The sequence below is a fragment of the Papaver somniferum genome, unplaced genomic scaffold, assembly GCF_003573695.1.
Source record: "Papaver somniferum cultivar HN1 unplaced genomic scaffold, ASM357369v1 unplaced-scaffold_125, whole genome shotgun sequence".
NCBI classification, from domain to species: domain Eukaryota; kingdom Viridiplantae; phylum Streptophyta; class Magnoliopsida; order Ranunculales; family Papaveraceae; genus Papaver; species Papaver somniferum.
In genome coordinates, this window is record NW_020621603.1 from 16,134,689 (window position 1) to 16,206,777 (window position 72,089).

Consider the following 72,089-nt stretch of genomic DNA (forward strand, 5'->3'; position numbering starts at 1 on the left):
AAAACGTTTTGGGTTTTGATCATTGGTTTATTAGTTTTTCACAATTTATTGGGATCTTTGGATATTGTTTTGAAATTCTTGTTTGAGTGAAAAAATAGTGGGGGTTCCATACCCTATGTTTCACCAACTTTGATTTAAATTAGAGGAACTAGAAAAATGAAAGTGACAAGTAATTCACTAAGAATGAACCTAGAAAAGCATATATAGTGAGACTAAATTTTAGTCATGAATATTTTGTTAATGGAAAATAACTTCTTATAGAGAGTAATTTTGTTCTTCAAACTATTAAATCTTTGGCAAAAAGTTTTTATGAGCCTATTATTTTTAGACAAGCAAACAGAAAATTGTTGACTCTTGCATTCATGTCGCTAATTAACTTACATGTTTGTTTTGTTGATGTTGTTTCTACGATATATGATTTGTTATATTCATAAGTAGAAATATCTACTTTTGTGTAAGTCAAAGATGAGAATATATGTAAACCAAGCATGGAAAACTATGTAGCTTCTACCATAAAAGAAAGCGTATAAGTTATATAATTTATCATTTATATTCTGAAAACAACTTTAAAACAATTTAAAAGAAATAAATTGTTTACTTGATTCATTTGGATGATTTCAGGATTGATGAAAGTGAAATGCACAATACTCTTTGTTTTATATGCAGATATGATTTGTTGAATTTTTATTCTAACTTATAGGATGAAAATGAAATTGAGAACATGCTTAGTTTACTATTTGGCATGAAAGACTTGAATGAAGATGGTGTATGTTGTTAAATTTTTTTTTTCGTTGGATGTATTTCATTTCAATGAAAATAGAATTTTAAAAGAGATAGAAATATATATAGTCTGACTGTAAACTAGTTTTCACTCATTTGGTTTAATGCTAGTGCTTTTGAGATTGTGTGATTGCACTAGACATGAGTATGGTAGCTTAGTATGTTTCTTTGATACGTGATTGACTATATATAAGTAATTTTTGTAGTGGGGGTTTATTATATTACCTCCATAGTGGGGGTTTTATATTCAGATTTACCAATCCTAGTATGGAAAATTGGTAAAATTTTGAAAAGGTTATGAGGTGTTTCAAACACACCCCTTACACCTAGAAATACACTATCTAAATGGTTACCGCAATCCTTTAAGGATGTTGCGAAGCTGATTGGACATTCTTTCAGTTGAATCCTTTAAGGGATGGAGTGATTCGATCCTCTATAGTGGATAGAGGAACAGACATATAAATCCAATGTGATAGTACCGCGGCTATTGCAAGAATTGAGAACGTTATGACAATTACAAGAGTTGATGTTATGAGAATGAATTATATAGTGCCTGGAAAGAGATTTCATTAGTCCTTTGACGAAAGGATTGATAAGAAGATGTGAATACATCTTAGGGATGAGGTTGATGCCCATTGAGATTGAGTCATCTATGATGGATACCCAACCTAAAAATAGGTTCAAAGGGACTAGACGAAGCCATCAATGATATGGAGATGCGAGAATCATGCTTTTGAAGAATTCATCCCACGACATGACATCCTGAAGCGAGTAAAATGTCGAGTTTAATTTTAATTTTAAAATTTTAAACTCTTAATGATGTTTATATCTCTATTTAGAGTGGGGTACTTTCAGGAGTACTCTTGATAAACTCACCTATATGAATGTGAAAGTGTGACCGCTTTCTATGAGAATATGGGCAGTTCTCTAGATCATTCATTAAACTGGGATACAAGTACATGGCCATAATGTGTTGGCTTTAGACTTTACACTAGTATAGTCGTGTGTTAAGTAATCTTTTATCTCCTAGAGTTCAAGACTTATGTTCACTCTATGGTCAGATTTAAGAGAGCCTATTAACACTACGTAAAGGTTCAAGTCGCGAGACACCTTTGCTTATGCACAATTCTATAAGTTCTTGCTAAATGTTTTGAAAAATATAAGTGGGAGATTGTTGAGATATATGTTTTAAAAACATTAATTAATTTCCAAATGTTATTCTCACAATTAAATGGTTTTAATGTGACCATTATTCCTTTCCTTAAAGAATGAATTTATTTTGTTTTAATGTCAAAAATCGTTTTCAAATTGAGTGGGTTAATGAAGCTATTATGTCCTTCATTTACTCATATTTATTTCCTTGGCTATTAAAATAAAATCAGAATTTTTTTATGAAAAGGGTTAGAGGAGTTGTATAACATTTTCTTATGAGAGAGTTTTTTCATTTATGTTTCGGAAGAGTTGTTGAAACATTTTTTTAGTGAGAGAGTTTTCTTTTATGTTTCTTGGGTTTTCAAAGAAAAATGAATGGTTTGTAAGAAAGAAAAAACAAGTGTGTGATCATCCTTGGTTTTTTCTAAAGAGTTCTGAGTAAGAATGAGGTGTAGAAGTTTCACATCCTCTCACCGTGCAAGAGTGATTGTGTAAGAGATTGATCTCGGCTGTTTTATCCTGGGTACGACGCGCCAGTGAAGAACTGCTTGCACAATCTTGGACAGAGCCGCGAAACGTCTTAAAGAAAACGACCTAGTCCGCGACTCAGCGTGCAGTCATGATTCTGCAATTGTTCCAAACACACTCTTCCTCTAAAGAAGAAGATATCGATAATCCAATCAATCCTGCTGCCGTGAAAAAAAAAGAGTGATCTACTCCCATCTATTCAAGATCAATCTTGCTCTGGCGCAAAAGATAACCTAATTTCTTCAAAAATTGTAGTGTTAATCCAATCAATACTGCTGCTACAGTTTCTGGATTTATTCCTCTTCTCAATATTCAGTTGGAGAGATTCTTTCCTTCAATTGATAGTTGTTTTCCTGGGGAAATCATTGAAATTGAAAATAGAATGGTTGAAACCATGTGTTTTTGGGTTGAAAAACTCAGATCCTGGTTTTGGCAACTCCAATGATGCTGAGAAACAGAAACTCATCATCCAGCGGCTTTTGTTATTTATATGAAAATGTCTTGCCGTGGTGCTGTGCTTCCTGAAAATGTTGATGCTTGCCTGATGCTATTCTTCCCGGTACATTTGTGCTACAGGTATTACAAAGTGCTTGCTCTTACAAGTAATGCAGTAGTTATTTGTTTAATCAGTATGTCGTATCATTTGATTTTTTTTTTCCTGGCAGGTTAATGAGATAGTTGATCTAAGTTCTCATCGACAAGATAGGTTTCTGGGTGTACCTTCAGGATTAAGTGGTGTCTATGACTGATGGTGTTCAATGTGTAATTGGTATGGAGGACGGACCTATCAAAGATCTTCAAGCTTTTAGCTCCTGTTGGTTTCAAGGTTTGTTCTACTGAAGTTTCAGCAACTCTTTACTCTGATGCAGAAAGCCAACATGGTATGATCAGAAAAATGCTACAGCTACTCTTGCTGTTTGGAAACCCAATGATGTTGGCAGTAGAGCCAGTGGTGTTGGTGGGTTTGCCATTGCTGACATCTCAACTTTGCAAGACGCAATTCCCTTTAGAAGGTATTCTGACTTTTTGTGGTGTGAATTGGGTTTCCTGCGAAGAACATTGTTTCTCAACTTTTATAGCAAAATTTCTCTTTTGAAGTTCATGCTGTGACCATATATGCCACTATTTAAAATTTGCTGCTCCTGTATAACAAGTATATGAGTGGTTTGGGACGAGCATTTTTTACCGCATTTATACTGATTATGTCTATGACGTTTATCATTCCGCTATTATGGTCTTTCCTTTGTTGGTTTACTTATTTTCTTTTCCATTTGTATCCCATTTGTTTTGATGTATCCCATTTGTTCTGAACTCCTTTCCCATTTGGTTTTTCCTTTGTCAGATCGAGCTGTGTAGAAGATGGATGAGGTACCATTCATCCGGAGCAAAATCAAGGTATCTCAGTCATCCATTTGTTTCCAGCAAATTGCAGTGAAAATAATAATTTTTTTCTTTACCTGTTTTTTGTGTTGTGCTTCCTCGCAAACAATTTTGAGGGGGCACTGACCTTGCTCATTTCTAGGCCAAATATGGTCAAATTAGCACAGCAGACTGAGTCACGAAATGGCTAAATTATACAGATCGTGATAAGAAGGATTTTGTTCCCTCCGTGCTTTGGCAAATTTGGGAATATATAGGTGCAGAGTGGTCTTTGATTCTAAGAAGCCTAACCCAGTGGAACTAACTGAACTGATCAAACGGGAATGGGTTAGGATTTCAGTAAAACAAGTTTACAATACTAAGAAGAAAATAAAACAAAGAAATGCTCATTCTTATGGTATCTTCAAATTTCTTGTACAGGAAGAAGCATTCCAGGATTCAAAGGAGGTAGAGGAAGGTGCTGCAGTCCCCAAGAAGTGGCTATTACAAGTAATTATTTTAGGCTTTTAACACTCGTAATTTATTTTTATGCTTATAATTGGTATTTACTTGTCTCCTGGGAAGTTGAGTAGAAATCATGATTTGTTTGCAGGAAATATGGATGTTGGCGCGCAAAGAGATGTTGCTTCAATACAAAAGGACTGCATCTGTAGTTGGAACATCTTCAGTATCAAGTTCAGATCCAGGAACTTCTCCATTTTTCATTTCGGAAGTTAATGGTGATCTGAAGAAAAAAGAGTCACCAGTATCGCAAGAACACAGACATGGTGATGAGTAGCTCGGAAAGTGATAGTGTTTAAGCCTTCCATTGACCAGCTTTGGATTCCAACGATGGATAACAGAAATGCATAGTTCAGGTTGTTAAACATCGAATCAACTGGAAGAAAATTCAGACTATGCGTTGAAACTCAAACTTCCACATCCGAAGCATTGTTGGAGAAATTATCTAAGCTTGATATTGAAGCAGGAATAGAAGCAATCAGCATGTCAGATATCCACTACAATGGAAACTTAAGAGAAGCAGTTTCTCTTTTGCAAGGAGTGCACCTCTAGGTCTACCACATCTTTGTTCAATATGTCAACACAAGGGACCCGAATTTGGAAAACCACCAAGGTAGTTTAGCTATGCTTAGTTGGAACTTGCAACAGGTGGATTTTCCCAAGCAAATTTCTTACCGGAAGGTGGGTTTGGGTCTGTCACAGGGAAGTCCTACCAGATGGCTAGTCGGTCGCTGTCAAGCAACAAAAATTAGCTAGTTTCCAAGGGGATCAAGAATTTTGGTCAGAAGTTGAGGTTATATGAATATATTTGCAATGGATCATTGCCATTGGATTCTCATCTTTACAGTACTCCTCTACTATACCAACAAATTCATAAGATTTCATTAGACATTTATGGTTATATGTTAAGATTCAATGTTCTCAGAGTAGAAATATAAATGCTCACATGGAATTGTCACAGCGAATAATGTAAAGTGTCTCTGAAATTCAATTAAACATAACTTCTTTGTTATACTTCAGATTCGGCCTTGGTTCTGAAACTTGTGATACACTGTGCTACAGAGAACAAAAACATTGACTACTCTTGAGGATGTTTTTACCCATATTATAACGAACAATATCGGGGCTTAACTAGGAGGCTTGTGATACACTGGTCGCAGTCTACATATTTACAAGTAGTAGGAACTCAATGATTTAGCAACTTATAAACTAGGAGACTTTATTTTATCAAGATCATTCATGACTCGTGACTATTTTGGTTTCTGATTTCACTATTTAGTTCTTTTTTTGGTAAGTGCCTAATGCTAGAAATTGAATCTGTAGGGCGTAACTGAAATCCATTAGAATGGTCTTCAGGGCAAAAGATTGCAGTTGGAGCTGCTTGTGGATTGCGGTACCTCAGAGTGTAGAGTGGGTTGCCTTGTACGGAATTCAGTTACCTTGAACCAAGTTTGCTTGACAGGACTATTAAATAAATTGGTGTCAGGTGCTAAGTTAGTATTTTCCGCACCTAATGTTCAATGGAGTCTGGTGTTTGCATGATTGAACACTGCCACTGATGATGATTTGCTTGAAGTAATAGTAAGTTGGTTCCACTATTTCGTAGAGATGCAATTGATTCAGACAAAATCAAAAAAGTTTTCTCTATAATGCGCAGCCAAACAACACCTGTCAACATTTTCCCGACCATTAAGATTGTTTTGGGAATAAAAGTTGTTACTTGGTGGCATAAAGCACCTGTCTGGGACAGCCGTTCCCTTTTCATGCTATCTCACACGTTGAGTACTCTTTTATTCTTTTTTTTTTAAGAAAATCCTTTTCGTGAGTCCAGCTTTCTTTTTCTTTCGAGTCTTTAGAAATCTTTTTGTTTTTCCTCTTAAAACTCTTAGATCTAGAAAATTTTGTGTTTTCTTTTTCTTGTTTTTTTTTCTAGATCTTTTAAAATGGGTTTTAAAAAAGAAGGTCGTCTTCGAGGAGAACCAAAAGAAATTCAGTTTCCATAACCCAGACTGTCAAAAAGTAAGAATTTTCCTTTTAACGCAGCCAAATATCAATTTCTGTTCCAAATGTTTTTACGAATACGCTTTTCCAAGAAAACGACCATTTTAAAATAAAGAGGTTACTCATTGTTATAGTTAGATGATGGAGTTACGACCATTTATAGTTCCAAAAAAAGACATGTATTGTTCAAAATGCGTCATGTTTTTCTTTAGCTATATATTTATCCCTAGATCATAGACATTTTCTTAATCAAAATCAAACGGTAACGTATTTGAAGCTAATATTTTGGGGATATGCTCGTCTTACAAAGCTCTACATACCGACAAAAAAAATGAGCTTATTCTGAAATACCAAACTTCGCCATCTACCAATCTTAATTTAACGGTTGAAAATTAATAGATTTTCGACGGTCAATTTTCAAAATAGTCGATGATGGAGTTACGACGTTTCGGAATAAACTCATTTTCTGTGGATATGTAGATCTTTATAAGACGAACATATCCCGAAAATATTAGCTTCGAATACATTACCGTTTAATTTTGATTAAGAAAAGTATCTCCAAACGTGTAAAATAGTGTGGCAATAACTGTGTGAGGGGATCCTTCCTCATATTTAATAAGCATTTGTATTTTTTTTTAATGTGATGTACCACCCAATGATAAGTTAAAACACGGTACAATGGAGTTTAAAAATTCATTCCGACTTGTCTACGGGTGTACCCATTGGTGGACCTGTTCCTCCACAAAATTGGTACGGGTGAAGTTTTTAATTTGCTAATGTGACCTTAATCTAACGGGGGAGAATTTTGGTCCACCAATTTGGTACACCAAATTGGTCCATTTTTAGCTTTTTTCGATTCATTCTCATTCTTGTCTTGAAGCATGCCATTCATTCCCAGTACATTGGGATATGGTAGGACATTTTGAAGGCTACAAAATTTAAATCCAAGCAAGCTAGTGTACCACGGGGTGTCTAACGTATGTATAGTCGTACAACCATCCTTTCTACTAAAATTAGCTCTTTTCGGTTTTAAAATTTTAATCTTTAACAAGGACTAGAACTAGAAGGATTGGTCAAGGGAGAGGTATGCAAATTTGGTGTCACGTGATCGATCCTCACCTTGCACATTTAGGCGGTTGGAGTCTTCAAAAGAGTCCAGAAAGTCATGCACAGTAATGTCATGACTCCCGATTCTTTTCAAAATGATATGCTTTGCAATTCAAAAAGGACTTGCGGCGCAGCTTGTTGCTCGCTTGCTTGCTATGTAAGGACTCATTTAGTTCATAGCTTAAATTCTGGTTAATTAAAAATCTTTATTTTTAGTTTTAGCCAAACATGGATAAAATCGTATAGTTTCAAAAAAAAAAAAAAAGGATAAAATCATATTAAAAAAAAGTGTTAAAATCTAAACCATTCTATTTTCATTTATGCAAAATTATTTACTTAAAAAATATGGACAAAAAAAACCTCATGAAGAAAGAAGCGGAAAACAAAAACAGACTAAAAACCATCCGGTGGAGGAGAAAGAGTATGAAAATGAGAGGGTACCTAGTACACCACCAACCTTTTTCGTTCATGAACCTATATAGAAAATCCTTGTACAATCTATACACGCGGTTACAGAACTGTATACAAGATTGTTTAACAAGCTAAGCCTAGTATGTACCAGAATTGTCCTAGAACCAAATTCCATCAAGAAAAAGTCTTGTAATCTATATTTCAAGATATGAATTCAGCAAGAACGAGTCTAGTAGATTCTTTACAGTTGAGCTAATACTATTTAGGTTTTACAACGTACTACCTATGATATTTCAATTATAAAGGTAAAACAATTTAATGGGAAAAAATTAACACGAATACTAGAAATTTTGTTAACGAGGAAACTTCAATGTGCAAAAAAATCCCGAGACCTAGTCCAGATTGAACATACACTGATTTAAGTTATTAAACTCTTGCCTACTATCAGACTAGATTTAATAGAGACAAAGTATACCCACAAAATTGTCCTGCTTCAATAGATTCAAGCACTTGTAAAACTCCTAGCAGAATTCAAACTCTCTTTATTTATTTTTTAAATATTCTAGTAGAACACTAGTTTTCTTTAGAAGATGCTCCTCAATTATTCGCGAAGACTATTGCTACCTTGCCTCTAACAAGACGCTTATTTGATTCCCTTTAGATATATTTCAATCAAGGTCTAGAAATTTGTTTTCTATAGAAGAATTCTAGCAAACCTCATGGATCCGGAATACTTACACTCTTATGAAAAAGAAGTCTAGATCACTATCACCTCACAAGAACAATCCAAACGAATCATAGAAGAGTTTAAATATCTATCTTGTGGAATCATAAAGTCTGAGACGAAGAGTACTTTGTGATCTCTATCTATCTTTTTCCTGGTCTATAGTTCGAAAGCTACAACAATTATCATGTAAAATATAGTCTAACCGGGCTTCACAAATCCATTAGCGAGATTTTAAAAGTCGACACCTAATAATGTTTTTCTATAGGAAACCTAGATTTTTAGAGGCGACTTTAGTTGCAACTAGGACAAAAGAGTACCAGGATCGAGATTCTAATGTGCAAGGAGTCCACTATTTACATTGATGAACAAAGCTTGGTAGCTTACAAACAAAGCCAGGTTCATGAACCTGTTTCTATTTTTACGAATTACTTTTTTACCAAGCAAGCTTAACTTATCCATATAGATTGATCATGTAAGCATGTAAGAAGTTTTCCTTGAATCACAAAAGAGATATGTAACCGTATTTTATTCGAAAAGCACGTCATGCACCAAGTGGTTTTCCAAAAAAAAGTGCTAAGTTGTTCCGGAACCGACATGCATAATTTAGAGTATAATATCACAAGATTAAAATCAGTTCGTGAACAATTTAAAACAGTTCATGAGTATCTAGTTATCTCGTAACTCGGGATATTTTAGAATTGATAAGTTCATGAACTGTCAGAAAAAGTTTGTTTACTCAAATGCAAAAAGTCTACAGACAACTCTTATACAACCAGTTCACGAACTGACAGAATCAGTTCTTATACTAATGATACAAAAAGTATCCAGTAGCATCTCAAAATATACTAGTTGAGGAAATGCTAAAATTAGTTCGTGTACACGATTAAGGTGTGGCTCACCAACAATATAATTCAGTTCAGGTATCAGAGTTCAACAACGCTAAACATTATGGATGAAGTTACAACCGGTAAAATAATTTTTCGGATGTTTACCCACTTTTCATTTCGAGAAAAACTCACACATGAAATCAAACATCAGTATGGATAAGGGGAAGTTCTGCAAATTTACGTATCATTAAAAGATGGAGGTAGTGCATTTAATTCCACAAAGACTTATCAAAAGTTTGCAATGTGATTTCGGTATCATCCTGCTAACCTAAGAAGGACTGAACTATTAAAGAAGGGATCTTCACCACTTTTATTTCTACAGTGAATCAGTTATTCGAGTAGTGTCTAGTGAACAACTAACCAAACATAAAGTGATTATTTGAGTAGTAAGCTTTAAAAAAATATTGATTTTTCCTAACATAAAGTTTATGACTTGTCATTATCTTTTGGAAGATAGAAATAACATTTCTCGTGATTCTTGTTACTATTGGCCATTATTCAAGTATTAAATTCTTGTTTTTATTTTTGTTATGATGATGACTTACTTTACACTATAAAACAAAAATTAAAAACAAAAAGAATGAAAGACAAATCTTTATGACTTGCCATTATCTTTTTCCTAACATAAAGTTTATGACTTGCCATTATCTTTTGGAAGATAGAAATAACATTTCTCGTTATTCTTGTTACTATTGGCCCTAATTCAAGTATTAAATTCTTGTTTTTATTCTTGTTATGACGACGACTTACTTTACACTATAAAACAAAAATTAAAAACAAATAAAATAAAAGACAAATCTACCGATGATTATAAAATGAACTCTACTATACACTGCACAAGCAGAAATTGATTAAAAAAAAATCAACCAAACTCTAACATAAAAGAGAGACCGGGATTGTATACTTTTGCTTAACTTGTTTGTTCTTGTCGGTCATCCTCTTACTTTTTGATTTTTGCCTTTTGTTTATTCTTATTCTTGTTTACTCTTTTCTTTTTTCATTTTTTCATAGATAGAGAAAAGGTAGTAGTAGTGAGAAAAAAACAACCTAATAATGTTTTAATAGATGAGGTTATATTACATGATTACAAATTAGAAGTTGTTTTTGTTATAACTATTATATAATCAGTATTACTTAATTGCAACCTGCGTAATCAAAGTTTGAATAACTATCATCCCATTGTCAAAATGTAATATCATTAAACTTTAAGCATTTAGCTATTGTTAATTCTATACCGGAATAACAAAGATGTTGTTTATTAAAAATGCTTAAGTGATGGTAATTGTACCTAAATGAAGGTTCCATCTTGTTCCACATCCTTCTAATAAATAATAATTTTGTGTGCCTTTTCAACTATTTTAAGCGTTATTGAGATCCAATAACCTTTCAGTGTTTTCCAGTTGTTCTTAAGGCTTAAACTTCAAGTTCACCACCAACTCATGATCTTTACCTAAGTTCTTCATCGTTGCTAGATATTCTCTGGAGGAAACAGTTGTTTACCTATGTTACAAACTTAAAATTCTTCTTTACACATTAAACTTCTTTTAATTAATATTAAACAAAATATTCAGACAGTTAAATCGATTTCCAATTTAGGATTTACAAAAAGAACCCGAATTTGTTTACATGTTCACGGATTTTTCCACTATCAGATTTGTGAAAAAATTACTAAATTTAGTTCATATGCACGAAAATTAGGGTATATATTTGTATGATTTTTTTTTTGCGTCTTTTTTTTAATGATTCATTTAAAGTTTGTTTTTTGCGTACAAAAATATACTAGTAGTATATATTTATTGATATAAGTGTAAAAATCATGAAAAAACTCGATAATATCTCCATATCTCCATATTATTATTATATATTTATTATGTCCATTAACAATAACTTAATTGCGAAACGTGCCCGATGGCTTAAACACACATGATTTCTCAAGATATGATTTTGTTTATGGTGGCTCATAACATTGCTTCAATTGAGATTTTTCATGTTAATGAATATCTATTTTTCATGTATATACTATTTTTGCATATGATTTTTCTTTTTTGTGTGAGTTCGCACATTTTGGGATGCATTCTAATAAAATAGAGTTTTAATTTTAAATCATGCATACATAAATAATGCAAGTTTTAAATGCTAATTCTTTTCTCTAATTTTTTTTAAAGCTAGAAATTCGCAAAGCAGGTGAAATTTCTAATCTTAACCTCAAGGCTTACACTCGTAATGCCAAAGTAGGTGAGAAATTTTCACAATGTCTCGATAGAGCTTAGGTCCGCAAGGTACGTGATCTATTTAGGGGTTCTTCCATATGTTGCAGTTGAAATTTCCCAAGCAACTTCCTTTTGAGCTCAAATCCAGCAGCACTAATAGAAGCATGATTACTTTAATCATGATATCAACATCTATAACAACATGCAATAGATTGAAATCAATATTTGATGGAAAGTATTCTTTAAATAAACCAACAGCTCTGAACGTTTTCAAACATATCACCTCATAAATACTACGGAAACCAAGGTAAGGTCTCCAACACAAATGTTTGAAAATAAAGTTTTTTTTTCCTGATATTGTCTTTTTGATTTCAAGCCAATAACCATTTGAGGTTCCAAAGCGTTTCGAATTCGATGATAAACTAGATATATGAGAAAGAAAAACATAAATGTTGATAATATAAGAATAAACAAGCATATATACACCAACAAATACCACATTTCTCCACACTCTGAAAGATCGGAAGCGAAAATTTTATAGAATCAACTTTTAGTCTTACATTTACTTATCAATACATACCCTGGTTTGAAGTTCATCTCCCACAATAATATTCCCTATTGTGCGAAGAACATGAAGTAAAAAAAAATAAAAAAAAAATTGACACCAGGAGTGCCTTTTAAAAAAAAAACTATAAGTCAAATAATAAGGGATACACAAATAATCAATAAGAGTGAAGTTTACTTCAATAACTCAATGAGTGTCAGTTTTGAATGAAACTGATGAAAATAAATGTAAATGCACAATTTGATAACATGATGTAATGTTTGGCATACGAAGGTGATCATGTTATAGAAAATAAGATATCCCATATGATAACATTATGAAATCTTGCATCACGAGCATCAAAAGTACAAATTTTAAATGAAGCTCATGAAAATGATGTAGTCCACAATATTAGCTCGAAATTGATAAATTCCATTCACAATACATTTTTCGGAACATGATTACGATTATGTGATACACAATGAAATATCCGTATTTTTAGTCAAAATGACAAGATTGACCAGATTAGTCTCATATTTTCTGACTTTGATATCTAACGATAATTCCCAACTATTTCAAGAGAAAATATCGGTGATTCCAGTTGATGCAGAAAAGCATTTCAGCTATATAAGTTTAGTGTTATAACTACAATGACTTAAAGTGAGCATTATTTGAGTAATCAAGCTGGATAATTAATTATTTGATTGGGGACTAACTATCCCAATCAATAATAAAAACTCAACAGCTTGGGTTACATAGACAACTGTGAGTTACAATTTGTATACATGACTTGAATTTGGAATTTATCCTAATAGCTGTCCTACTATAACTAATGAAGCAATTCGTTTTTTCCTTACCCTGTAATATTCTACAAATGTGCGGGTTTCCTATAGTAGCAAAAAGTTGCGCCCATATGTTATTACTCATGTTGAGCTTCCGGAAGATGTACAAGGCAAGTGAAGATCGAATTTCTAAGATATCTGAAGAGAAATTATTGAGTATAATTTACTATACCGAAAACTTAAAATAGAAGTATTGACATACCGACTAAAGATATAACACCCATAAAGAAATTATTATCTTATGGAACAATACTGGTAAGTTATATAAGTTCCAAAAATAACCTAGAGAATATATATTAAAATGACCATTCAAAGGTTAGTACTTGCACAACTCAGGGGAACAAGATTATTGCCTATAATAATGAGTATGTTTACGGCATAAACGCAACCTAACGATTGGAGGTTGTCGAGGATCAAAAGAGATAAGCAAGTTATAAATTATACTTTCCAAAAACACTATGAAAAATTACTTTCTTTCCCATTTCTATAATGAAATAGTATTTCCTATTAAGGTAGAGGTTGAGAATTTTTCTTATTAATTCCTACGGCTTAGTTTGACAAGGAAAATATGAAAGGATACTTTTAAATAGGAGATCACCTATATAATTAAGAAACAGTGCCGCTTTTATGATAAATTGAAGGAAAAGTTACTCTAAAGCACTTACGAAATACCAGCATCATTGAGGGCCGAAATGAACAAAACCGAGAACCAAATTTTCAAGAAATAAGTTATGTTATATTTAATGCATCAGTTTACAGTATAAAGTTGAGCGGTACAAGACATCGCGTGCGATAAGAAACTAGTTAACCCGGTAGGTTTTCACTAAGGAATATTCAAACGCAAAAACTATCTTTCCTGATGTAGTGGCGTTTTGCGCACAAACGAGGTATTGTTGAATATTGAAGACATGTGTCATTTACTACAACAATAAATTTAATATTGGGCATTAAATATCTTAACTAAAGAAATCACTCTCCCCAATATGCTAAAGTGCTTGTTTGTTTATTTGTTTGCTTATTTTTATAGGTTATTTTGTTTTTGGTACTTAGGTTTTGTCCAACTTTTGAGTTTGGTCTAACATTTCTCCAGCTTTGCGTTTGGTACTTGGAAAAACGTTGACTTCCATTGACTGAGTTTGACTAAGTTAAGTATAATTCTTATTAAATTTATATTCCAAATATTTATACGTTTACTATTGTACCCTTCACTTGGACAGAATTATCCTCATAACCGCACACACACGTTTTGTACACACTTACAATTTCTTCTCTTTTCCATCTTCTGACAGATTTACTCCACCACCACCAGGTTCCGACCAAAACCTAAATTGCTTAATTCACTCCTCGAAAAGAATCAAAGCTTCCTGTAAAGTGATTATATCCCATTCAACCTGTTCCCTGTTCTTTATGATTCAAAACTTGCTCAAAACCCACAAAAACTCGACCCACGTTACCTGATTATCCAGCGACAAACTCATTGGATCCATGGCTAACAATTTGATGCAGCACTAAAGTAATCTGGGGAAAAAATGGTTGTTCAGTCCTTTTATCAAACACTGTGTGTGCATGAAACTGATATAACATAGACTTAACCCATTCTGCTTGTATGATCTCTCCAATCCCTGCAATTTCAAATTAGAGACAAACCCACTGTCCAAAGCATTCACAAAAACTCAAAATACATCCTCAATTAGTTGATCATTCATGCATCGAAAAACCCTAAAACCATAAGAGCATCTCCACTTCCTTGATGTAAAATCACAATCAATTAACAAAAACCCCAGACTCATCTTTCACTGATGTAAAGCCTAATTTTAATCCACCGCTAGCAGTCTGCTAGAAAGCCCCAAAATGGCTTGATTCAAAGACCTGACTTTAGTGTATTGAAAGCGATTGGGAGAGGATCAGAAATCTTGATTATCACATATATAAAGAGGTGATTTTGAGAACTATTTTACTCTTCAGATGAGATCCCCTGTGACGAACCAAATTAATTACTTCTCACTTCTCCCATTAATGATTTCTGTTCACTATAATCGGAAACTTCATATTATTCTTGAAACCACTGACGTGTTAACTTTGATATTAATCCACCCAAGGAAATCTTCCTTTGTGCCCATGTTTTCTACTGCTTCTACAAAATCTTCCTTTGCCCATGTTTGCTTGTTAATGAACGATAGCTCTAATCTAAATCTAGTTTTTGTAGTAAATAAGAAGATTAATGGAAGAGATCTAAAACGTTTTTCTCAATATTAATATAGGTAGGGATACCATAGTAAATTCAGTTAATAATTATTTTTTATTTTAAATTATTAGTAATTAAGTAACAGAAGTCAAGATATAACACAGTCAACGAGGGTCAACGTTTTCTCCAAGTACCAAACGCAAAGCTGGACAAATGTTAGATCAAACTCAAAAGTTGGACAAAACCTGAGTACCAAAAACAAAATAACCCTATTTTTATTGTGACATTGCATCTCTTATTTCTCTATCCATTAATTGTTTGATAAGTACTTAGATATATGTATCAGAATTGATGCCCGATAAAAATTTCGGTATCAGAGTATTGGCGCTTATGATCCAAAGACTTAGTAACAATTTTTATGTTTTTCATTTTTAGTATTCATTTGGGGAGAAAGAATAAGTCTTTTCTGGCACTCAAAATGCTGAAGATTTTATCTAAAATAATTTTAGTTCAATTAAAACATATTTGGTACCAACAAGATTTGGATACTTAGAATAGTGCATAGTAACCAAGACTGCTAAGGATTTTCCAACACAGAGAAGATCATTTGAATTCGCAATCAACAGTTCTAACCCATACCCACATTCTAGAGTCAGCTTATAAACAACATTTGCATTGCATTTACCCAGTAAATCAAACAACTAAGGACAGTTGAAGAAACAATTGTATTTATGCAGAAATTAGAATTACCTCTGTACCTTCTACTAACTGCAAAGTCTTTACCACGATCAAATATCAGTTCAACATGACTAGTACCAGGTGAGGGAGCACACATAGAAGTAATTAGTGTTAAGTGTATGAATTAACATACCATGATAAACTTGATTAAGTAGGAAAAAAATTGAATTAGACTATCTTCAATAATAAATTTCAGAAATATATCATTACAATCCAGAAACACAATTTCTCCTTACGACCATCACCAGTATCACTATCCTCAACCAAAACCTTTGCAATTGAATTCCTAATCAGCAAATTGATCTATACCCATGTTTTAAAATCAACTTATAAACAATTCTCCCATGGTATTCATCAACGAAAACTGACTCATCAAACCACTTCGCACGATCAAATATGGAACGAGTAAAATCGAGATAAAGACAATTATTACAATTCAGATAGAGGTGAGTAATGAAATCCTTGGAGAACTCAATTGTTTTTAGTGTTTTAACTTGTAAACTCTTAACATGAGTGAATCAACATCTTCAGCTTCAACAAAGAAATATGGAGGAATCAACTCCAATTCAAGAGAATCATCCTCTTCTTCTTCTTTTTCCAATGGGGTTGACGATTTTTGACTGAAATCAGTGACCAACTCTGAGTTAATTGAGTCTTCTACTAATTCTTCGTCGTCAATTGCATCCTCCATCTTTGTCGTTTATGCACCCTCAGCAACTTCGACTGAAGTTTCCTCCGATGTTGGTACGTGGTTTCGTTTTCTAGTGTGAAGAATTGACTCTAGCTTCATGTCTGCATGATTGATGAGGTCCAACAAATTGATGAGATTTTTCTTCTAATTTGGTGAACTATCTCCCAATTTAATTAAGTAATCCAATTTAAGATTAAGTATTTCAAACCTTGCACCCTCATCTTTCTGTGACACCAACGAATCCCCCATGGATCATGGCTGCTCTGATACTAATTGTAGTGATCTACACTACAAATGATTTATCAGGCACAATCTACAGGATCTACACTATAAGATTGAAATGATAAAAACCTTTAATGAGGGGAAGAACAACACAATTTTCTATTCGACAACCTTCAATTACAGAAGTTCAATGTTTATAAAGAGAAATGGACTATTGCACTGGGACGTGCCACCCACATGACTCCTACTACTATATTTACTAAATAACATACTATCTTCCCTTAGCAAGTGGTCACCCCATAACCGGGACATGACACAACTATATGAAGTTGGTATTAGATTTTGTATAACGGTTAATTCGGAGAGTATTCAAAACTGGACTAGGTCCCGTTTTTTTTTTTTGCATTTGCGGTTTCCTCGTTAACAAAATCTTGCTGTGTCTTTTAATTTGTTTTCCGAATCTTGTTATTGTATTGTCTCGATCTCGTATCCATAGACGATTGCAAGAAGTGTGAATCGAATCTGTTGTATTGCCTCAACTTTTTCCATAAACGATCACATTCGGTAGAGGACTTATAGGTTGCCAAATAAAAGATTTTGGTGTATTTGGGTACCCTCATCTTTTCACTTTGGTTTCTGAAATCATGAACACTAAAGGAAGGAGTGCTAAAAAAGATAAAATCAGATGGTGTTTAACTAAAAATAGAAAATATTCGGAGAAATCTCTGTACACATAACCTCGGTACCCTCCCTCTACAGTTTCTAGAACAACTAAAAAGTTATGGAAGACTATATGGAGCATGGATACATCTCGAATAAGCTCTTCATCTGGAAGTGCTTGCAACATGCGTGACCTACTAGACAGAAGCTAGAGTCAACATTGATTGTGCATATTAATGTGTTTTTTGTCAGACATATGTTGAATCAACTCGGCATCTGTTTTTTTATTGTGCCTATGCAAAAGAGGTATGGAATCTGCCACCTATGGCTCTTCAGGGAGTATCTTTAAACTCTGTTAATGACAATTCTTTCCTAGCATATTATATTGAATGGAGGGAAGACAATGAGAACTCAGTTTCCATGGGTTTGGCTTGAATCAAATGCTGGTTCATATGGAAATAGAGGTGTCCCAGAGTCTTTGAGGACAAAGTGAAAAAGCGGGGTCTAACAACCACACCCAATATTTAGTTTAGCAATCTGTATGGACAACACCAATATAATTCCAAGAGAATCAACTAGACAGTCAGACTTAATCAATGGAAATATATCCAAGAGTTGTATCTCTGTTTCACAATGTAATCATCAAATCAAACATATAGAAATCCGCAAGCCTGATTATTATGTGAAACAACTTGAGCGGTACCAAAGACCAACGTTCAAGTGTCAATCAATTTAAATCAACAACGAAAGGTTGGATTATCTAATTGATTGAACCACGCACAACGTGTGATATTTCAATTATACAAACAAATATAATGCGGAAAAGAAATAACACATACACCAGAAATTTTGTTAACGAGGAAACCGCAAATTCAGAAAAAACCCGGGACCTAGTCCAGATTTGAATACCACATTGTATTAAGCCGCTACAGACACTAGCCTACTCCACTTCGGACTGGAAGGTAGTTGAGCCCTAACCAATCTTACACTGATCAAGGTACAATTGCGCTCCTTACTTCTCTGAATCCCAACATGACTCAACGCACTTAATTTCCTTAGCTGATCTCACCCACAACTAAGATTTGTTACGACCCAAAGTCGAAGACGTGATACACAAATTTGTCTCACACAGAAAAGCCTATTGCATAGATAAATCTATCTCCTACAGATAAACCTATAAGTTTTGTTCCGTCTTTTGATAAATCAAGGTGAACATGAACCAATTGACACACCAACCTTATATTCCCGAAGAACAACCTAGTGATATCAATCACCTCATAATAATCTTAATCGTATGGTAGCGAAACAAGATATTGTGGAATCCCAAACGATGAGACGAAGATGTTTGTGACTACTTTTTATCTTGCCTATCGGATATTAAATCTCGAGCAAATCTTAGAGAAGATAGTACTCAATCACGATAGAAAACAACAAAATCAGAACACGCAACTATATGGAAAATAGTTGGGTCTGGCTTCACAATCCCAATGAAGTCTTCAAGTCGTTAACCTACAGGGTTTTGGAAAAACCTAAGGTTAAAGAAGAATCGACTCTAGTCGCAACTAGTATCACACAGGAGGTGTAGGGATTAGGTTTCCCAGTTTCTAGAGTTCTCCTTTATATAATCTTTAAATCAAGGTTTGCAATCAATGTTACCTTGGTAAAAAAACATTCAATATTCACCGTAAGATGAAAACCTGATTAGACTCAAGATAATATCTTTCAACTGTTAGATCGAACTTAGCTTATTACACACAAATGAAAAGTGACTTCATTTAGATATGAACAACCGTACCTAAAACATGTGCACTTTTGTTGGCTCAACAATAGTTAACCGAAGTTAGCCATATGAACACTTTCATATCAACCATATTTATCTTAATTATAACTAGTGCAAATGACTCGAATGAAACTAAGTCTAGAGTTGTTCAATTTTTTATATTCTCATAGAAGTATACAAGACACAACTGAAACAAAATCGATTTTGATTCACTCGAATCAAGTCATAGACATTATATCCATGGTTTGCAAAAGATTGCATTCCTTATTATATAAATATATTAGTTCATGAACAAACCGATTTTAGAACATTATCCACTTAGGTACGCAAACGGGTACGCATACCTTAGTGGTCGGACTAAGTTTGGGTTTCGCCAGTACGCGAACTGGTACGCATACCTTCCAAACTCAGCACAAATTCCCGGACCGGAACTTTACGCCAGTACATGTACCGCTATGCGTACAAGGTTCCCGGACTTTCACTAAACCAACTACTACGCATACGGATATGCATACCATGGTTCCCGGACTTGGATTACATATATGCAAGTACGCATACTATGCTTATATCCAATTGTTCTAAACTCTCATTTCAAACATTGAAACATTCTTGGAAGACGACAATAACTGTCTCACACAAACAATTAGCTTCAAAGCAATTTTTCAAGTGATCGAATGATCAATACGAAACATTCCGAGTCTACATCAAATGACTGTCTTACACAAATCATGTAAGATGTTACCAGGCGATTTTCACATGATCATATTTTTAACTTTCGTCAAGAATATAAGATGAACTTGGTTAAAGCGAAAGCTTACCAACACATATTTCGAGAGATAGATAAGCGAGATAAACTCGTCTCGAAATATCAAATGTGTATAATTGAAGTCTATATAGTTATACGACTTTTGTCTCAAATAAGAGATAAAGTAGATAGACTTTTGAGTGATATATGAGTTCAAGTCTCCACATACCTTTTGTTGATGAAGTTCCACAAGCTCCCCTTAGTAGTTATCCGTTTTTAATCGATGAACGCCGGGAATCCTAAAGCTCAACTACACTTTCTATCCTAATCCTAGACTTATCTATAAGTAGACAAGAAATCAAGAGTTATAGTTTTGGCAACTAAACTTGACAACAAGCTTGAGATAGCAACGCTTGTGAGTTCGACCGAGCAGTGCTCTAACACAAAGAAAGATCTCTTTCTCAACTAGCAATGACTATTTCAAACCATTATGCTTATTGGAACCCAAACTTGAACAACCAAATACAACAAAATGTATCTAGAACACCTTGCAGAGACATATTATGGAAACTACCTAGCCTTCATACATCCAAAATAAATTGTGATGCTTCATGGATATCTAGAGTTACTAACGTGGGTTTTGAAATTATTTTACGCAACTGGGCAAGAATATTTGGAGGAGCAGAAATGGAAAGCTTCAAATGCGCAGCAGAGAGGAAGCAAAAGTTGTAACTCTGTTACAGGTAGTCAAATAGGCCAAATCAAAAATCATTATAAACCTGGTTATTGAAAGGGATAACTTACCTGCTATACTATATCTACAGGTCAAGAGAATTCAGTGCAGTGGCACAACAAGGAAATATTGGATGAAGCTAGAAGTTTGACAAACAATTTAGTCTCTCTTTTGGATTTCCAGTTCATTGACATAAAGGCTAATGAGATAGCAGATTTATTGGAAAAAAAGGGAAGATCTACTGTTCACTCAGTTTGTTGGTATGAAACATCACCAGTATTTCTATATCCTGGTATAACCTTTGACATCATCAAAGTGCAAATATATCTAGTCTAAATAACAATGTTTTTTTTTTTATAGATAAAGGCCTTCAAAAAGGCTAATGATCCCTCTCAACTGTTGGCAATAACCAAACTGAAGGCACAGACCCGTATGTAAATAACAATGTTGTTACAAGGTCAGAGGAAACTAATTTAACTGACATCTCATATGAAGCCGATCTCAAGCGAGCTTGAATTAAAAGATTAGTCAATTCTGTATATGTTTTGCTTCGACATTAATCTATCCGTCTCAAAAAAGAAGAAAAAAGTCTTGTCATTGATGCTTTCCCATAGTAAAAAATAACTTTGAAGAGAGTAACACCCCAAGCACTCGCTATCAAGCTCCTAGCTTTTTATTTCCTGCAATTGCTTTTGACACTGTCAAAACATATGAAGTTTGTAACTTTAATGACTCTACCAATGTATCTTGTCCTGTCAGGATTAATCCAACAAATTCAGCCATCGGACGAGCAACTCACCATGAGTTAGTCTTTAAAGAGCCTGAATTGGCAGATTAATGCTTGGCCTAGTAATATAAATCTTATCTTCAAAAAAAAAAGCACCCGCTATTAGAGCATCTCCAATGCTAGGGGTGAAGGTCTTAAAAAGACATGACACCTAGGATTTAACATTTTTCTAACCAAGAATTTATCTCCAATGCCAAGGTCAAGGTAAAGGTAAAAGCATGACATGGATGCCATCTCATAAGAAAGGGTAAAGGAGAAAGGCATATCTTTACCTTCCCCATGACCCAAGGTCTGTTGACACATAATCAATTCTTAATTCCAAAAATTAATTTGTCTCTAAGTTGTAGGGTAGTAATATCTTGATATTGGAGATGAAGTTTTAGGTAGAAAGTGTAACTTTCATTTTTATTAGCCATAGGAATGACCCACAACAAAAAGGTATTAATAGGACCTCCACCTAAAATTATCTTCATCCCTAGAATTGAAAATGCTCTTAGCAGCCATATAAGATAAGATTACGTGGCTAGCGATTGAGTACTAATCCCTCACCTCCGTTAGGAGTACGCCAAAAGAGAAATTGAAAAGGAAAGAAAAGAAAAATCTATCAAAAAATCAAAACGATTTTGTTCTGACCTGGTTCACTAGCTTCCCGCCGCTTCTCCTTTCCAATTTCTTCTTCACTGGAATCCTTCTTGTCTCCATTATTTCTCACAAAATGCAATTGATGCTATCTTGAAGAAGATTCAGAGGTACATTGATCTATCTTTTAATTCAATTAATTTATACTTTAGTTTCAGTCTTTTATGTTTTCTTTCCAACAAAAACCTTAATAATTGATGATGTTCTTCATGTGATTTAAGTATTATTGTCTATAAACCTCGGTTGATTTTATCCCAAATTAGTTCAAATGAATGGGAAATATCATCATTTTAGAAATAACTTAACATCTTGATTAGATTCAACATCGTTAACACAAATAAAGTATTTTAGAATCTAAATCAGGATGAAATATGGTTCTTACTTGTATGATTTTATCTAACCAATAGTTATTTTCTAAACCTAGGATTTCTAGTTGGCAAATTTGAATATTATCATTTTATCGCGGTAAGATTGAGATGATTACTAACCAATTGAGGGAAGAAATTATTTTTTTTTCTTTCTTATTGTGATTTTTTTCTCTCATTTTCAGTTTTTTTCTGGGGGAATCTATGCTGTTTTTAATATAATGGATTTGATAAATGGGAAGATGCTGAAGGGACATACCAACACAAATAAGGCAGAAGAAGAAGATAGGATAAGTTCGTTACCTGACTCGCTTATATATCACATCTTATCCTTTCTTTATAATTTCAAGTGTGTCGCTCGTACTAGCTTATTATCTAAACGATGGAGTCACATCTGGACGTCTATCCCTATACTTGATTTTCGAGTCTCCCCCTTTGATCCTCAAGTCTTCCTTTCTTCAGAGACCATTAAATTTATAGATTTTGTTGATCGAACCATGCTTCTTCATGATGATCTCTCAAATATAAAGAAGTTCTCTCTCCACTGGTATTGGAGCTCGGATCAGATTAAGTCTAGTAAGATTAATTATTGGATCTCAGCCATCATAAAACATAATGTCGTTGAAGAGATCAGTCTTTTGTTATACCAACAGCTCCCGAGTTCTATTCCTGGTTGTCGTTTTACTTGCAAATCACTAGTTACTTCGAAGCTAAATGTACACCCAAATATCTGTCTTCCCAAGTACATCTCTTTTCGAGGCTCAAACGCCTAAGCTTTGTAATTTCGAATTCACCGATGAATGCTTGAAAGAGCAGCTCTTTTCCAGTTGCCCAGTGCTTGAAGATTTGAATCTGAAAGACTGCATTTTTCGCGTGAGCATTTTCTGTATTTCCATTCCTACATTGAAGTTCTTGAAATTCAGAAGTTCTTACGAACAGGATGATTGTTTACGAGAATGCTCTCTCAAGATTCATGCGCCTAGTCTCGTGTCTCTACCTTGTCGGAGTAGTATTCCAAAGGAATTCATCTTGTTTACTCCAACACTAGTTGAAGCAGAGGTTGCAGTTTTGTTTGGCGATTATTATGTTCCAACAAGGGAGCAAAGGATTGGTGATGCTAAAACTATAAGTAGATTTCTTCGAGTGCTTACATGTGTAAAACGTCTATCTGTTTCCAGCGAAACACTACAGGTATTCTTTGTTGTTGTTATCTCTGGAGTAGTTTACGTTTCTTTTTCTTTCTTATTTCATTTAACTCCATGCAACTGATTGATTTTTTGCTATTGCCTTGGTGGAAAAATACCTCCTCTTATTTGCAGATGATCGGTTAAACAACTTGCCAACATTTCGTAATGTCAAACAGTTGACCATAACCGAGGAAGTAGACTTTGATGACCTATTAATTGCTGTACTCAAAGCAACACCAAATTTGGAATCCCTCAAATTTGATAATGTAAGTGCAAGTTACTTCTAACCATTAATGTATTTGCAGTTATTGTTCTTCTGATATATGACAACCTTTTTTTCTTTTAATTCTAATTCAGTTGATTACTCCGTGTTACCCTGAATACAATGGTTGGAAGGTAAATATGGTTCATACCCGATGTTTATTTCATAATCTTAAATCCGTTTGCTTTCGGCAATTTATTGGGAAGCCGAGGGAGATGAGGTGGGTGAAACTGATTTTGAAGAATGCAAAACTTTTACAAACAATGATTATCTCATATGGAGCTAAAGGTGCAGCTTGCCTTTCTAACCCAAAAAGCAAACAAGAGCTTACAGTAGAAATACCGAGTATTCCAAGAGCCTCTTCAAGTTGTGTTCAAGTTCAACTCTTTTCCTAATTCTTTTATATGATGATGGTATTGATGCCAATTGGCACCTTTTTTTCTTTTGATGTTCTTTTAGTTTGTTCTATTCTTAGTTAGAATCTTTGAGTGAGGTGAAGCAGCTAATACTAGTAGTCAGTAGTTTTTCTGTAAAGAACTTGGATCTTTAAGGGTCGTCAACTTCTGGGATGAAAATTTGCAACTATTTTCTTCATCATATTTATTCCACAAATTTAACGCCCATTGCTAATTAATGCAAAATAATCCCTAGCAATTTAGCCTTCTCCATTGCAAAAATAATTTGGGGTATACCAAGCAGCTTAGGTTCTAGTTTGGATACCACAATAACCAGAACCTGAACTGGTAACTTAAGTCGATTCCTCATAAGAGGCAATGGAGGAATCTGTTCTTTGAGTTAGGGTTTTTTTTAAAAAAAAACCTATTCAACGGAGAAGCGAATTTCATGTGTAACTCCAGGTGATATCATAACATTCCCAAAGGTATGAAGATAATAATTCATCAGCAGGTTTTATGGATACCGAACATCAGTATGATGACATTAGCCGTGAATATACATCCAGCAGTCTCGTGTGTATAGATCACAGTGGCAAGAAAAGGAGGATGATACCATTTAACTCATCCAATTCATTATTTGGTTTTAGTGCTAGTTTCAAAACTTCGTAAAAGCTTTCATATTCTAGGTCAAATGACAAAGTTTGAAGAGGTAATTTAAGGTGATTTAACAAGGGCAATCGTAAACACCCAAATATTATTATAGGGTAATGTGGAGACTAATCCCAATACACACTATAATTATCTGGAGAATTCTTTCTCTTTCTTTTAGAGCATCTCCAATGCTAGGGGTGAAGGTAATCCTAGGTGGAGGTCCTATTAATACCTTTTTGTTGTGGGTCATTACTATGTGGCTAAAAAAAATGAAAGTTATACTTTCTACCTCAAATTTCATCTCCAATGCCAAGATATTACTACCCTAGAACTTAGAGACAAATTAATTTTGGAATAAAGAATTGATTATGTGTCAAAAGACCTTGGGTCATGGAGAAGGTAAAGATATGACTTTCTCCTTTACCCTTTCTTATGAGATGGCATCCATGTCATACTTTTACCTTACATTGACCTTGGCATTGGAGATAAATTCTTGGTTAGAAAAGTGCTAAATCCTAGGTGTCTTGTCTTTTTAAGACCTTCACCCCTAGCATTGGAGATGCTCTTAGGATATTCTACTAGCTCTACCCTCTTTCTTCTTGGGAAACCTCCTTTTATAGGAAGAGTTGGCTTAGTGTTGACCTCAAGTGGACAACCTCCTTACAATATGAGCTTTACTATACAACAACATCTCTTTACTACGGGCACATCCATGCTGTCAAATTCCCATGTTTACATTAGCCCCCTGACTGTGTTGTCGAGGCTTACAGACTTGGCAATCAGTCATAGCTTGTATTCAAGACATGTTTCTTGATTGTCCTCTTTTCCGTGGAGCCCCTTGTTGGTTGCAAACCCGGGTTTGCCTTTCGTCTTCGCCGAAGCCCCCTGTTATTCGTGACCTCGGAATTGGATCTGCATCGGCTGATTGAAGCGTCTTCGGAATTGCTGCATTTCTTTGGTATGATATTTGACAGTGCTTGGACCCGCATACGTTGCCTCATTAAAACCTTGTCAAGGAAAACCCAGCGAGACAAAACCTTGACGAAGGGAAAAGAATACAACGCGGAGAGTCCGTGTAAAGTTACTTTGTTGAAGTTCTCTTCTCTTCAAGTCTTTGATTTCCTTGATCTTCTCGGAGCTTCGTCTTCTTGACTTCATTGTTGATGGTGAATTCAGATATACATCAGCCGGAGCCCCCATTCTTAGCCCCCTGACTGTTTTGTCGAGGCTTGCAGACTTGGTAATCAGTCATAGCTTAAATTGAGTGCGCGTCCTTTAGTCGTCATTTCCTTCCGGGAGCCCCCTACTTAGTTGAGGCTTCGAGCTTGCCTTTATATTCTCTTTTTTCTTGGTAGCCCCTGTTAGTCATAACCCCGAGCACTACCCAAGGGTCCCTCTCTTATCTCGGATTTGGGTCCATATCGGCTGACCCTATCATAGTTCCGGTTTTGTGTTGTCTTGTTAGAATCTTTTCTTCCCCTTCTCCTCTACTTTAAGACTCGTGCTTCAGTGTGGGGATCTGTTGTCTCTGCGTGTCTTTCCTCTCTCGATATTTCCTATGAATGTGATATCGCGTCCTCGAGATGGTCTTTTGGTGTTTCTAGGGTCAGTCCAGGGTCTTGTGATCAGAGATGATTCGAAAGAGGTTCGCCGTTCGTTATTAGTTCGAGAAAAGGTGGAGTTTTTAGTGACTCATCGTCAGGTTGTGCGTGCTCGTCTTTGGGCTGAGTGGAAGGAACGATCGAGGACTCATGAAATGGCCCTTCAAAACAAAAGCTTCCCCGGAAACACTCGGTCGTATTTATCAGCTCCTGCTAGACATCAATGATGATTGTGTGATGGCGCGTCGTTTGCTAGATGAGCCTCGGGATGAAGGTTCTTTTGTTACCCTCCCCCTTTTCTTCACATACCTCTGCTATTACGAGAGGCATCGTCTGATATCATTTTTCCGATTGCTTTCGGCTCTCCGGGGTAAGGACACAGTTAGTGCTGCTTTGGCACAGGCTCGGGAGGAGCTCCGCTTATTGCCTTAATGGTCTTATTGATGTCTTATTTTCTTGTTTCAGATGTAAGAGGTGACTGATTTTGTCTCCGGTGTTGATGTCTCATGTATTGCCTTATCATTGGCATTGTGGGTGTCATCATTTAATTTCGTATTTTGTTCCATGTATTCTCTCCCCCCTTTTGTTTCAAATTGTTGTGGTGAGCTGGAGTTTTGTGTGTGTGTATGTTTGTGTCGGGGTTGCTCTCTTGGTATTATATGGATTCTTGGGAAGAAGTCCATTGAGTTGGCCTAATGCTGACATCGGGTGTCTTATACAAGTTACTTGACATGTCGATCATGCTCCGTTTAGGGGGGTTATGGAGTGTCCGATGTCACCAAGAGTGATTCTGTAAAAGTAGGGAGAGGAAAGAAGTAGTTCTCCTCGTATGGGTTTAGACTATGTAGGAAAAGCTCTCAGTCGGCGTATCCGGGGTCTGATCCCAGTGCCTTTTGTATAGAGTTTGTTCCGGATATGTGGTTGCGTCAATTTAATTGACGAGTTAGAGTGTGCTGAAGTAGAAGAAGACTTAGATTAATTAGAAATGGCATTGTTTTATTCAAAAACAAAGGGAAATGGTGGATGTTTTCCTTTCATAAGGGGTAAGAATAAGATTATGCGTTTGTTGATTGCATTACACCCTTTGTTGATTGCATTACACCCTTTCAGAAGGGGTAAAGAATAAGATTATGCGTTTGTTGATTGCACTACGCACTTACAGATGGGGTAAAGAGATTAAGACGAAAGGATGAATCCTTTTAAAGTGCCATGTCATTGTATGATGTTTACTGAGTTAACTACTTCGTGAATAAAGAGATATGGGGACATGCCTTAGAAGTAATGCAATTAAGTCTGCCTCTCTGGTTACTCATGTTGTCGCGACTTGTGAAGACAATCTTGCTGATTGCGGATCGATGCAGTTCTAGCCTTCTAGGAACACCTGGAATTAAACACGTTGGCATGCTTTTGAGTGGGATCTTGTCGATGGATGTTGACTTTCTTTGCTTAAAGTCGATATGGTGGTGTCATGAGGATCATAGACCATGGGCTTTGTCTTCTGCCATCTCATTTCCTTCCTCTCTTTAGTCTTTCATTAGCAACTTCAAGTCTTACAGAGAAAACGAATCAAATATAAGCAACAACGGAAACTCCATTTCAGTAATTGAGTCCGCGGCCATGATATTGATAAATATGTTAATCAACTCTTCCGGATCAGTTGAAGGTGGGAGAGGGTGGGGAGATGCACTGGCTGCGTTTGATAGATGAAGATGGAACCAATTTCTTTTAGGACTCCGTCTTGAGTAATAGCCGAACTCTAGTTTGCATTGATGGTAGAAGATGGTTGAACGTTTGAGAGGCTCTTCCCTGTGAGCTTGTTACAAACAGTTGTGGTGCATGGCATTATCTTCTCTTCACTACCCCGGCTATTTATTACCTCTTCGGTTCTTCTCTATTCAATCGAAGTTGAATGTCCTAACAAGGGTCCAAATCTGTACCAGTAGTGGCGTCCACTTTTTTTTTGAGGAAATTGTAGGGAGGTTTCGTTGGCAGTGGATCCCATCAAATTTTCCTTTCATTCAATACAAATTATGCCTTCGGAATTTACTACTGCATGTGGAACTGCCGATGAAGCTTTGATGGTGGTAGCGGGTGAAGGATCAGGTCGATGATGGATAAAAGCTTCGGATAATAAGGCGGCGAGATATGGGAGACTGTGGTGGAGTGCCATTTGGTTGAAGGCGTTTTGTGGTGTCTTCGGTATTTTGTAACCCGTGGCTGCTATCAAATAGAAGATCTGAGTAAGATAACTATCTATTAGTATCCATTACTGTCCTCGGGTGCTAATGATTTTGATGCATCTCTGGGTTCAGTCGATGGTGCCTTTTATCGCCATGTATATGTTTCACGCCAGTTCCTCTCCATACACTTCGATGACGCTTTCTGGAGGTGTTGTTATGGGATGAATTGAGGTCTTGTCGATGCTTGATTCTACAAAGTTGATTCCGCTGTTGACATCTTAGCAACGCCGTTGACCCCGGAAATGGTAGAAACAGGGGATTACGGAAATTTGTCTCGAGATGACCTCCTCCGAAGTTGCATTGATGAGACCCAATTGAACTGATTGGAGATAGAACCCGATGGTGAAGACTAGAGATACAACCCGTATAGGGGCAAAGAAAATCAGTTGTGAATTTCTCCTTCGGCTGTTATTAGCTACACCATTTCCATGATCACTGCAATAGCAAATCAATTCAGTGAATATTCGAGAAAAGATTCAACTAAGTTGATTAAAACACGACATAAGTCGTTGAAAACTTTTGTTTGATTTTGTTCGTAGGGTAAAATCCCGAAATCAGGCCAAAATTTCGTGCTCAATTTTTTTCGAAATGGTTCAAGTGGGTTTTTAATTGACGAGTTAGGGTCATTAAAGTATTAGAGGATTAAAATCTTTCCACTTCTTAATAATCACTGTAACGAATCGACAAAATGAAGAAAATAAGGAGATGCAACTGCTAAATTTTACAGTCAACATTATGGCTAAAATCCATTCATATCTAATGATTTAAAATTATGAATTTTTTTTAAATAAACATGCATGTCATTAATTGTTCGCCAGATTTACATTTTCATGTTTTTTTATTTTTTTTTTATTTCATTCATTTTCATTTTTTTTTTTAGAAATCGTATTTGTGTGTTAATTGTCGGAACATACTATAAGATGTCATGATTAGGCATCGAATACTTAACTTTGCTTTTTGTGTGTTGTCAGTCGGGGTAGTATTGGACAATGAGTTGATGTCATCAGTTTGTCTTTCACAGATTCTCTCTTCATTGGCAATGAGTGTTGTCTGTTGTGTGTACTTTTCTTGAGGTCTTGAAATTATTCATGTCGGATGTCAGGTTTCCAATGAGATGTTGATGGTGGCATCGGTTGAAACCTCAGTTTGTTGTGCACGGCAACAACGACTCTTCATGGCTTCGGCTATTCATCACCTCTTCAATTTTTCTCTGCTCAATTAAAGTCAAATGTCCTAACACAAATCCGAAGCTGTGTTAGTAGTGGCGTCCCTGGATGGCAGTGGAGCGATGCTTTGATGGTAGGTGCAGACTTTGAGTGTTGATAGTTGTAATCGGGGTTCGGGGTTTAGCCAGCCACGACTCTTCGGATCTTCTTTTCCGCAGGTTTATCCATGGAGACGCCATTCCGGCAATTGAGTTCGCAATTATCGTGTTGATAAAGATGTTGGAAAATTCTTCCTTTTAAGTACACAACTCCTTCGTCATTTACAGAGGTTCCACCGGTGCCATGAACTGAAGCTTTATCATAATTGTTGACGATTGAGCTTTCTTGTGAACATCACTTCCCCGGATCTTGTCTTCCCAATCAGGACTAAACGATGTCTACTAAAGCAACAAAAGGTGATAAATTAGCAGAACGATTTGGTGATTGCAAGTGATGATTTCAAATCATAATTAATATTCAGTTTAATTTATAAAACCCTTTGTCATTGAAAACGATTAATTAATAGTTACAGTTTGATTGAGAGTTTGAGGAACGATGAAACTTATTTTTATAATTGTTTTTGCTGATTGAATCTTCGGATTTGATGTTGGTGATGACTTTATTGATTCCGGCAGTGGATGGTCCAAACTAGTGGTTTCTTCAGATGACGATGGGATGATGATTTGGTGTGGACCGCGGAAACTCCTCACTATTTCGGCCTTTAACTGCTGGACCAAGGCTAGAAACCGCAGCTTCTCTTTCTTTTTCTTGCTTGTGGTAGGGGTGGTGGTGCAGGGCATGGAGGTTTTGGATAAGGTAGCAGAATAATGAAAGAAATCTTCCTATCAAATTGATTTTGATGTAAAGTTAGGTTAGAGTGTAACCGAGATCGGGGTTGGGTTTAAGGATTCAATTGAAATCCTGAAGAACTGATTTGATTCCGGGACGATGTAAAAGGGGTTGGAGTTTCTGTGATTTTTAACGAAGAAGAAAGAAAAACGATAGGGTTATTGGCGCTGCTGGTGTTGGTTACGTTGGTGGTAGTTGAGAGAGGAGATAATGACAGAGCTGCCAAAGATGGACTTCAGATGAGGAGTTGGTGATAAGTTAAAGAAGGGAGGGAACTTCGGGTGACAATGGTGCTATGTGATGCTTTCGGTGTTTCCTCACCCGGGGGATGTTATCAAATTGAAGTAGTTGTGTCCGTGGGTGACAGTGGAGTGATGGTTATGACGATGGAATGGATTTTCAGTGGTGGTGATTGTTGCTAATTCGTTTGATGACCCCGGGTATAAATGGGGTGAAGATGGAAGCCGGGGTAGGAGTGGCTAGATATTTTCCGGGATAGGTAGGAGCCGATATTGGTACTGAAGATTAGTCCCCAGTGAAGTCGCCAAATGTAAACACCCAAATATTATTATAGGGTAATGTGGAGACTAATCCCAATACACAATACAATTATCTGGAGAACTCTTTCTCTCTCTTCTAGGATATTCTACTAGCTCTACCCTTTTTCCTCTTGAGAAACCTCCTTTTATAGGAAGAGTTGGCTTAGTGTTGACCTCAAGTGGACAACCTCCTTACAATATGAGCTTTACTATACAACAACATCTCTTTACTACGAACACACCCATGCTGTCAAATTCTCATGTTTACAGCAACATATGGGGATGAATGAGAGATAACAATAATCTAGATTTGGGGAGAAATTTGACAAGAAGATTAAAAAAAAACTAGCACTCTCAAACAAGAGACAAGAGAAACTTTACGGGGACTTTCGAGAGATTGTTTGCAAGTTCCTAGCTTTTAATTAGAGAACTTTCACCAAACAAAAAGGTCTTGATATATGTAAGTATCTGACTACTTGACCTTTACATTTAAAGTGGATAATACTAAATCACCTTGCAGATTAGTCAATACTGACAGACTTCAACCTCGCCAAAGAAACCTCCCTGTAAGAAAGAAGAGCATGGAACACAATTATACGCACAACCGATGCAGTAATGTTTTGCAACATGATACAATGGTGTCTTACCTGAATGCAGCTTCAAGCTCTTTGTTTTCAGGATCCAACTTCAAACCCTTGGAAAAGGATTCAGCTGCCTCATCAAGCCTCTGTAGCAAAATTATTGCAGCAACAATTATTGAAAATGGACATCCAAAAAAAAATGACAAGAAGAAAATTAACGAGATACATACATTGAGTAGTTTAAGTGCTACTCCTTTCCTATAATGAGCCTTTGGCCAGTTTGGCTTTGCCAGCACACATTCAGTAGCATCATCTAAGGCATTTTTTCCATTATTCAAATGGACATAGCACAAATTCTTGTTGGATAATACAGCTGCATCACTTGGATCAATTTCGAGAGCCTATAAAACAAATCGATTAAGCAATGAACACATCATTCGAAAAAGAAAGACAGTTTGAATGGAACAAACCAAGAATCTCGAAACTTGGTTCACAACATATATGCTTCAGAATTAATGCGCAGGAAGTGGAATGTGTTCATGTTTCAATCTTCAGTTAAATCACGTTTACGTCCTCAGTTAAAGAAAACGTACCAGCGTGTACCAGTATGCTGCCAGCCGGTACTCCTTCCTCCGGAATGCACTCGTGCCCCTTGATTTTGACTCAGGAAAAATCCCCTTCACTTTATGAATCATCATCTGTCGAAAGTGAAGATCTATTACAATAATTCTACTTTTCTGTTAAATATAACAAGACATTAGTGAATGCTAAAATACAAATTAAGGAGCTACTAATAGTCGATTTACATTTTGGTGTTGGGTCAAAAAAAATAAGATACAAATTACATTTACCTTTTCTGTGAACTTTTCAGACTTTACATGCTTCATTACTCCATCAATGCTCCAGTCGACATATGATGGAATAGGAGATGTTACAGGAAAAAGAATCTTAACACCTTGACGATCACCACTAAAGCTGCTTCTTCTACTGGCTTTAGTCCGTACTGTAACATGGAAAGAATAGTTGATTTTCATAAGCTGGACGACCATAGACGGAAATAAATGCGCCATGATTAATCTCACGGGATGCAGTAGATAAGAGTATCGTCCCAGTTTATGGGCTTTCTAAAATCGAACACATAAATGCTCATTTAAGTCAAACACAGATCCAAAATACAGTTAACTTACTGTAGGGAAACGGTGGTTTCCTAATTTAGGTTAAATTCTTAGTTTGAGTTAATTACCATATTAAGATGGGATATCTAAATTGACCATGGTTTCCTAGTATGAGTCGGTTTCCTAATCCAAGGAAGCCAAGACTTAGGAACCAAGATTGTGACTCCTATATAAGGAGGTCTAGGCTAAGTGTTTTAGTCATGAAATCCTCAATGTAAATCTCGTAGAGATGTGAGAGATTCATCCCACCTATTGAGGTGGTTATGTGAGATACCTAATGGTGGAAGGAGTACACCATTATGGTGCTTATGGAATGCTTATCGATGATGGAAGATATGTCGTTATGGAGTTTTCATATGGAGATGTTGGTAAGACGTCTTGTTGAGGAGAAGATCATCTTGGTGGTGCTGGATTAGATTATTGGCGTTGAGCTAAAGGCGTCCATCGTAATCTATATCAGGGTGTGCAGAGAAGATCATCTCGTTCTGGTAGATAATGTGGTAAATGTTATCTCGTATGGGTGAAGACGCTACTTTGGATCTTATAGGGTGCTTGTGAGAGTTCTTGTGTTTGGTCACGTTGTAGTGAGTCGATGGATTGATTTAGTCAATCAGTTGTGTAATTCTCAGTGGTAATTCTATAATGAATAAAGAGGTCGTAGCCGTTTGATGGATGTAGACAATATTACACACATTGTGTATATTGTTGAACCACGTTAAATCCGTGAGTACTTTACTTCTCGTTGCTTTTTTTATGGCTTGCATCTGTGTGGTTCTCTTTCTATTCTTCTTATCCTAGATCGTAGTGAGGTTCATGGAGAAATCCGAGAGATCAAGTGTTTCTTGTTAGCTAATATGTTTCCGCAAGATTAGCAAGTAGATGGCTCTGAACCCCAATAATTGGTATCAGAGCTTTAGGTTAGATACCAATTGCCCCAACAATTGGTATCAGAGCATTAGGCTGGATAAAAGGTTTGAAGAGAGAAGTTTTTTTGGGTTTTCTAGATCAACAGAAAAATTTGAAGACAAAGGATTTGGTTTCATCAAGTATGTGAGGATTTGATGTTATTGCTTCCGAAGATGCAGAGTTTGATGTTATCAAGTATGTGTAGGATTTGGTTTCATCAGTTTTGGGAACAAAGCAAAGTAAAGCGTACTTCTGAAGGAATGAGATTATATCAGGTGATCTTCATTCGACGTGGTCAAGATGTATGGTCTTGATGTTTTGGTGCTCTACATTGGAGATTTGATATGGACACTTATTGGAGCATAAACCCTATGCATGGATTCAAGTAAGTTTATTTATTCTCTATACTTCGTACCATATTCTTGTGAACTGTCTGAAAGACCTTCGTAGATTGTTTTTTCAATTAATTGGTGTTTGCTTGGAAAGACACAAGAAGGCAAGAATTTCGTAGTCGAGATACAATTTTTTTGTTTTGTATGTTGGTGGAAGTGAAGATGTAATATTAGCATGTCAAAGTCTCATTATTGTTCCGAACCAACGAAAACAATAGTTTGGTTATCAATCGTCATCAATTAGATCATGTTGTTGATTTTCTTTAACATTAAGTTGAAGAATGTGAAGATGAATTCATACTCGTTCTTCCTTAGTTGATTGTTACAATAAGGATTTGGGGAAAATCTCGTAGTAGGTTTCGTTTTGGAAGTATTAACCGTTGGCCAGGATTTGATATGTTCCAGAAGTGAAGAGTTTGATTTTCAGTCTGAGTATTTGAAGCACGTGGCCACAAATAGTTACAAGACATTAATCGTTGGATGAGATGTGATATTGTTTGTGGTGGAGCTATGGTTTCTTATTATTGTATAAGAAACAATTTGTCAACACAGTTTTGTAGGGTTTGTTTGTCTGTGTTGAGTATGGCATTGTGTCGGGTAAAACATTGTTTTCTGGAGTTTCTCTCGTACTGTTACCGATGTAGAAGCTAGATGACGTTCTGTCGAAGATTTGTTTTGTTATACACCATTTGAAGTCGATTGTGGCTAGTTGAAGTGCAAGACCGTTGTGAGAAACAGGTTGGTCTATTTTTGTTGCGGATACGTTCCTACTTTGGTGAAGACCCGTTGTGAGGAATTAAAAAGGTATCGCTTGGACACTTCAAGAGTTTAAAAAATAAAGATACAATACTACAATGTGTATGGTGGTATGGCTACGAGCTAGAGCATATTACTTAGGAGAAAATACGGTGCATGACTTTGACAGGGCTACAATTTCGGCGTGTTTTTCCGTCAACCTTTATTATCCATTGGCTATTTGATTTCCTGATGATCGGTGTGAGAGTTTCTGTTGGAGAGAGCTACATTATAGCAATGATAATATTCGGGGGTTTGATCGTCTGCTACAGTTATTGAAATTAATTTCAATAGTGACAGAGCCTGTAGAGATGAAGGTAAAGATTTCTTTTGAGAAATTTGGTTCAACAACGATATAGTTTCCGTCAAGTTATTTTCTCTACATTGTTTGAGAAGATAAACACAACAGCGTATTGAATTTCTTAGAGATTGAGGAAGTTACCAAAGGTTTCAGATTATGGCTGTGTGTGATTGGGTCTTTGTGTGAAGGACGGATTATCATATTTCGAAACGTTGGTGTACGTTTGGAGCAAGATTGGGAAAGGGATATGTACAAGGCAGAATGTGTGACTTTATGTATCGTTACAACGGTAACAATGAATTCTTCGACATTAGACACAGTGTTATCCAAGTCTTACTATGTTTTGGTTTGACTGTCCCGAAGTCGAAACTACATGCTTGCTAAGAAATTGATAAAAGACTATCTTGGCAATTATGTTAAATCCCGTAAAAAGGACATTGTTTTCAAAACCCGTAGAGGTTGTTGAAGTGGTGAAGATGATTGGTGTTTCAGCTGCCGAAGTCTTTGTGAAGCTATACACGTGTTTGGTATGTATGCATTAGTCGAAGATATGATGAGCTTTTTGAAAGAGTAAAACTCAATTGAGGAAATATGGTTGTAGAATCATGATCCAATCGGAGATAGGCTCGTAAATCAAGATTCATAAGAGATGAACTCGAGATTGGTACGCAGTGGCAATGATCCATCTATTGGTTGTATTTGGTGCGCAGTTAGAGTCATGCTCAATATGCTCTGGTACATACAAGATGGTTAGTTTCTTGGAAGCTAACATGAAGGTTGGTTTATGAAAGACTAACGCAAGGTTTCTCGTTAACTCGCTTTGGAGGACATGCTCATGGAAAAGAGCAAGTATGTGATCAATTGTTTAAGTAAGCAATTGACTCGGCTGGAGTTTAGAGACGAAGATGGATACTATGGTTCTGCTAAGGTAATACTTAGGCAGACGCATGGAGGCTACTGTGGTAGTTTCATTTGTTTATCGAGTAGTTATGGATATCAACCCTAACGGATGTGGTGCGTAACTTGGAGTTAGTGGCTTAGAAGAGCGGAACATTGACTCAGGTGGAGCAAGGAAAGCCAAGACGGAGCTTTGTTCGTAGTATGGAGCAAGTTCAGAGGTGGCGAAGGCTCAAGGGCGCATAATGACCGTAACTAAGTTCGATGGAAGCATATGGATAATAATGTTATATGGTCTGATTGAGTTGGCATGCAATACACCTAGAATGATGCCAATCAATGTGGAGTTGTGAACATAAAGGAGTAATGTGTATTTTCTCAAGATGTTGCATGACGGATGATCATATGATGTTGATTTGTTGAGATGGTCAGATTTTTCACCGTTGTGGAGATTCGTACGATCACCAGTAGGTTGGATTGTTAAGTCTGAGTTGGTGAAATTCAAGTTTGGTTTGCTCTCTTCTGGTGGAGGTTCTACGGAATAATTTGGGTGAACTACATTTTCGGTTTGATTCCTATTGAGGATATGTAGGCAACCAGTGATGGTGCAATTGATGTTCAGAAGACGGAGGGATAACAGTTAATCGTCTCATGCATGAATGCATGATCCGAGGTGGAGAATTGTAGGGAAACGGTGGTTTCCTAGTTTAGGTTAAATTCTTAGTTTGAGTTAGTTACCATATTAAGATAGGATACCTAAATTGACCATGGTTTCCTAGTATGAGTCGGTTTCCTAATCCAAGGAAGCCAAGACTTGGGAATCAAGTTTGTGACTCCTATATAAGAAGGTCTAGGCTAAGTGTTTTAGTCATGGAATCCTCAATGTAAATCTCGTAGATATGTGAGGGATTCATCCCACCTATTGAGGTGGTTATGTGAGATACCTAATGGTGGAAGGAGTACACCATTATGGTGCTTATGGAATGCTTATCGATGATGGAATATATGTCGTTATGGAGTATTCATATGGAGATGTTGGTAAGACGTCTTGTTGAGGAGAAGATCATCTTGGTGGTGCTGGATTAGAATATTGGTGTTGAGCTAAAGGCGTCCATGGTAATCTATATCAGGGTGTGCAGAGAAGATCATCTCGTTGTGGTAGATAATGTGGTAAACGTTATCTCTTATGGGCGAAGACGCTACTTTGGATCTTATAGGGTTCTTGTGAGAGTTCTTGTGTTCGGTCACATTGTAGTGAGTCGATGGATTGATTTAGTCAATCAGTTGTGTAATTCTCAGTGGTAATTCTATAATCAATAAAGAGGTCGTAGCCGTTTGGTGGATGTAGACAATATTACACACATTGTGTATATTGTTGAACCACGTTAAATCCATGAGTACTTTAATTCTTGTTGCTTTGTTTATGGCTTGCATCTGCGTGGTTTTATTGCTATTCTTGTTATCCTAGATCATAGTGAGGTTCATGGAGCAATCCGAGAGATCAAGTGTTTCTTGTTAGCTAATATGTTTCCGCAAGATTAGCAAGTAGATGGCTCTGAACCCCAACGCTTACAATATTCGTAGCGTTTGTATCTGCACCAGCATCAACCAACAACTTGATGATTTCTGTTTCCCCCCGTTCAACTGCAAATGGCAGAGCTTTTAATCCATCTGGTCCACCATTTGGATCAGCACCTGCCTACACAGATGCAAATAGATATAAAGGAACAGGTTATATAAATTACAAACTACGAGTTTGGATCACACAAACAAGTCTAAACAGAAAAAGCCCGACAAGAATGTAAAGGAAGTTTTCAACCTTGAGTAAATGCTCCACGATTTCCCAAGATCCGCAATGAATGGACGCCTGGAGTGGAGTTTTCACCTCGTTGAAGATCAAATTAGGCTGCAAAGAGAAAATGGAAGGTAGCAGACTTAGTGACCCCTTGTTTAGAAGGAAAAAAGAGGATAAATAGTACGACAGATAAGAATAAATGCTACTCACGTTGGCTTTGTACTGATTCAGAAGAAGCTCGACTGTATCGTCTTGGCCGTAAGCGGAAGCATATAGCAGGGGAGAGCCAAAATCATCTGAAACATCTATGTTACTAATACCAAAGAATTCTAACATGATTATGCAGCCTTTATGTCATGTAACACAAGAAAGCATCGGGCGCCTCATTTAGACTACTCTGAGATGTCCGAGAAACACTCAAGGAAAAAATCTAACAGATCAATTGTATAAAAATAAGCTACCATTCATAGCGTCATGATGCAAAGGAGTAATATTTTTGTTATTTGCTATTTCAGGATTGGCACCGATTCTCCGAAGATATGATACAGCTGCCATACGTCCATTCATAGCTGCACAGGACAGGGGAGTTCCGCCTGAAAAATACATCACCAGAAAATACAATTACACGTTTACACATTTACTCATACTTGATTTCCCCAAAATAACGACCTTAACTTCAACTTCTACTCACACCAACGTTTCTTACCGTTATTAACTTTTTAGAGAACACATAACATAACTAATACAACAATGGAGTCAAGGAAAAGAAAACAAAAGTGACCAATTAAAAGTATAGTTGGCTATCACCACCATCCCACCAGAAACAACCAGCACCACCAACACAAACATCCATCCTTACCCACCACAAACACCAAAACCTCACAAACAACCACCACGACGACGACACAAGGATGGTTGGCCACCACCACCACACCAACCACCAAGACAAACCTTACACCACCAGAGACAACAAAAATACAAAATTTTAAAATTAAATCTGGTACAAGGATTGACAAGTTACAAGGATATGGCTGGGCTAACAGCCTAGCACCACCGCCTCACCAACCACAACCACCCACCAGCACCATGCACACCAACATAACCAACCATCACCACCAGCCCACAAAAGACATCTACAACCACCACTGCTCCCAACACCTTACAAACAACCACCATTGGTGACAAGGATAATAAACCAGCCACCAAAACCATCCTACACCACCACTACCAACAACAACACACTTTTTATTCTCTTGGAACTAAATCGGGTGCACTCATTGAATAGTTACAAGGATATCTGGGCTACAAAGTACAAACTATCACCCCCATCATACTAGGCACTACATATGCCAACACAACCAATCACCACCACTAGGACACAAAAAACAACCAGAACCACATGCAACCACCACCACCAACAACAACAGTAGGGATTCTTGGGTCGTGCACCACCAACAACAACCAACCAACAACCACCCTATGATTCTCCTAGAACTAAATCCGGTACTAACATAAACTGTCTGTAACTACAATTACAAGGAATCAAAACAAAATAATCGAATTTAAATAAATACCCCCAATAAATTACTTAAATTAATAGCACCTGAATTATCTTTAACATCTATATCATCAATAAGTTTAATCTCTTCAATTAAGTACTTGAGAACATCTAATTTCCCTCCAGCAGCAGCATGATGAAGAGCACATCTACCATCTTCATCTTTAGTATTCCTAAATACTGTTGCTAATCCATCTCCATCTACACTGTCTACTTCTGACGCACTTTCTAATCACCACCAAGAAAATCAAAGATCATCATAAACATCATCGCAGTTAGCCATAGAAAAACTCACGAAAAATCCGGGGAAAAAAAAGTATCAAGAAAATGTTACTTACTTTTGAGTCGTTCGAGATCGCCTTCAAAAGCAGCATTGAGAAGGATCGTCCCTGCAAAGAAGCACTGTGATTAGTTTTCTAAAAAAGAAGAAGGAAAATCTGTGAGAGGAAATTAGGTATCGATACGAACTTGGTTTCAGAGGAGAATTCTCCATTGTTAGAGAAGATGACGAGGGTTTTTTTTGGGGGGGGGGGGGGGGGGGGAGAATGGCGGAGTGGGATTTGATAAAGGGCGCGTTATGAGTTTGACGAAGCGGTTGACCGGTGAGTTTAAATAGGTCCCTAAGTCCCAACCTAGTCACGCATGCACTAATTAATGAGTGGATGGGACCCCTTCCCTTCCTCACACGGTATCTTCCCTGGATTTTCTCCCGGTATACTAATCATTTTCGCTAATTAATGCCCGCGCCGGTTACAACTTACAAGCGTCGAATAGACGTGGGCCAATTTCCTCATTTCAAGTGTAGATCCTATGTTCCAAGCTCCGTTAAAATTCGCAAAGGTACGTTAAAATTTGCGAAGGTACAAAATTTTAGCTACTGTTTTTCGCGATGAACTGGGAGTAGGACATTTGAGGAGAAGAAAAACAGAAATGTAATGGCAAGAAAGAGGTGCTGGAAAGAGGACGAGGTGTTGGAAGGAGGTTCTGCAACAGAAATATAAAAAGAATTTCAGGAATTTTATCAACGGGTGGAAGTTATACTTGGACAAACTCACAAAACCTACCAGTTCTTGTGAGATTGGACAGATTTGTTTTCTCTACAGAATGGGAGGAAAGATGTCATTCTTTAGTTCAATATAGAATGAAACGGCCAGTGTCAGATTATGCACCAATTCTAATAAGTTGTAACAATGGTATTGTTTCTAAATCTTCTTTTAAATTTGATAATTATTGCTTGGATCATCCTGGATTTCTAAACAATATGAAAATTTGGTGGGAGAATTTGACTTTTGTTGGCAGTCTTGGTTTTGTTCTTGCTAAGAAACTTTAGAGACTTAAGATTTTTATAAAGAAGTGGGGGAGAGAAACATTTGGTTCTTTACAAGCTCAAGTTGATAAGCTTGAGACACTTATAGATGTATATGATAGTTTGGAGTAGGGGTGTCAACGGGTCCGGGTCCTCCCGGGTATCACTAGACCCGGACCCGGACCCTACTTATAAAGGTCGGGTCCGGTTCCTAAATTTGTGGACCCAGAACTGGACCCGTTTAAATACCCGGGTACCCGTCGGTTCCGGGTACCCATTGGGTCTAAAGAAAACTATTTAAAAAATCTCAAAAACTTAATATATTTCTCTTTTTAGCTTGGATTTAAGTAATTTTTATAAAAAATTATTATTATTTCTTATGAATGTACTAAATAAAGATTAAATGTAAGAGAAAAAATTTAAATGAGTAGAATATCAAAGCTAAAAGTAGAAAAAATACTTATAATTTTGCTAAAAACATGACTAAAAGTATGAATAAACGGGTACCCGATACCCGCGGGTACCCAACGGGTATTATCCGTTTGGACCCGTTTAGATTCGGGTCAAATCGGGTAATTACCCGTCGGGTCCTAAGTAGCTAATGGGTTCAACTTTAGGACCCGGAACCGGACCCAAATCTACCGAATCTGATTCCGAGTAATGGGTACCCATTAATAACCCTAGTTTGGAGGAAATAAAAAGTATTTGTGTCATTGTGGTGCGTATCATGTGTCGGACTTGGTGAACACACAAGTTATGCTGCTCTATTCATTCGGATTGATTCCAACTCCTTCAGTTATGGTCAGTGGCGGGCCAGACTTTGTGAATGAGGGGGACTAAAAAGATTTTTTTATAAATGTGTGCACTTTGTCGGCTAAATTTTCAAAACTAAGTGAACTAAATGTAAAATCTGTTATAAATTTAAGGGATATTTTATGGTTTTGGTGATTTTAGGGGGCTAGAGCCGGGGTTAGTCCATCCTTGGCTTCGCCCCCGGTTATGGTGTCAAATGGGTTCTTTAATCTTCGGCCCTTAGCCTCCTCATGGTTATACACTACTCCCCTTGTTACATTATTAAACAGTTCAGAACGAGGAGGATCAACAAGGAAGCTCTTAATTTTTGGATTTCTTGTTAAATCGAAAGAAAAAGACAAACTTAACCCGTATGTCCACTAAGCAAATGCCTTTTCAAAATAAACGGAGCAATATACCTGAAAAACGGAAATGCTAGTTGGCTCCCTATTCTCCACCCGTTTGTTTCCAGATCTCTGGCCCAGTTCTTCCAGATCTCTGGCCCAGTTCCTTCATAGTGGGCTCGAAAGTTGGCAAGGTTCCCAAATTGATCAGCCAAGAACCCCCTTTACAATCATTAGACGAAACAAAAAGTGGATTCTGATGGTCTTGTAATATGTGACCATTGGCTTTCCCCAAGTCTTCAGCACCAAGTTGATTAACTTTTTGCTGTTTTGATGCCAATTCTTTGGCCTCCTCTGCTCTTCTCCTTGAAATATTGACATAGTGGTCTTTATGTGTAATTGATACAGGCCTCACTCTTTCAACAGTAGCACCAAGAGCTTCCAATATTTGAGCCTATTGTAAGTTACTGAAGCTATATATGAAACTGAAAGAAGAAAACTACTTCCAACACTTTGCGGTTAATGGATTGGGTTGATTTCTTTCTTTTCTTTTCCTTTTTTTTTTTAAGTTTTTTGTTTTAAGTTGTTCAAATTAAATTGTATTCTCTATGAAGATTACCTGACCCAATTACTTTCAACCATTTTCACCAAAAGTTAGTATCAACTATTCTCTATATTAGTAGGCAGTACATAACATGAAACTGAGTGGATCCACTGCCATAATGTGTCTTCCTAAGTTTAACATCTGTCATCTCACAAAAATAATAATAACCAACGACTTCGACTATGAAAGGTTGTAGCTATGTCTGCAGCTTCTCCACCATTCATCGATCTGGGACGTGCCAATCAAGATTTTACATGAAAGCAAACTTCCAGTGAAAAAAAATCTCCCCCATGCTGAAGGAATCAGCGAATACAAATGAAATCCAATCCAGTTGCAGAGGGTGTCAAACCATACTGAGAGAGATACTGAGCATTATAAAACTTACTCAAATGCCTCATCCCAGTATCACATAAAATCGTCACGATTGTGTGACCAGGACCCATTTTCTTTGCAGCTTTAACAGCTCCAACACAGTTCAAGGCTGAAGAACTTCCAACGAATAATCCATCATTCTTCAAAAGAAACCTGGTACAATTCATTAAAAGAATACAAGGAGATCAGAGTGTTTCATGCAAGGCTGTTCTATAGGTCCGACAGGGCGCACGATTGTTAAAGTAAGGTTGAGATCCATTAAGGCTGTTTATGCAAGGGCCTGAAAGAATCTCAATCAAGCAGGGCCTCTTTAGTGACACAAACAACTACGTACATGCCTACCTAACCCACCTAAGCGAGACCAAGACAGATCCTGTTACCCGGGAATGGTACTAAACCAGATAGGTATATCAGTGAAACAAAACAGCTTTACAGTGTACTGAAGGAAAGAGTGGTACAACCAAACTTACCTGGACATTTCAATTGCTTCCATATCTGTAAATCGAAAAGCTCCATCAAGTTTTGCCATCATAAAATTCTTCGATAGACGGTTGAAACCAACTCCTTCAGTTATGGTGTCAAATGGGTTCTTTAATCTTCGGCCCTCAGCCTCCTCATGGGTATACATTACTCCTCTTGTTACTTTATTAAACAGTCCAGAACCAGGAGGATCAACAAGAAAGCTCTTAATTTTTGGATTCTTTAAAGACGGACTTAACCCGCATGTCCACTAAGTTGATGCCTTTCCAAATAACCGAAGCAGTATACCTGAAGAAACAGGGAAACACCAGCAACTGTGCCACCAGTACCTGCAGCTGCCACGAAGGCATCCCATTTGCCACTTGTTTGTTCCCAGATCTCTGGCCCAGTTCCTTCATAGTGGGCTCGAAAGTTGGCAAGGTTCCCAAATTGATCAGCAAAGAAACTCCCTTTACAATCATTAGAGAAAACAAAAAGTGGATTCTGATGGTCTTGTTATATGTGACCATTGGCTTTCCCCAAGTCTTCAGCACCAAGTTGATTAACTTTTTGCTGTTTTCATGCCAATTCTTTGGCTTCCTCTGCTCTTCTCCTTGCAATATTGACGTAGTGGTCTTTATGTGTAATTGATACAGGCCTCACTCTTTCCACAGTAGCACCAAGAGCTTCCAATATTTGAGCCTATAGCAAATTTAACATATAGAAAATAAACCTGTTACTGAAGCTATGGAATTGAAAGAACAAAACTATCATTTGATAAGTCGTAGTAGGCACATGGTTATACCCTACGACCATTAGCATGATTTGTAGACATGACATTTGAGCAAAAGTTTACTGTCCTGGATAAACAAAGGATGTTTACGTGCATTAGGGAGATTGAATAGTATTTCTCCGTACCCTCATTCATGCTAATGTTTCAATGAAAATCATACACTGCTTACTAGTAGAAACACAAATCTCGAAGGAAGACCAAGGCACACCCTAAACAAGTAGGTAATCAAAGAAACAAATGCAAACTACGTGGAGAAGATTCATTTTATCAATCCTCAAATCAAAACATTTTTATGGAGAACAAGCTTAACAACTATCAAAGTTCCTGAAAGGCAATACCACATAACAATTTAATGTTCTTATTCAATCAGGTGTTCCAATATCCCCCTCCAGTCTGTAGATTGATTGCAGCACGCGAGCAGTTTTAGAGCTTTACGGCTGCAATTTTAAGTATGAGTGACTAGTCTGAGCAGTTCCCATCATTCACACCAACTATCGTGTAGTTAATGATTGGTGAAGGAATGTGGATAGATTATATATTGGGACTGGATTTCAGAATTGAGTAGCAACTGGTACTAGTTTTTCAGAATTCAGATTCAACGAAATGTAGTTTATATAAGGAAGAAATATAATGATCATGTATATGGTTTCATTACCTGATCTAAGACCTTGGATAAGAACATTAGGTGAGCTCAGATGTTATCAGGCAAGGTATCTTAAATTAGGAGCAGAGGCATAAATACCTTCTCAATAGCAGCATCATCTGGAATAACCACATGGCATTTGCACCCATAAGCAGGAGCCACAGTTGCAAGTTTTATAGCAGTGCTACCAGTAGAGCCCTCGGTAACAACTCCTCCTCGCACAAGCTCTCCAGAGTCGAGGGCCTGTATCAGAAATTCAAACTCTTTAAGCTAAACAAACATGGAAGCAGAGTGTCTTCAAAACAAATTACTAAATATACCGCCAATAATATTCTCATCATGCAGTAATGACAGGTACACAAAAACTTTAGCTTTCAATCTAAGTAGTTGAAAATTTCAAGCAAGGAAATGCTAAGAGTTAGAATTCTAAGAGCAATAATGTTTCAGATGAGCTTAATTCATGAATCTATTGATAGTCTAAATTAAAAAAAACTCAGCTTTTCCAATAATCCGAATAAGAAAAGGGAAGTAGAAAGCTGAAACGGATTACTTCACCTCTTGGATGATTTTGACTGCTACTGAAAGGCATTATAAAATTACAGCTTCATGTTTTTATTCGATTAAGTGTTCCAATATCCTTCTTTAGTAAGTATCAGTGACCAGTGTAAGAGTGTCTGTCATTCAACATGAACTGTCGTGTAGTTAAGGATTGGTTGAGGGATGTGAACAAAATATATACCGGAACTGGATTTCAGAATTGAGTAACAACTGGCACCAGTTTTCAGATTCAACAAAATGTTGTTTAAATACAAAAGAAAAATAATAAACACATATATGGTTTCGTTACTTGGCCAAAGACGATCATAACAATTGAAAATGTGCCTGAAGTCAGATATTATCAGGCAAGGTAACAGTTTTGCTAGCTCAACATCCTAAAAAGATTCGATCAGAATGTGTTTCTGTAATAAAAATGAGCAATTGGTTATGTTATTAAGCCGTAGGTTACCACTAATCTGATCAGTTTTGCTAGCTCAACATCCTAAAAAGATTCGATCTGAACGTGTTGTAACAAAAATGTGACGCTATTTCTACTATTGCCAAGCTTTGCAATTCTAGGGAGCAGTTTTGGATCACAAAATACGCCATAAGGACACTAAAGGTATCTTAAATTAGGACTAGAGGCATAAATACCTTCTCAATAGCAACATCATCTGGAACAACCACATGCCATTTGCACCCATAAGCAGCAGCCACAGTTGCAAGACTTATAGCAGTGATATCAGCAGAGCCTCAGTAACAACTCCTCCTCGCACAAGCTCTCCAGAATCAAGTGCCTGCTACAAAAATTCAAACTCATGAAGCTAAAATTACAGGGAAGCAAAGTAGCAATGTCTTCCAAACAGAATAAAACCAAGCTTTAAAGAGTTACAATTTATGAGTCTATTGATTGTCTAAACTAGATCAAAGATTACTTCACCTCTTGGATGATTTTGACTGCTACCCTATCTTTCACGCTTCCCCCGGGATTCAAAAACTGAGCTTTTGCAAGAATCTCAACAAATATTAAAGGAAACCAACAATCAAAATTTCAGCTGTTTAATCAAAAGTGAGAAACTGAACAATTGAACAAGAAAGCAACTAATTAAAAATTTAAATGGGGTTAAAGAGAAATTAAGAATTTATACTTCCAACGAGTTGCTTCAGAAAGGCTATTGATTGAGTCCACCATTTCTGGATTTCCTCTTCTTCTTCGATGATAAGATTTGTCTGAATGAATAATCGTTTTGCAAGCCTCTCAACGTTGCATTCTTTTCTCCAACTTGTAGAAGCTGCATCTCCAACTCGGCAAACCTCTCTCTTTCATTAGTTTCCATCTTCTAAATTACCTCCTCCAATTGACAAATTCTTTCTCGTGCACCCGTATTCCTTTTCTGAGACATAACAATTCCTTCTTCTATTAAACCTTTGATTTGCTCTTTCATTCCAATGCATTTCACGATCAAGACCACCGTTTAGGTTCTCCAATTCCATTTGCTTCCGTTGAGCTCTACAGACAAACCCTTGACACTTTTATAAGCTTCCAGTTCAATTTCATGATTCAAGGAAACGTTACTTGACTCTCCAATTCCATACATTTCATTCTCAAATCTTCAGTTTCAACAGCTGCAATTCATCGATTTCCCGGTTCAGTTCAGCGCATTGTTGACATTTATTATCCCTTTGATCATTTACCAAAACGTCTGTACAACATTTTTTTCCTCCTGCAGACAATTACAGTAGGATCATCATGTTTTCTTGAAATTTCCATTCCTTCCTTAAACCCTTATCATACTTTCTCTTAAGTTGACTACACTCCATCATCAGCTCATTGTTATGGTGTTTCAGAACCAAACAAGCTAACCTCCAATGGTGATTTTCAATTTCCATGGTGTCTGCACATTTTTTCCTCTTGTAGACTGTTACATTGGGATCATTATGTTTTTGTGAAAATTCTATTCCTTCCTTGAAACCCTCCTCCTGAAACCTTCTCTTAACTTGACTAGACTCCATCATCAGATCATTATTGTGGTGTTTCAGCCGTTCAAAAATTTTTTTATTGTGGTGTTTCAGAACCAAACAAGCCAACCTCCAGTGTTGAGTTTCTATTTCTTCCCTTGATATCTCACTTGTTATACCCATTTCTTAACTAGTACTAGTTGTTTCTCAGGGTTTTTACAAAATAAGTTTGCAGAAACAGAGTGATAATACGGAAGGAAGGGAAAAAAATTACAGTAGCTAAACAGAGATGAACCTTGTGAAATGTGTAGTCTAGTGAGTCTGCTCTTACAGACTGAGGCACTGAGCAGAACTATGTTTTTTTTACATATATATACCCCTTTTCTAAGGTTGGCTTTTGTGCTGTCATGGAGAGGATAAAAAGGAGTCACTGCTATATTTGTGAAAGAGATTAATGACCTAAGTTTAGGTTGGTGGGAAAAAAAGAACCCAAAGCAGCTCCTCGACCAAGTATTAAGCCTTAGGCATATCCGTGAGTGACACAGCCACATCATAGGTAGCTATAGATATAGTCATTGAGTCAAACACATAGTACTGTACGGCTCTCTCACCCAAATTTCAAATTTTGAAGGATTATTAAAGTCTTCTAGTTGTACGGTACCCTTGTGGGACGTGGTCTACCGTTTTTTTCTTCCCCCGACAGCAAAATGTCCTCAAAAATATCTGTAAACCGTGGCCTTCTTTGCTAAATGCATCTCTCACCTATTTGCTGCCATAATGAAAAAATTATATTCTTCTATTGTCTTGAGTATGAATCAGAATCAGGTAAGTCTCCTTAATTTTCTTCCTCATTGTCGCTGATATCCACGATTTCTTCCTCACTGTCAATCTCAGCAATACTGTCAATCTCTACAATGCCATCTTCTTGTCTGACCAAAGCTAGATTTTCGCTGGAAGGCGTCCGACTGCACTTGCGTAACCTAGTTAGTCTCCCTTCTTGTGTCTCAAAACCTACTTGCTGTCCAGCTGCACTTGCAAAGCAGGGACGGACCTAGAATGCGGTTGGAGGCCACAATTTTTTTTTGGAACAAATCGAATGATAATTGAGTTGTGCCAATAAAATACTAAATAGATGACCAATGAAAGATAAAAATAAATAGAATCTATATGACAAACTCAATGGGATAAGAAAAATATGGTTTAGGGAAAAAAATGGAAAAATAAATATGACTAAAAGAAAAAAGTTATGTTTTAAAGAAGATACTATTAGTTTTAGTTCTCTAATAACAAGGGCTAAACCTATTTGGACAGAAAATACATTAGCTAGGTATAACCATGGGAGGGCTAACCACTAATTTTCAAAAAATTTACATAACTAATTTTTTGTTTGCCAAATACAGGGACGGGCTATAGCCCGGGTTAGCCCCTTGCTAGGCCCGTCCCTGTTGCAAAGTAATCCTTGGCACCTACTACAGACTTGCACTGATTGTTGACATGAGCTAAGTCTGCAAGAAAAACACCATATTAAAAAACTGGAACTGAAAATGTTTCCAAAGGGCTAAACAATTTCCTATTAGAAACCATTACTACATTCAATCTCTTCTCTTCTGACACTCTGAATATGTTCTGGAAAAATAGAGCAGGAAACAGTGATGCTAATTGCATACCACAAGTGCACAATCTGTGAGAGTCTGGTAACTCTCAAATGACAAATCTTGGAGAAAAAAATATTGTTGGCTCTACAAAGGGAATTATGTGCTTGGGACCTTTAGGTGCAATAAGCTAGTTTCCTTTTGCTATTCGAAGTAGTCGAATATTATAAAGTTGTACCAGTTCAAGAACCAGGATTCCATATGAAGTGTAGTATTGAGCATCAATTTATTAGTTTCAATGTTTTTGAAGCTCAGCGACTCTACAATGATCACAATATTTGATTCACCAGACTTAAAGCATTTTTTGGAGATTTTGAATGGCCACTACTGTAAGAGCAGAATAAAGCAAGGTGCACTTGCTGCAACCTTTTCATGAAATGTTCTTAATAATTTTTCTTGCAAAAATATAGGTTACTTCTTAGCAGAATATAGATGGAGTTTTAGCTGCTAGGTAACCTGAATACAATCTGTGTACAAGGAATAAATTTTGATGCCACAACCCCCATTAAGAACACTTGTGACTTTAGCACACACTTGGAACTTCTATTCATATCAGACAATTTAACATCTGCAGTATTCAAAAAAGATCGTGTACTTACGGAGAAGACAAAGTTGGAACTATGACAAAGAATTACACGACATTGATTTTCTAGAAGGGGAATGGTCTAATATATGACCTGCACCAACCCTGGCCATACTCATTACCCAGTTTCCTTTTCCGAACATATTCTTAGTGTTAAGGAGATCTATTGTTTGACTCTCTTGGGAATTATCATTTAATGGAGTGATTCGGTTTTAAGGAGATTCTAGTGCAAAGATAGATTAGGAGTAATTCAGTTTTAAGCAGATTCTAGTGCAAAGATAAATTGTCCTAGATTCCCATGCATTCAATCTTCAAGTTACAACTACCATCTCTAACAGCAGGGGATGCCCTCTCTGATTACTAGTTAAAGAAAGACAAAGAAAGAGATGGACTACATCATCTATATAAATGCAATTATAGACAAGACACTGTTAAATATTCAACCATGGTATGCATCTACATGAACACACACAGCGCGAAAGCTACACTAACAAAAAGTCAAACAAATGAAGCACTAAGTAAAAAGGATTTGAATGATACCTGAGACGTGCACACCATCGAATTTTACTTGCAGTGAAGAAGGTTTGCAACTGGATGTAAAAGTGGAATTTGGACTTGTTTCAGTTCTTGTCAAGTGCACCTCACTAGCTGCATAGACCCTGCCATCCAATCCCTGCAAGTTTTTTCTGAAGAAACTTGGTTTTGCAAGGCTCTCAATGTTGCATTTTCTTCTTCCACTTTTGATGGTGTGCCTCTCCAACTCTGTAAGCCTCTGTCTTTCATTTGTTTCCATCTTCTCAATTGCCTCCTCCAAGTAGCAAATTCTTTCCAGCTCCGCAGACAAACCTTGGCACTTGATTTCACAAGCTTCCAATTTCTTTCCCAGCTCAATTTTATGATCCAACAAGATGATTTCTTGTATCTCCATCTCCATACACCTCACTTTCAGATCTTCATGCAATTTCAACAACATCTCTTTTCTTCCCCAACTTCAAATCCTTAACCTCTTAATTGAGTGGGATACATTCCTTTTCCAAACAAAGTAATCGTCTCTTGTTCAGCCTTCTCACTTTCGCTTGTTTCCTTCTCTAGAATCTCAATCAATTGATTACATCAATTCCAAACACTCATTGTTTAAACCTTAAAAAAGTATTCCTTTTCAACTGATTACATCTCATCTTAACTTAAGTCTCCCCCTGAACCTCAAATTCCAAACACTCATTGTTTAAACCTTAAATTTCACCATTTGCGCTATTTCAATCCCATACTTCAAATCTTCACCCTTTTCCAAAATATCAGAGTTCATCTTTTGTTTCCTTTAAACCCTCATCAAACCCTTTCTTAAGTTCTTCATAGAACTTCATATACTTGTTATGCAGCTCATGAAATTGGTTTCTTAGAACCAAACAAGCTAACTTCAGATGTGCAGGTGCTTCTTTTTTCCCTTGTTATCTCACTCCTACCCATTTCTCACAAGTAGTTGTCTCCAACTCCGTAAACCTCTCATTTTGGTCAGTTTCCATTTTCCTAACTACTGCCTCCAAGTGACAAATTCTTTCCCCTGCACTCATCTCCCTCCCAGACATAACAACTCCTCCTTCTATTAACGCCTTGATTTTCTCTTCCATTCTACTGCTGTTGAGTGAGGGTAAAAGGAGTCATTTTACCCTCTATAAAGTAAGCTTTAAAAGCACCGGTGAATAGGAATTAAGCAACACACTAAAATACTACTTAATAAGTACTATATTATCCTACTACTTCTTCCTTCATATCAGAGATTAGCCTCCATGGATACAACAAGGGAACTCAAGAAAAAACCATTACTTTCTCCATCAGCAAGAATAGGAAGAAGAAGAGAAAGATGGACAAAGTTTGCAATGTCTGAACGGGATTGTAGAATATGGGAAAAGAGAAAGTTTCCTGTTGATTTATATCAAGAGGTAAAAATCATACTTTTTTTGTTTTTGTTTTCCTCAGGGAGCAGGATGAGTTATAATGTTTGATTCCTAAGTAATATCTTCATTATAAATGTATTTAAAAATTCTCATTACAATTGTTCTTTTTTGTGTTGTTTTCAGCTGCTAATCACACTGGTTGAAGCAAGGATTCCTTTATCAGATACACAGTCCCAGTTGAGATTTACTACATCCGTCAGGAAATCATTGAGTCAACTTCTAAATACCAACAATAAATGTATTCTTTTGTGGTTTGGTTTTTTTTTTTTGGTTCCCTATACTCTATTTCTTGTAGTATATAACTTATTTTTCTTTCTTTAAATTGTGCAGTATTATCTGGCCCTTCATATGATTTGGTTATATCAAGTGTAGTTCCTCCCTTTGTACAATATCTTTCGAGTGGTGATTATAATCTTCAGGTGAATTATTACTTGGGTTATTTTCTCCTTAAGAGTGGTAGTTTAAGTTTGAGTAAAGTACAAATTTAATAAAACGTATTTCTTTCCTGTGCATTATTTTTTATAATTTTGATTGTCTAACAGTTTGAGGCGGCTTGGGCTCTCACAACCGTATCTTATGGACCCTCAAAGTACATTCAGATGGTTATTGATGCTGAAGCCATCCCTAAATTTATACAACTTCTCAATCACAACGAGGATCGTATTCAAGAAACGGTGATGATTCTAATATTAAAATCTTGAATCTATTGTTTTATGTAGATTTCTTTATACTTGAGTTTGCTAAAGTGTGAGAAGGTTTTTGGCCATAATAACTTACCATGGAATTTTATTTTTCTGATCTATAGGTTGCTTGGGCACTGGGAAACATTGCTGGTGGTTCACCAATCTTGAGAGATCTTTTTCTTCAGCAAGGTGCCCTAGAGCCTTTGCTTACTCACTTCAACACCTTTTCACGGCGTCCTTTCTTGAGAAGAATTGCACGAACTTTGTGCAATATCTGTCGTGGCCACTCGTAACTCTCCATAGAACATAAAACACTTCTTTTTGAGAAGTTTCGTTTTATTCTAAACAGAAACTATGAAGCCATACTTACAGACGCCTGTGTTAGGATTTTTTTAGGAAATAATCACTGACAACCGCGGAATAACGGATCTTGAGATATTATGATGAGTAATAAGTAAACCAAGCAAAAGCAACCATAATAATACGAGAAAGATAAATCAACTCACAAGAACAAGATTTATAGTGGTTCGACCAATACATACAACTTGTATATATTGTCTACGTCCACTTTGAGCCGCACCAACTCAAATCCACTATGAAGAAAAACGATTACAACGTCGTGTGAATCCCAGCAAACCCTTGGTTACACCGCAACAATTACCCGAGACGATAACCTTGTCTCTTGTTCCTCACCAATATGTTATCACAACGAAACCCTAGCTTTAGCCCTAAAAGTTATACAAGAAATCTCTCACCGATCTCTTAATCGTTTTCTACACAATGCAATTCTACAAGGCCTAATTACCTATTTATATAGGTTACAAACTTGGCCACCAAGAATCCTAGCCGGTTTAGGAAACCCCTTCCCTAAATAACCACGGCTAACTTTAGGAAATAATAATTAGTCTTCAATAACTAACAATCTCCCACTTTGAAGACTCACTGATTGTCTTTCATTCTTCAACTTTGGATTGAAGGTGCTAAAACATCTTCCTTGTTAGTGCGGCTCCCCTCCCAGATCCTCATTCTGAGAGACCAACTAAAGCCTTGCAGAGCTTTAGCTTGTCTGATGTAACTCCCTTGGTAAATATATCCGTTGGATTCTTAGAACCAAGAATCTTCTCGATCTTCAACTCTCCTTCTTCTAAGAGATCCCGAATGAAATGATAACGGATATCTATATGCTTCGTCCTAGCATGATAGGCTGAGTTCTTGGCTAAATGTATATCACTTTGACTGTTGCTAAACAGAACATTATCTCCTTGTTCCTTGCCCAACTCAGCTAATAATCCTTGTAACCAAATCATCTCCTTGCTCGCTTCCGTCACCTCTACGTACTCCGCTTCCGTAGTAGACAATGTCACCAACTTTTGTAACCTTGAGTTCCAACTCATTGCAGCTGACCCCATAGTATAAACATAACCGGTCGTACTTCGCCTTTTATCTACATCACCTGCGAAGTCTACATCCACATAACCCCTCAAAATAGAACCACCTTTTCCATAGCACAATGGTACGATTTTGTTATCTCTCAAATACCTGAGAATCCACTTCACAGCTTCCCAATGTTGTTTTCCTGGGTTGCTTGCATATCTACTCACTACTCCCATTGCATGTGCAATATCCGGTCTCGTGCACACCATAGCATACATTAGACTCCCAATAGCCGAAGAATATGGTAAGTTAGACATGTACTCATTTTCTTCATCTGTCTTCGCACACTGCATACTTGAAAGACGAATTTGACTTCCAAGTGGAGAAATAACTGGTTTAGCATTCTCCATATTGAACCTTTTCAACACTCGTTCAATATATTCAGCCTGACTAAGCATAAGTACACCCTTAGCTCTGTCTCTTATGATCCTCATACCAAGAATCTGCTTTGCTTCATCAAGATCTTTCATATCAAAATCACTTGCTAATTGTTTCTTCAAATTCTCAACTTCTTGTAGAGATGTTCCGGCAACCAACATATCATCCACATACAGTAGTAATATGATGTAGTCAGAATCATTCCTTTTGATGTAACAACAATGATCTGCATTACACCGTGAGTAACCACTTCTATGCATGAATTTATCAAACTTCTTGTACCACTGTCTCGGGGCTTGTTTTAAACCATACAAACTCTTCTTTAGCTTGCACAGCATCTCTTCCTTGCCTTTTACTATGAATCCTTCTGGCTGCTTCATGTAAATTTCTTCATATAGGTCACCATGAAGAAAAGATATCTTTACATCCAACTGTTCAAGGTAGAGATCTTCAGAAGCCACTAGACTTAACACTACTCGAATAATAGTCATCTTCACAACTGGAGAAAATATCTCGTTGTAATCAACACCAGGATTTTGCTGGAAACCTTTCACAACCAACCTCGCCTTGTAGCGAATTTCTCCATTTGCTTCAGATTTCATCCGATAAACCCACTTGTTATGCAACGCCTTCTTACCTCTTGGTAATTTTACTAACACCCAAGTTCCGTTCTCATCAAGTGAATTTATCTCATCCTCCATAGCAAGTTTCCACTTGCCTGAATCATCAGCCGCTAGTGCTTCCTTAATATCTTCAGGTTCGCCTCCATCCGTAAGTAATAGATAATTCAAAGCATACCTTGGGTTTGATTTAGGAGTTCTTGGCGATCTTCGTACTTCTTGTGAAACTGTAGGAATAACTTCCACTGCATTAGAAGTCTCTTCAACTTGTACTTCTCTGCCATCAGCAACATCATGCTCTTCTTGTTCCACACTTCTTCCAAAAACATCATCAATATCGATATACAATTCCTTATCGACGTTGCTTGACCTGACATCTTCAAATTTTTTTGTGTTCCTGTCCTTGTACAACTCATTCTCATTAAAAGTGACATCTCTACTTATAATAACTTTATGACCCTCATAGTGCCAAAGTTTATACCCAAAAGCGTCAATTCCATAACCAAGGAATATACACTTCTTTGCTTGAGCACCTATCTTAGACCTCTCACCGGGACTAAGATGAACATAACCAACACAACCAAAAACTTTCAAATAGGAAATATTTACCTTTTTGCCAGTCCAAACCTTCTCTGGTATCTTCATATCTAATGGACTACTAGGTGTCATGTTAATTAGATAAGCAGTCGTCTCTGTTGCATGTTCCCAGAAGGTCTCGGACAAACCAGACTGCAACCTCATGCACCTTACACGTGCATTCAACGTCCAATTCATACGTTCTGCTACTCCATTATCCTGTGGTGTCCTTGGAACTGTCCTCTCCAAACGAATTCCATTTGTAGCACATAACTGTAAGAATTCTGTTTTGTCATACTCACCACCATTGTCTGACCTTAGACACTTCAACTTCAGACCAGTTTCTGTTTCAACCAAAGCTTTCCACTTCTTAAACACTTCATACACCTCGAACTTATTCTTCACGAAGTAAAGCCACACCTTCCTTGAGTGATCATCAATAAAGGTGACATAATACTGGAACCCGCTGTGAGATGCAACATCAATTGGTCCCCATACATCCGTGTGAACCAAATCAAGTTTTGCACTTCTCAAGTCTATTCCCCCTCTGCTGAAACTAACTCGTTTTTGCTTTCCAAGAACACAGTCTTCACAAAAACTCATATCAACAGACTTCACCTTAGGTAGATATCCTCCCGAACATAGAATCTTCATGTTCTTCTCACTCATGTGCCCTAATCTTCTATGCCATAAGTTGGTGTCTTCACCACTACTAGCCACTGCTAAAGTAGTTCCATCTGAAGTCCGATATAGAGTACTGAATCTAACTCCACTAGCTAACACCATAGCCCCTTTCTTTACTTTCCAATTGTGTTTCGTTGACACAACTTCACAATCATCATCACAAACTTGGCCCACAGACACCAAGTTCTTCTTCAAATTTGGAACGTGTCGTACATCCTTCAATTTCCATGTCGAACCATTGACTTTCAAGATCACATCACCCAAACCGATGATGTCGCATGCTTCACCGTCACCCAAGAATACTTGGCCATAATATCCTTCTTTATAAGAGATCATAATACTCTTATCACCCGTTGCATGGAAAGAAGCTCCCGAGTCTATAATCCAAGACTCATCTTGCTTGTCCTCAGAGAGTAGTAGAAAACCTTCCGTAATCATCTTCTTGTTATCAACAAGGAACTTCACCGGTTCCGCAGCTGCAACTACGTTGACCTCTTCTTGATTACCTTTGTTTCCACCATTGTTAACACCTTTGTTTTCCGGACAATCGCGCTTGAACTGTCCTACTTTCTTACACGCCTAACACTCAACAAAACCTCTAGGTCGAGATTGAGATCCCCCTAGACTTCCCTCTAGACTTCCATCTGGATTTGTTGTTGTTGTTCCTATTTGAACTCCTGCCTCTATCTTCATCATGCGTACTTAAGTCCGAGCTTGAAGAACTAGAAACATAACCTTGTTCTATTCTTCTCTCCTCTTCAGCGATCAACCTTTGCTGCACATCATCAAGCTTCAACTTCTCGCTCCCTGCAGAATTGCTTATGGTTTTCCTTGCAGTCTCCCAACTCTTTGGTAATGACGACAACAACCGTAAAACTTGAACTTCATCATCAAAAGTAATACTAACTTTTGAAAGCTGAGAAATAATTGATTTAAACTTCCCAAGATGTGCTGAAATCGCTTCTCCTTCTTGCATCTTCAGATTAAATAATTGTTCACACAACATAATCTTCCCCGAGGCTGATGACTTTTGATACAACTTTTCAAGTTTATCCATAAGATTCTTCGTACTAGTTTCCTCTTGTACGTTATTGTAGACTTCCTCCGTTAGGCATCTACGGATCATGGCTACACACTTGCGATCAAGAGTATTCCATTCATCGTCTTTGCGTTCTCCTTTTTTCGCAACTCCACCCAATGGATCAGCAAGGTCTTTCTCATATAGGTAGTCTTCCATCTAAGACTTCCAAAACGCAAAGTTCTTCCCATTAAAAACTTTAACCCTAGATACCGCACTTTCGTTAGTATCACCCATAACTCCCACTCCAATCGTACTACGATAAACCCTAAAGCTCTAACCCGAGCTCTGATACCAGTTGTCAGGATTTTCTTAGGGAATAATCACTGACAACCGCAGAATAACGGATCTTGAGATATTATGATAAATAATAAGTAAACCAAGCATAAACAACCATAATAATACGAGAAAGATAAATCAACTCACAAGACACAAGATTTATAGTGGTTCGACCAATACATACAACTTGTATATATTGTCTACGTCCACTTTGAGCCGCACCAACTCAAATCCACTATGAAGAAAAACGATTACAGCGTCGTGTGAATCCCAGCAAACCCTTGGTTACACCGCAACAATTACCCGAGACGATAACCTTGTCTCTTGTTCCTCACCAATATGCTATCACAACGAAACCCTAGATTTATCCCTAAAATATATACAAGAAATCTCTCACCTATCTCTTAATCGTTTTCTACACAATGCAATTCTACAAGGCCTAATTACCTATTTATATAGGTTACAAACTTGGCCACCAAGAATCCTAGCCGATTTAGGAAACCCCTTCCCTAAATAACCACGACTAACTTTAGGAAATAATAATTAGTCTTCAATAACTAACAGTCTGTTGGGCCATTTCCTATCTTTGTGATGGCACAAATGACATAATTCAGTATGTTCTTCAGAGTCGTGTTTGTCCCCTGCTTATCAAATTATTTCAGTAAGTGTCTCTTTTTTTCTTGTTCTTATTTTTATACTATTGGATGTGTGGTAGTTTATTAGAAGCTTTGTGTTGCAGATCACACCCGTCTCCTACTTTACTAATTCTTATTCTTCGTACATTTGGAAACATTGTTACGGGAGATGAGCTCCAGAGCGAGGTATGTATTGTTTCTATCAGATTTCTTATGATTTTCAATTCTTATATGCTCCTTTACTCTTACTTTATGGAGGATTATATTTTCTTTATTTTTATCTAGGTTGTCATCAAATTTGGATTACTTCCCTTACTCAAACGGGTGTTGACTGGCAATCACAAAGAAAATATCAAGAGAGAAGCATGTTGGATTATCTCAAACATTAATGTTGGAAGCCAAACCCAAGTTCAGGTATTATTTATGAGGTTCATTTCACTACTATTATGCATACATTCATATGCAGTTCATGGACACTCATGCGAGTAGTGATTTTTCTCACCACAGTCAAGCATACACAACTTATTCTAACACATAGTCAGATGTTTTTCATGACAATACATTGTCGTCAATTTTGCAAGTCAATGAAAAACAATAAGTTCCTCAATATCCTAATATGATTAGCACACACACGAGAAAATTTGATAACCAGACTTTTCAAGCCCTTTTCTTGCAATTGCACTAATGGTTTCATTTCAATATATTTTTTAGGATGTTATAAATGCTGAGATTATGCATGAAGTAATCTTGCTTTGTAATGCGGGATTTGAGCTCAATAAGGAAGCAGCATTGGCAATCTCAAATGCAACTTTTGTGGGGAACCATGCACATATTATGGAACTTGTAACTTTAGGTTGTATCGAGCCAATGTGTAGGTTCCTCACTAGTTTTAGCATTATGAATATAAACCTTGTTGCTAAGAGTTTCACAGTTTGTTGTGAAGGTCTTGAGAATATTTTGGTAATGGCAAGGAAAACAACTGAAGATCGTTTGCTGCCTGTGAACTTGGTATTCGGGGCTACAGGACAACTGGATCACATCAAAAGCCTCCTGAGTTTTAACACCAGTTTTATCTTCCTGATTTTTAACACCAGTACAATAATTGAGAAGGTACAAAAAATTGTAGGTTTATTACAGAAAATTGTAGGTTTATTGAGTGGATAGCGGACATGTAATTAGGATAGCAGTTTAATGCATATTAATCGTAGCATAGAAAATGTATTAGTCTTTGTTTCATTACTCGTGTTTGAAGTGACAAAAGCCAGGTTCTCATTATATTTATCTTCTGGATCATATTTTGGTAAGAAATTTTCTCTCATAAAATCCATGTCTCATTATATTATCTTCCAATGTTTGTTATCTCATTACTTTTCACTATTGTTGCTTCAACCATGAATTTACCATATGTCATAGTGTCTTGTATGTTGTAACTCTCTTAATGGCACCCTATCTTCCCATATAACTCTTTTGTGTGCTATAATAACTAGGGTAGGGATTGGTTAGTGTGTGTCCGATCAGATAGTGACACGTGTATACTATCTGACCGTTAGAGTTAGGTTAATGATTTCTATTAAAAGCTGTAAGAACCTTCTCTTATTCCTTAATGAAAGTTTATTGTGAGCTAAAATAGAAAAGGTTGTGTTCGTTAGGAACCAAAGTTATGATTCCTGGTAATTGGTGTCCAAAATTTGTACTGAGTACGGTACATTTGGCATCAGAGCCATCCTAAAATTCCACCATCGGAGCTTCCGAGCCAAAAACAGTGAAAGATCTGTTCGAAATCATTCAACGAGACCATCAAATTATCGATGAAAAATTCAATACCTTATCTACTGAATCTAAAGCAACAACGGAAACCTGCAAGGAGACAACCGAATCTGTCAAAACTCTTACTACTCAGCTTGCAACGTTACTCAGATCATCTCCAAGACCAACTGGATCTGGTGTTCAAGATCCAATCAATCATGGCGGAGACTCTTTTCACCAGAATAATCCAGTCTTTGGTACCTTCCTTCCTAACGCTTCAACCCAACACCTAAATCAAGCACCGAAGCTTGATTTTCCTAGATTTGACGGTGACAATCCGAGGGGTAGGATTCAAAAATGTGATCTTTATTTTTTTCTGCACAACATCGAAGAACAACATAAAGTGGATATTGCAGCCATACATCTTGACAGAAAGGCGGATAAGTGGTTCTTAAATTTCCAAGTGGGTCGTCATCGCATTCTCTGGTATGATTTTGCTCACAGTATTTGTTCTAGATTCGAAAATACGGTTGATGAGAATTTTGTTGGGTCTTTTAATAAAATGATGCAATTGAATTCTGTGGAGGAATATTTTGACCAATTTGAAGCACTTAAGGCCTTAATGCTTGCCCATAATCCATCCTTGGATGAACGTTATTTCATTTTGAGCTTTATCAGTGGCCTTAAGGAAGAGATTCGCAACTCAGTTTATATGTTTAACCCTCAATCTTTTAGTCAGGCTTTTTCATTAGCCAGAATGGAGGAACAAAAACACCAATCACTCCCTAAATTCAACAAACCCTCTTCTACGTCGTTTTCTTCATCCAGACCTTTTTCTTCACCAAATTTTCCTCCCAAACACATCATCACTAATACCAATTTTTCTAAATCGGCACCCACCACCCCAAAATCTTACTCTCCCACCAACACAAAACCTTCTTCATCTTCACCAATCATGCGAAGGTTAACACCAGAACAAATGCGTTTGAGGAGAGACAAAGGTCTGTGTTACAATTGCGATGAAGTTTACAAGTTTGGGCACATTTGCAAAGGAATACCACAACTATTTATGGTCCAAGATGAACATTCTGATACTCAAGACACTGAGACAGATGAGGAAGTGTTTGAGGAAGCTGTTGAATCTCCAATGGAATCTGATATGGATATTTCACTCCATGCTCTTACTGGTAATACTAATGGTGATACTATACGTATTCCTGGTTTTCTTAAACGTCATTCTATATATATTCTTGTCGATACGGGTAGCACTACTAGCTTTATTGATTGTGCCTTAGCTGCTAAGCTCAATTGTAAGGTAGAGCATACTGCACACATGTTGGTGACTGTTGAAAATGGTGAGAAAACAGTCAGCACAGGCACTTGTTCACAGCTTTCTTGGACTATGCAGGGCTCTCGTTTCACAGAAGACTTTACGCGGATCTCCATCAAACAGGACAGTAGAAAATTGATCAATGAGAGCCTTCGCATCACTTTCAACAATGATATGAGTTAGCTGCTGTTCAACAGCTTTCTTCAGAACTGCCCAAATGGCCCTGGCTTCAGCTTCTTCAGCAGACAGAACTTCAAAACTCAAGGGAGCACAAAAGGAGGCTTTGCAGGTGAAATCCCTCGTCACATATCCTGCACCATTTGCTCCATAAATGACATCAAAAACACCATCAATATTACATTTAATCCATCTTACAGATGGGGGTATTCATCTATCAAAAATTTTGACAGAACATGGGAAGACTTCCTAGTGAGCAGCATGGCTTTAGCTCTAGCTAGAACATCTACACGAGACTCTTTAAGATTTTGAAAAATGAAATTATTCCCACTAGTCCAGAGGGACCATAGGATAGTAATAAAAAAACATTGATCTTCACCAGACAGTTTAGTTAAAGAATCAATTAACCAGAAGGAGAGACAATCAAGAAAGGATTTGTTTAAAAAGAACTGAGAATTTATACTAAACTCAGACAGAAACCACACTCTACTAGCAAAGGGGAAGAGGACCAGAGCATGCATAATAGTTTCTTGAGGATCTTGACATCTAGCACAGTCAACAGATGGATAGGCATTCTAGTGTGCAAAACAGTCCTTGAGGGAAAAGCATTTCTAACTGCTCTCCAAATAAAGACCTGAATTCTTTAGGGTACTATAACTTTCCAAATACGCTTCCAAAGGTTTTTACAAGGGGAAGGCCTAATCCCTCTGAGTCCCATGTAGGAAGATTTAGAAGAAAATTTCCCATTCTTTGAAAGATCCCAATCCCTCATATCAGGAGTGCACAACTGGCTTAATGGAACAATGACAATCTTCTGAACAGAAGCATTATCAAAATGGGTGTTAAGTCTAGATAAATTTCAACCCCTAGTATGCGTATCAATAAAGTAAGAGATTTTAATACTAGGATCAGGAGGGACTAAAGGGTTGGGTGTGGCAGAACCCAAAATGGGTATCCATTTATCACACCATGGGTCAATAAATTGACCATCCCCCTCAATCCAAAAGATAAAAGGTTTGATAAGTTTTTTAATGGCATGTAAACACTTCCAAGTCCAAGAACTCTTGGCATAACATTTGACATTCAAAAAATCAGTAGTAGGAAAATACTTAGCTTTAAGGACAGACAGTAGCTAGAAGGCAATCGGGATGTTCTAGAATCCTCCAGGCATTCCTATCTAGCATAGCCAGGTTGTTCAGCTCAGCCTTTTTAAAACCGAAACCACCTTCAGCCTTAGGGGAGCATAGGATGTCTCAGCCAGGAGGTGTAACTTTCTATCCTTGGGATCTAAAGTTTCCCCCCACTAAAACTTGCAAAGGTGAGCATCCATGAGATTACAAAGGTGTTTAGGTATACGAAAGGCCCCCATTTGAAAAAGGGGGATGATGTGACCAATATGTTTAATCAGAGTAGTTCTAGCAGCTTGAGATAGAAGCTTATGCAACCAGATTGAAATTCTGGCATCAACTGCTTGGAGAATACCCATATGGGTTTTTATTTTAGAAGCTTGAAACACAATAGGAGTGCCAAGATATTTTTCTCCTAAATCTCTGCTCTGAATCTCAAGAATATTAGCCAAGGTGGCCTTCCTATGTTCAGGTATCTTTCTACTGAATAAAATTCCTGATTTTTCAAAATTTATTTCTTGGCTAGATACCAAACAATATTTTTGAAGATAGATTTTTATGACTTGAAAATTTTGAGTAGTAGCTTTGGAAAACAAAAGAGAATCATCAGCAAAGAGCAAATGTGTCATAACTGGAGCATCTTTACAAACTTTGATGCCCTCTAGAATACCCTTATTCTGAAGGCTATCAATATAGGAAGAAAGAGCTTCAGAGCAAATGATATAAAGATAGGGGAGAGAGGATCCCCCTGTCTCATGCCTCATTCAGGTTGGAAAAAACCAGTGGGACTACCATTTAGGAGAACAGAATAGGAAACAGTAGACACACACTGATTGATAAGTTTAATCCAGTGGGTAGAGAGGCCCATTTTTTTCAACATATTCTCAAGAAAAGACCATTCTAATTTATCATAAGCTTTAGACATATCTAGTTTTATGGCAGCAATACCCTCAACTTTTTCATTATGATTGACAGCATATATAGCTTCATTTTCCAGGAGAATATTATCAGAATTACTCCTCTTAGGAATGAAAGCACTTTGATTTTGAGATATAATCTTGTTCATAAAAGGTTTTAGTATGTTGGCCAGAGTTTTAGAAAGAATTTTATTAATAAAATTACACAGACCTATAGGTCTGTATTGGGAAACAAGTTCAGCTAAAGGAACTTTAGGAATCATGGCTATGTTAGTATGGTTAAAAACCTTAGCAATATTCATTGTTATAAAGCAGGTTTGTGTCATATCAATGACAGCTTCACCTACAATGTCCCATTTTTTTTTATAAAATATGCATGTAAAACCATTAGAACCTGGAGCCTTTTTTCTCCCCATTTGGAAAACAACATTTTTTATCTCCTCAGCAGTAAGAGGAAGACTTAAAAGAGAATTATCTTCATCAGTAAACCTAATGGGGAGGTCATCCAGGATTTCATCTTGGATTGTTGGGGGTGAGAAGAATACAAGTTTTTGAAATAATTTATAAAGGAATTTCCAATGCTATCTCTATCAGTTAGAATAGTATTAGAGGCATCCTTTATCCAACTTATGGCATTTATTTTTCTCCTAAAAAGGGTGACCCTATGGAAATAAGGTGAAATTCTATCACCTTCCAAGAGCCAAACCTCTCTGGATTTGTCCTTCCAGTATAGTTCTTTTATATTGTGAAGGTATTCCAATCTATCTTTCAGTCTGGAAGTGGAATTAGGATCAGTAGGATTATTGCATTGGAGGTCAGCCAAATCCTTCCTGATGGTAGATATATTAGTTTGAATATTACCAAAGGAGGTTTTGTTCCAATCTCTAAGGCCTTTTTTTTGTACTTAAAATATTGGCTTTTAATCTATAGGCAGGAGAGCCTACCACATTAACCGACCAAGAATTAGCAATGATGTCTCTACAAGTAGGGTCTTCCATCCACATGGCCATAAAATGAAAAGGTCTAGGCATACAAACATCCTCATAGTTGAAACCAATATGCATAGGACAATGGTCAGAAGAATCCCTAGACAAATTATTTCCACAGAATTTGGGACAGAGGTCTTCAGCAATTTTATTGATAAAACATCTATATAATCTCTCAAGAATCAAGTCAGAACCTTGTTGCATGTTGGACCAAGTGAATCTAGGGCCTGAGAAACCAGGATCATGCAAATTAAATACAAAACAGAAATTTCTAAGATTTAAAAAATCAGAGTCATCAATCTCTAGACCTCCATTTTTATCTTCAGTACCTAAGAGAGCATTAAAGTCTCCTATAAATAAAACAGGTTCATCTAAAGGAACAGTAGACTGTTGACATTTTTGATCCCAAAAGGCATGTCTTAAACTACTATTTGGTTAACCATACATGAAATGAATGTGACAAGTTTTAGTGTGAATAACGTCTGTAGATGTGACATGGATACCCCTCAAGCTAGATGAAATAATGTTAAGATTGATTTCTTTCTTCCAAGCCAAAACCAAACCACCACTCCTACCAATACTAGACACATTAAAAAGTGCAGGGGAAACCCATATTTTTTAACTTCCTAGCAGCCAGACCTTTGTTCATTTTGTTTCAGACAGAAAAATAATGTCAGGGTTGACATTTTTGCATAACAAACTAAGTTCCTTGTTTGCAGATTTTTTCCCTAATCCTCTTATATTCCAAGCTGTGAGGTTGACATTGTTAATAGGGGATTGGTTTATTGGGTTAACAGAAACATGATCAATTAAAGGGGGGAGGGGTAGAATTTACCTGAGTGGTGGAGTTAGACCCACCACCAAGAGAAGCACTGGAAGCATCGCCACTTTGAGATAACTCTTGGGAGGAATCTAGATTAGGAGTGACAGCATTAAATTGAGAATTATTACAGACACCATTATTATTTGGGGAGGAATCAGCAGATACGGTGTATCTTCCATAAGAATCAATGACAGGATGGGTATTGAATGAGCAGTTGGTCAAATTGATAGCAGGTAACTCCCCTAAATTTGTGATAGGGGTACACAGCTGAGCATAATCGGGTTCTTAAGTATCCTTTTCTTCTGGGATGACAACTAGACTAGCTAAGCTGGAGCTAGCTCTGGTTTTTTTCCTCAAATCATCTCTAGGATTGATCTTCCTTTTGAGGTTTGAAAGGGCATCATGTTCAGCAGAAATGATGGTTCCTTTAGTGATAACAGGACTCGAACTTTGAACTGTAGCTGTTTTGAATCTTCTTGAAGAATTTGTAGTTCGAGTCGGTCCACTAGTAGTTGGCTCATTACTAGTAATTGAAGCTTCAACAGTAACGTTTTGAGTGGTTACCTTCTTTAGGATGATTGGTAAACCCCCATTTTGCTGAGTCAAGAACTTCAGAGTAGTAGATCTATTCATAAATGGTCCTGTTAGAGCATAGCTCGGTCAACCTCACATGCGTTGCTATCTCAAGCATGTTTTTCAATGTTAGTGATCAAAACTATGAGTCTTAATTTCTAGTCTACATAGCTAAGTCTCGAACTAGGATAGAAAAGTGTAGTTGAGCTCAAGGACTTCATGGTGATTCAACGACAACGACGAAGATCTACACAAGGAACCGTGGAACTTCATCAACAAAAATGTATGTGGAGACTTGAACTTATCTATCACTCAAAAGTCTATTTATTCTATCTCCTACTTCTTATGAGACAAAAGTCGTATGATATATAGACTAGATCATACACATTTGACATTTCGAGTTGAGAATTCATTGCTTATCTTTTATCTCGAAATCGTGTGTTGGTAAAGCATTTCGCTTTGATCAAGTTTATCTTCACCTAGTGACGAAGGTCATGAAAAGTTTCAATCACTTTGAGAATTGCTCTGATGTGAATCGGTATGTGAATACCGGCTACCTAGCGTCCTCTGAGAATGTCTTAATGATTGAAATGAGAGTTTGGATTAAATAACCATGTATTCCTTGAACCGAAGTTTTCGAACTTTGTTGTTCAAGAGAAATCGGGAGGATTGTGGAATTGGCTCGCCAAGTCCGCAAACTGTCGGAAGTTCTCGACCGAGAATTTCTGTTGGATTTTCCAAAACTCGCTTGTGTGATAAGTCCGCGAACCCAGTCCGCGAACTGGCGGAAGTTCTTTTTCCGAGAATTTCTGTTGAGTTTGGAAAACTCAACCGATTAACTTAAGTCCGCGAAATTTTTTGTGAACTTAAGAGGTTATGATCTAAAGATGTGCTCTGAACATGAAACATTAAATTACTAATGAATGCTTTATGCAAATCGTGGCTATAATGTTCATGAGCCGATTCAATCGAATCAAATCATCTTTGTTTCAATTGTGTCTTGTGTAGTTACATAAGATCTCATAGCAATTGAACAACTCTTTAAGTAGTTCATTTGAGTCAATTGAACTAGTTATGGTGAAGAAGAACAAGGTTGACATGAAATTCTCATATGGTTAACCTTTTGGGTTACTATGTTGAACCAACATACACGTACACGTTTGGGCATGGTTTTCGAAAACCCAGTAAATGTTTACCTAAGTGTGTGTGACAAGATAAGTTTTCGATCTAACGGTTGAGACATATTATCTTGAATCTAAATCAGGTTTTCATCTAACAGTGAATAAGGATTGCTTTGTAACTAAGGCAAAACCCTGATTTAAAGGCTATATAAAAGAGGACATCTAGCTTTGTGCAAAAATAATCCCCACACGTCTGTGTGATACTAGTGCGCTCGCTAGAGTCGATTCTCCTTTAACCTTTGGTTTTCTTCTCTAAACCAGGTTAACGACTTAAAGACTTCATTGGGATTGTGAAGCCAGACCGATACTACTTTTATCGTGGTTGTGTGATCTGATCTTGCATTCTATCGTACGAGTACAATCGATTGATTGGCTTGAGATCGTGAGAGTTCTCCGATTGGCAAGCTAAAGAAGTCACAAACATCTTTGTCTCACTGTTTGTGATTTCTCGACAAACCGCCTATGTAATCAGGAAGGATTGTAGAGAGGTGATTGATTAATCTAGGCTGTTCTTCGGGAATATAAAACCGGATTATCAATTGGTTCATGTTCACCTTGATTTTATATCTTAAGACAGAACAAAACCTAGGGTTTATCTGTGGGAGACAGATTTATCCTTTGATAGACTTTTCTGTGTGAGACAGATTTGTTTATTATCAAGTCTGTGATTTTGGGTTGCAGCAACTCTTGGTTGTGGGTGAGATCAGCTAAGGGAATCAAGTGCATAGTATCCTGCTGGGATCAGAGGCGTACGAGTACAACTGTACCATGGATCGGTGGGAGACTGATTTGGGTTCAACTATAGTCCAGTCTGAAGTTAGCTTGGAGTAGGCTAGTGTCTGTAGCGGCTTAATACAGTGTGTATTCAATCTGGACTTTGTCCCGGGGTTTTTCTGCGTTTGCGGTTTCCTCGTTAACAAAATTTCTGGCGTCTGTGTTATTTCTTTTCCACATTATATTTTATATAATTGAAATAATACAGGTTGTGCATTCGTGATCATCAATTGGAAATCCAACCTTTGGTTGTTGATTGATATTGATTGATCCTTGGACATTGGTCTTTGGTACCGTCCAAGTATTCCTTGTGTTTTGATTAGGACTCGCTGATTTCTATTAGCTTGAGTAATATCAAAAACAAGAGAGAGATATTAACTCCTTGAGATACTTTTATCTATATTGAGTATGACTGTCTAGTTGATTCTCTAGCAAAGTATTTCGGAGTTAGTCCATACATATTGTTAAGCGAAATATTGGGTGGTGTTATTAGACCCCCGCTTTTTCAGGCCCCATTTGGAACGAGTTGGATAAACCTGTTTGATCAGGCATCTTTGCTTTGCCATTGTTGCAGATTAAAGGGCCAAAGGGCTCAATCTGAGAGTCTGGCACAATATCAGAATGTTGCATGATGGTATCTGTAGTTGGAGTGGAGGTAGAAGCATTTTGAATGTTAGCTTGAGGAGGTGGCATCATGAGTTTTGAGACTGCAGGAAGAACATAGTTACTGCATGAAGAAGGCATCTCCTTAAAAGCTTTCTGTTTTAACTTCCAAGCTGGGAAATTGATATCCTTATGATCCAGGATATGGCAAGAAGTACCGAAATACCTTGGAACTTTAACATATCTGCATTCGATGAGAAAGGGTTGAGATCTTCAAGTAATGAATAAGGGGATACCAACTGGTAAGGCTTTCTGAACTGGAATATTTACGCACACCTTCACATTCTTGTTGAGAGGGTGTTTACCAAAAGTATCTTGAGCTTCAATAAGTTCCCCTAATTTGAGTGTGAGTTTCTTAAGATCTTAAAATTTTGTGCACTCTTTTGGAATATTGCATAAGATAAACCACATTAGTTCTTCAGTGAAAGATAGTTGGTCATTTGGGGGCCAACCCTCTCTTGGAACCACTTTCAATACCATAAGATAACCACATACAGACCAAGGTCTCTGAGAGTTGATTCTTTCAAAATCATCTTCACCTAAGAAACTAATGAGAACTTTGTTTCGCGTTCCGTTAAAAGTTGAAACAATAGGAGTTTGAGATAAAGGCCATTGATTGCAAATATAGTAGCGGATTGAAGAGGTTGGAACTAAGGTTTCACAGCAGATATATCCAACCATACACCATTTACAATTGCTATCAGATTCATCTAAGATAACTGTTTTATCAATGAAGACTGGTTCTGAAAGAGTTGATGGTAAAGTTAGCTTTTCGGCCATTTGGATGGAAAGATTTTAGATATCTTGGGAACTATCAGCAGAGTTATGAGGTTTCATTTGGTAAGAGACTTGGATATATATGAATAGAAGATTAAGAGGATGATGGGTGTAGAGAAAACATATAATATGGTAATGTATAGAGAGGAATCTCTTACTGGTTTTACTATGATAGAGTTCACAGACAATGAAAGTATGACATAAGTTTTGTATTTTATTTAACTTTTGAACCTTAAAAAAGGAATGAGGAAGGTGATAATTTTTCTATGACAGATTATCAGGAGAGGAATGATGTAATGTTGTTGTTTTGCTGCTACCCCCTCCTTGAAGACATGATTTATCATATGAAATGTTTTTGTCTTTACCCTTTTTTATATTTAAAGACCGAGAAAGGGTGTACATCTTCACGTGAAGTAAGTACTGGATGAGCATAATATAGACAAACCCAAATATCTTTTGAGGCTTTTGTTGGGATATCTGAGTTTGGTACAATAGCATGATGTGATCAGATATTGGTAAACCATAAATGTATTTGTCCACTTTGGACAAAACAATAGTACAGTGGAGGAAGCTTCCAAGAGCCATAATGGTAGTGGCATAATGGATTGTGTGGTGTAGGTTAAATTTAGGGAAATGGTGGGAAAACTTTTCGGGTGGGTTAAGGCCTTGACTGATGAGGGGTGTTGTGGTGCTGAGAGTGAGGTTGATTGCTGATGGACACATTTATGTGTCTAATATGATCTCAATTGTATATATTGTTAGTGCTCGATTTTGTATTTATTATGGCTTTTTGTGTCTTTGTAGGTGTTTTTGGAGAAATAAGCTTTTGCGGCGAAATTGGCTCAAAATGTGGCATTTGAACCTCCGTAGATAACGTACCAGAAGCACCCCAGAAGTATGCCAGAGACACCCCAGAAATACCCCGGAGGAACCCCGAAAAAATGTTGAAAACATCCCAGAAAAATTACTAAAGGCACCTTAGGGACAGGTGTTATGCGGACCCCAGCACCCTGGATAAGGGGTAACCTAATTACTAGGGGGAGGTCACCTTCACCTTTTGAATTTTGAAATTGGCGAGAAAAGAGAAACATCTCTGGCAGATTTGTTGTGCGTGATTTGGAGGAGTTTGAGGTCGACTAAACCTATGATTTTCATAGGATAGACTCCTCATGGGTCTAGGAATCTAATATGGGTGTTGGAAACGATTAACTTGGGCTCAATCGACAGGTTTTTACCTCACATCAAAATACGGAAAGTCACGTGTGTGACTTGTTTTAGGAAATTCTAAAGAGACTAAAGATATATAAACCTTCCCAAAGATTCATATATATCTAAGGAAGAGTTTATAATCAAAAGAAAAGCTCAGAAACGCGTAGAAACTCTAAAACACGAAATTGCCGCAACTTTGCCGTGAAGAGAAAGGAAGAGATTTAGGAAGATTCTGGAGAGATTTAATCGATCTTTTTGATATAAATAGATTGGTTGGGTCATATAGAAGAGGTGTAGAGAGTTTGGGAACCGGAGGAGGGCCAGAGAAGAAGAAATCAGAGTTCGATCAAACTCTGTTTCTGCTGCTGCTGCTGCTGAAGAACACGAAGAACGGACGTCTGAAGACAGTCGTTCTTCAACAGTGTTTACGACAAAGCTGTGGGGGTCGCAGCTGCAGTCTCAACAACACTTCATATATATCGTTCTTCTTGTAACAGTGAACAACGCCTTTGCAACAGTTATTTCTGTTGCGATTTTTTTTGTTCAATTGTTTTACTCCCTTTTAATCAACTTTTGAGCTTTATACATGTATTTTGAGATCATGATTAATATGAGGAGCTAAACCCCAACGCTGGGATGACGGAGGAAGCCTTATTTCACAATTGTTTGGTAACTATATTTGATTCTTTATGACTTTTGCACTTGTTTTTAATTGATTTATGATTTTCTTTGATTATTTGTAATTTTGTCTGATAGCGTATGCTTAGTCTAAGAACTCTTGATGCGCTATGCTTATGATTTACATCTAATTCTTTATAAAATCTACTTTTGGCAAACAAAAAGACTCTACAAAAGAGCTATAATTGTTAAGAACCAATATATAAACCAATTGATTTTGATTAATGGTGGAATCCTGAATCCCAGTTTCTCCCGATATTGCTATCATCTTTTTGTATATATTTATTGGAATTAATATTTAAGTCTAGAGTCGAGTCTACACAAGTCCGAGTTGAACGAATCTTTACTACCATTTTCTACAACAACATAAAACTACACCAATTGCTAGGCTTGAGTTGGAGATAACCCATCTGGAAAATATGCCCCAAACTTCAATGGTGCCTCCCAACTGGTGCTGCCTATTCCCAATCTGCATAAAACATGAAATTTTAATTAGACCCCAAAATATTACCACAAGATTTGGTGACCTACCAGTGCCTCCCTTAATGACAGTTCTAATGAGGGTAAGGGTAATAATGAGTTTTAGATGTTGAAAATAGGTGTGCATAGGGTAATTATGATCTGAAGGTTGAAGGTAATGTGCATGGTTTTGAATAGGCATGGTAAACAAAGCGACTTGACGGTTAACCAAGCGCCATAAATGGAATTGAATAGGCACAAATGGGTTTTTAAAGGGTGATTAGCAGAGATGTTATCATTTTCAAAGAAGTTTTTTCCTAACTGGTATATAGAAGAGGAAAGGTTTAGATTAAGGAAAC

The 72,089-nt window shown here is 36.9% G+C and overlaps 3 protein-coding genes, 2 long non-coding RNA genes and 1 pseudogene across 5 annotated transcripts; 2 read left to right on the top strand and 4 right to left on the bottom strand.

Annotated features, from left to right (window-relative positions):
* Positions 1 to 2,558: 2,558 nt before the first annotated feature.
* Positions 2,559 to 5,352, top strand: LOC113331229. Its single transcript, XR_003350817.1, has 5 exons — positions 2,559 to 3,036; positions 3,126 to 3,473; positions 3,803 to 3,855; positions 4,261 to 4,329; positions 4,433 to 5,352. It is a non-coding gene; the product is annotated as an uncharacterized LOC113331229 (long non-coding RNA).
* An 18,583-nt stretch (positions 5,353 to 23,935) lies between these two features.
* Positions 23,936 to 24,663, top strand: LOC113331242. Its single transcript, XR_003350844.1, has 2 exons — positions 23,936 to 24,068; positions 24,160 to 24,663. It is a non-coding gene; the product is annotated as an uncharacterized LOC113331242 (long non-coding RNA).
* A 7,402-nt stretch (positions 24,664 to 32,065) lies between these two features.
* On the bottom strand, positions 32,066 to 33,195 carry LOC113331352 (hsp70-Hsp90 organizing protein 3-like). Its single transcript, XM_026578066.1, has 5 exons — positions 32,977 to 33,195; positions 32,719 to 32,862; positions 32,356 to 32,526; positions 32,192 to 32,271; positions 32,066 to 32,108 (listed from the first exon to the last, which is right to left on the bottom strand). The coding sequence occupies exons 1-5, from the start codon at positions 33,193 to 33,195 to the stop codon at positions 32,066 to 32,068; spliced, it is 657 nt and encodes a 218-aa protein (XP_026433851.1).
* A 4,813-nt stretch (positions 33,196 to 38,008) lies between these two features.
* On the bottom strand, positions 38,009 to 38,809 carry LOC113331221 (putative ankyrin repeat protein RBE_0220). The gene is made up of 3 exons (XM_026577958.1): positions 38,597 to 38,809; positions 38,411 to 38,497; positions 38,009 to 38,290 (listed from the first exon to the last, which is right to left on the bottom strand). The coding sequence occupies exons 1-3, from the start codon at positions 38,720 to 38,722 to the stop codon at positions 38,111 to 38,113; spliced, it is 393 nt and encodes a 130-aa protein (XP_026433743.1). The 5' UTR covers positions 38,723 to 38,809; the 3' UTR covers positions 38,009 to 38,110.
* Positions 38,804 to 40,461, bottom strand: LOC113331220 (26S proteasome non-ATPase regulatory subunit 10-like). Its single transcript, XM_026577957.1, has 4 exons — positions 40,413 to 40,461; positions 40,283 to 40,333; positions 39,990 to 40,172; positions 38,804 to 38,979 (listed from the first exon to the last, which is right to left on the bottom strand). Exons 1-4 carry the CDS (start codon positions 40,435 to 40,437, stop codon positions 38,825 to 38,827), a joined length of 414 nt encoding a protein of 137 aa, XP_026433742.1. The 5' UTR covers positions 40,438 to 40,461; the 3' UTR covers positions 38,804 to 38,824.
* Positions 40,462 to 43,118: 2,657 nt separating this feature from the next.
* LOC113331353 lies at positions 43,119 to 47,288 on the bottom strand (annotated as a pseudogene).
* Positions 47,289 to 72,089: the final 24,801 nt, after the last annotated feature.

Excerpts from the sequence above, each read along its gene's own strand:
- LOC113331352 (XM_026578066.1), bottom strand. The coding sequence starts at position 33,195 with ATGGCGCATTTATTTCCGTCTATGGTCGTCCAGCTTATGAAAATCAAC. Across the intron at positions 32,863-32,976 it reads CTGAAAAGTTCACAGAAAAG|AAAAGTAGAATTATTGTAAT; the intron begins GTAAATGTAATT and ends TATATTTAACAG. Across the intron at positions 32,109-32,191 it reads GAGCTTGAAGCTGCATTCAG|GGAGGTTTCTTTGGCGAGGT; the intron begins GTAAGACACCAT and ends TCTTTCTTACAG.
- LOC113331221 (XM_026577958.1), bottom strand. The coding sequence starts at position 38,722 with ATGTTAGAATTCTTTGGTATTAGTAACATAGATGTTTCAGATGATTTT. Across the intron at positions 38,498-38,596 it reads TGAATCAGTACAAAGCCAAC|CCTAATTTGATCTTCAACGA; the intron begins GTGAGTAGCATT and ends TTCTCTTTGCAG. Across the intron at positions 38,291-38,410 it reads TCGTGGAGCATTTACTCAAG|GCAGGTGCTGATCCAAATGG; the intron begins GTTGAAAACTTC and ends GCATCTGTGTAG.
- LOC113331220 (XM_026577957.1), bottom strand. The coding sequence starts at position 40,437 with ATGGAGAATTCTCCTCTGAAACCAA. Across the intron at positions 40,334-40,412 it reads GAATTCTCCTCTGAAACCAA|GGACGATCCTTCTCAATGCT; the intron begins GTTCGTATCGAT and ends GCTTCTTTGCAG. Across the intron at positions 40,173-40,282 it reads CGATCTCGAACGACTCAAAA|AAAGTGCGTCAGAAGTAGAC; the intron begins GTAAGTAACATT and ends GGTGGTGATTAG.